The sequence below is a fragment of the Sphaerodactylus townsendi genome, linkage group LG06, assembly GCF_021028975.2.
Source record: "Sphaerodactylus townsendi isolate TG3544 linkage group LG06, MPM_Stown_v2.3, whole genome shotgun sequence".
Taxonomy (NCBI): Eukaryota; Metazoa; Chordata; class Lepidosauria; order Squamata; family Sphaerodactylidae; genus Sphaerodactylus; species Sphaerodactylus townsendi.
Genome location: NC_059430.1, coordinates 63,758,894 through 63,830,982, shown reverse-complemented (window position 1 = coordinate 63,830,982; position 72,089 = coordinate 63,758,894). Strand labels below are relative to the sequence as shown.

The 72,089-nt window shown below is 41.2% G+C and overlaps 1 protein-coding gene across 1 annotated transcript; it reads right to left on the bottom strand.

Annotated features, from left to right (window-relative positions):
- Positions 1-29,511: 29,511 nt before the first annotated feature.
- LRIG3 (leucine rich repeats and immunoglobulin like domains 3) lies at positions 29,512-56,307 on the bottom strand. Its single transcript, XM_048501789.1, has 15 exons — positions 56,179-56,307; positions 54,087-54,230; positions 51,958-52,101; positions 51,514-51,657; positions 50,995-51,138; positions 46,599-46,679; positions 43,737-43,808; positions 43,397-43,468; positions 41,058-41,221; positions 35,808-36,128; positions 35,054-35,335; positions 34,480-34,932; positions 34,106-34,270; positions 30,888-31,163; positions 29,512-30,186 (listed from the first exon to the last, which is right to left on the bottom strand). Exons 1-15 carry the CDS (start codon positions 56,301-56,303, stop codon positions 29,945-29,947), a joined length of 2,829 nt encoding a protein of 942 aa, XP_048357746.1. The 5' UTR covers positions 56,304-56,307; the 3' UTR covers positions 29,512-29,944.
- Between the last annotated feature and the right edge of the window lie 15,782 nt (positions 56,308-72,089).

Below are 72,089 nucleotides of genomic sequence, written 5' to 3'. Positions count from 1 at the left end.
CCAATCCTCACCTTGCCATCATCCCCACCCCAATACTCGTCTTGTCAACTTCCCCCCACTTCAAGCTACACCTTCCAACCCACCCCTACACACACCTTCCAACCCTCTTTGTTCCCCTATACCTCACCTTGCCACCCTCCCACTACCCCACGTCTCACCTTGATACCCTTCCCTTACCCGTAGCCACACCTTCCAAACCTTCCACCACCCAAACCTTACATTTCAACCCTCCCTCACTCCTTGCCTCACCTTGCTGCCCTCCCTCACCCCATACTAATCTTCCAACATTACCACCCTCCCCCATTAGAACCCTCTCACCTTTTCAACCTTCCCCATTCCATTTCCCCTCCCCCAATCCACCTCCCAACACTCACCTTTCTGCCCTCCCCTCCCCTCCCCTCCCCCTACCCCAAGCCAAGCCACTCCTCTCCACCCTTCCCCTATTCTCACCTTCCCTCTTATCCCTCCTCTCCAACCTCTCCCACCCTCAAACCACAGACACAGAATCAGGTAAATGGCAAGTTCATGCTGGAAGCAAGGGTGGAGGCACTACTGCCCCACTAAAGCCCATTGCAGGGGAGATGCTTCCTCCTCCACTCTTTCTTATGGCCCATTGCATTTCTTTTGAAATGGGCTTTGCTGCTAGAAAACATATAATGTGTCATGTCACAAGTTGATCTGAAATTTCATAGGATAGTTTACACACAGATTGCAGGAAATCTGAACTGTGCCGTGAAGTCAAACCCCTCCCTCACTGTTAAATTCCAGCTCTTTCCTCAGAAAAAAAATACTTTCTCTTTGTGGGAAAGAAAGGGAATGAGATTATTTCATATCAAATTAGATCAGATTTTAATTAAACAGTGGTCTTATCATTTTATTATGTGTAATGAAGGAGAATGGCTTTGCATCCATTAGAATGATTTTCAGATGAACTGAAAAGAAGATTGATGACATTCCCTTTTGAGCATTGCTTTCTCCTTTGGCTCCTTTGCTGAACCAACAAAACTGAGGCCTTGGACTGCCCATTTCATATATACACATAGACAGAACATCATACTGTGCTTCTTGAGAATGAACACTGTTTGCACCTTAGACAGGTAATTCAATATCCAGGATAGAGTTGCCAACTCTTGGTTGGGAAATTCCTGGAGATTTGGTTGTAGAGTTTGGGAAGGGAAGGGTTTGGGGAGGGAAGGGACTTCAGCAGGATATAAAGTCACCCTAAAAATCATCCACCCATTTTCTCCAGGGGTATTTATTTCTGAAGTCTGGAGATCAGTTGTAATTCCAGGAGATCTCCAGGCCTTGCTTGGAAACTGGGAACACTAGTCCAGGAGATGAACACAACCCACATAACTCCTTATTGTACTTCCCACCCACCACATAGCTTTGTGGTTTAGGGCTAATGAGCTGAACTGGAAACAGGAAGTATGCTGTGTTGACTTGCCTTTAGACTATGAGGTCACCCTACTCACAAATTCCATTGAAATCAATAGGCTTTAAAATACCTCTGAGCAGGGAAGCCACACACATGCATCTGAGCGCAGTCTTTTGACTCTTTTTTTAGTATTACCACATGAATTATACAGCTGAGGTATTACTCATGATCTATGCAATGTATGGCACAATGTCTTTGCCTTGGAATTGCTGATGACTTCCTTAATAATTGTTATTTGCTACTGGAAAACAATGGGAACGCTGCTCAGGGTTGACTACACAAAGGTACCCAGGAGAAGGCCTGCTCTTAATTGGAGTAAAGAATAGCTTTAGAGTTACACATGCCTTTACTGAGAACTTGTTAACATGCTTATGGCCACCCATAAAGTAAGCCTTGCAGCTGATGAGATCATAAACCACACTCTGTAATCTATGTTGCCAGAAGATTTTGCTCTAGGGTTACATTTGTAAATGGTTCTCTTGCTGACTTTGCTGAAACTTTCTGCGGCTTCTTTGGTTGACATGTCAGGCCTTTACTGCTTTATGCTGACAGAAGACTCTCCTAATGTATGTGAGTATAGCTTATAGTTTGAATGCTCCTTAAGCATTATGTATGTATGTATGTATGTATGTATGTATGTATGTATGAATGTATGTATGTATGTATTATTATTAATCAATCCATCAATCAATCAATCAATCAATCAATTAATTAATTAATTACAAGATTATTTAAAATATGCAAATATTCCCTGGGAAATAAGATTGCTTTGTTGAGAGGAAGTATAATTTTGTGATTATGCCTTGAGACCGTTCTTCTAGAACAATCTAGATTGTTCTTTTGGTAACTCTTTGGTAACATACTTTTTACAGCCCAATCCAGAATGGGGGAGCTGAAAAGAGTTGAAAAGGGGTGGGGCCCTGCGCCTGCAGAAATGCCCTTCTAGGGACACTTACCTTCGTGGAGGGACAAATCTGATGGTGGGCAGCCACCATGACCTCCCAGGACGCCCTGACACAGTGCAGAGCACTGAATTGTTGCCCCTGCACCCCTGCCAACTCTGCTGGCATAGGAGGAGTGTTCTGAAGGCATGGCCAAGAGTGAAACCAACATTAGTCAGCTTCCATTCTGGCATTGTCTCCTAGAACACTGGTACCTGGGGCATGTCCGTACCCAACTGTTTTGGGTGGTGAAAGACAATTGAGACCAATAGAGGGTTTTTTGGGTGGCAGGAAAGCTTTTTTAGTGTTTTGGCTCCCTTCACCACCAAAAAGCCCTCTGGTGATGGCAGGGCAGAGCTGCAGTGGCACCATCCCTGGCCACCCCAGGGTCTGAATTGGGCTGTCCTCCTAGCCACTACATTAATTGGCTGCTCTGAGAAAAAACAATCCTAAGCAGATCTACTCACATCTAGTCAATGGACTTACTGCCAGGGAAATGTTCTGTGAACTGGCCAAAGCTGTTTCACAATGTCCATGTGGAATCAAAGCTTGGAAGCTGGGTTGTTGGCACCATGCCTAACACATATCCTTCCACATTAGCCCTCCAAAAACCAGTATTCAGAATTCTGTGCCAGTTCTAGCACATCTCTAAGAGATTCTACATCTAGAGGACTTACTGCAGCGAGAATACAGTTCTCTTCCATTTTATCTTCACAACTCAGTGAGTTAGTTTAGGCTCAGAAAATGATTGATCATCTCATCAGTTTCATGGCTGAGGGGATATGATCCCAGGTCTCACTATCCATAGTCTGACAATCTAGCTCCTAAATCAGTCTGTCTCATTTTTCCAGGTACAGTTCAATGTGCTAGTATTTACCTATGAAGCTCTATATTTTCTAAGGTAATGGTAATTGAAGGACTACTTCTATATGAACCCACCCAGCAGTTAAAATTGGAAATTGAGGTTCCATTGGATATGAAACCCACCTGCTGAACATGAGGGTTCATGAGAGACAGGGACTTTGCTGCAGTAGCCATGGCAACAAAAAGCAGCCACGAATCAGCACGGCCTGCCATTGCTGCCCGGGAAAGGGCATGGCTAAGAAGCCCTGCTGCATCTGCCCTTAGTATGGCAGAAGGCAGACATCAGCCATGCCCATTGTGGACAATTGTGTCATCAAGAGGGGCAGCCTGGAGCCTTTATAATGCTTCGCCCAGCCCCTTGGCCCCTCCTGTCAAAGAAGAATGGTGACAAGTTTTGGAAGTTGAGCTTCGGGGGGCTTGGGTGGAGATCTGGGCCCCAGACCCTGGCCACATGGCAGGGCTTTGGGAGGCCCACTGGGGGGGCACCCTCAGACTCCAGCCATGGACCAGGATCCAGCATGGCAGGGGGAGGGAACCTGGCCCCCTGCCCCCGGCAGCGCACACTGGGCAATGTCATTTGTGCCGCCGGTCCGGGCCTTGGCCCTAAATGTTCAGCTTCAGTGGGGAGGAGTCAGGCCCCTTCCCCCAGCAGCGGTATACAAATTCAATTAATTAATTAATTAAATGGGGTTGAAATGTATACACTAAACTGGCTCTGAGAGAGTAGATAGTTGTAGTTAGGATATTTCGGTTTACAGAGCTGTGGGAAGTCGCCATCAAATTTCTCTAACTTTTCTGATTTTCTGCTTGTCATCAGGTTAATTAGTTTATGAGGCTGTTAGTTGTTAGTTGTAATAGTCTATCAGTTATGAATTGGGATAGTTAATAAGTCATGTAGAGATTGGTGCTTTGTTATTCTGTATGTTATGTAGTATATTGTTAGGCTATTGCAAACTGTTATGTAGGTACTTATTGTGGGTACTAAAGTATGTGATATGTTATATGTGATATGTTATGCAGGTGCTTACAATAGTTGCTGAATTATATTGTATGCTATATATTATGCTGTTACACTATTATGTTGTATGCTATTGAAAAATTTATTATGTGCTTTGCAGATTATGTTGTTAGTAATTAACCCAAGATAGGAATATTATTGTTAGTTATATTTAGCTGTCGTTGGATTATTGCCAGGGTCTGGTGCAAATGTTGTGTTATTATGCTTGGCCTTGTTGTATTGCTGTTGTTGTCATTTACCATGTTGTATACTGCCCTGAGCCCTCTGGGGAAGGGCAGTATATAAATTAAATTTCAAATCAAATCAAATCAAAAATGAATTTCAGATGGTCCATCAATACCTTACATATTGACTTGCATCAATGGAGTGTTTCACATATGCGGATGCTTCCCAAGCTATTAATACCTCTATACCAGGCATATCTCGGAAAAGGGCCTTGGTTTATACTGGGGAGGGGGTCCACACAGGGAATGTAGTTGTGCCCCTTGCCCAGCATAATTTGCTTACTCAGACTGATGAGTAAAGCACATTAAAATGAGCACATTAAAATGAGCTCTGAGGTAATTATGAAACATATATTTCATAGGTTTTCATTAGATTTACTATGATATTCCAGGAGGCAACAGTTTGTTTTACCTATCTTCCAACAGTGAAACATGGACAAAAAAATGATCAAGGAACTAGTTTGTTGCTTATTTGTTTTAAAAGATCACCCTGGTTCTGGGTATTTTGGGTTTGGTCCCCTGATATATTCCAGTTAATACTGGACTTAAATTAAAATTATGGAAGTGGGCAATGGGTAATAAAAAGGGACTGAATGTGCCAACCCTCTTCTTCATACACCAACATACTAAAGGTCAACTAGGAGAGAAATTATAGCACAGTGTCATGAATAACTGAATGTCGCTAGATTGCTAACTCAGTTCAAAAGTTCCAATTTTTATTTGTTTCTCCCTGTAAGAAATAATTATTTGAAGTTTATTGCTGTATATTACTATTGTTTGATTTCATAGCTGCTAGTTCTTTAGCTGGTTGTTGACTTTTCATTACAACTGGAGCCTCACCAAAAGGCCTTTTTACTATTATTGTAGATTTCACAGCTGCCAGTTCTTTAGCTGGTTGTTGGCCTTTCACTACAATTTGAGCCTCACCCAGAGGCCTAGGAAGTTGTAATCTATCGGCGTAGTATTCGTGCGGATCCCAGCAGGGCTGCCTTATGAAGTTGACAGATGTTAATTTTGTCAATTCGAAGACATTTCAAGTGCTGCCCTAGTGTTTTCGGAATGGCACCCAGTGTGCCGATTACCACTGGGACGACCTCAGCTGGTGTGTGCCATAGACACTGAAGCTCGATTTTCAAATTGTGGTATCTAGTGACCTTCTCGTGTACTTTTTCAATGACCCTGCTGTCACCGGGTACTGCTATGTCAATGATGGTCACTTTCTTGTCCTCGATCACGGTGATGTCTAGTGTATTGTGTTTCAACACTTTGTCCATTTGGATTTGAAAGCCCCACAGGATCTTGACCTTCTTATTTTCCATTACTTTCTCTGGGGAGGACAGAAGCAACTGGAAGGCTCCATGCTGGGGCCTTTGCTTTTATAAGCTTGGGGGCATGGTCCTGCCCTTCAGAGGTGTGGCCCCACACACCTTGCAGCCAGGAGGGGGCAGGACTTGGGGGTGAGTAAGGGGGTGGGTGCCACTCCAGGCATAGTGGGGGGCACCCGGAGAATGGATGTCTCTGGGTGCCATTTTCCCCCAGTACGTCTCTGTGTAAGCCAGTGTTGCAGAAAGAGGTTGAGACTAGCCTTAAAGGAGAAGCGCCACTCAGCAAGATTACAGGCTAGGCATTACCCAGAGTCTTTGCAGGAGCAGTCCAAAGCATGTAGCTCTGAGGAATAAAAGGCCTGTGGCAGAAACTGCAGTTGTGGTTGCAAAGTATGTTCTCTCTGACTTTGCCTGCATGCCACTGTTGTTTCCAGACCCTAACTGACTTCAGCTTCTTGACCTTGATTCTTGGCTTCTTGTTGCTGTAGACCAGGGGTAGGGAACCTGCGGCTCTCCAGATGTTCAGGAACTACAATTCCCATCAGCCTCTGTCAGCATGGCCAATTGGCCATGCTGGTAGGGGCTGATGGGAATTGTAGTTCCTGAACATCTGGAGAGCCGCAGGTTCCCTACCCCTGCTGTAGACCTTCCTTGCTTCTGGCTCCTGGTTTGATGGACATTGCTCTGGACTCTCCTGTGGACTGGGAAGCTCTTGAATTATTCCCTGCTAAACTATTGTCAGCCTTGGCTCTGAGCCTTCTCAGTGCTGTGTATTACTCTGGCAGCAGACCGGCCCTGCCCATCTAGCACAGTTGTTATCCCTCCCATGTAAATGTTCAAGTCTGAGACCAATCAAACCTGTTGGACAGATGCTAAACATAAAACAAACATTAAAATTAACAGATTTGTTTTAAAAAATATTAAAACCAGTCTAAAACACACATCAACAGGAATTCTCTCTCTAGCCATGTTAAGATTGCCCTCAGAGCTATCCAGAAAAGCTCTGATTTGCAGCTTCAACAGAAAGCCAGGATGCCTGACCACTTCCATGCAGCCATTAAAAAGGTTTAAGCCAAGACTGTTGCCAGACGACCCTTGGACTAGGAAGATGCTGACATTATGCCAGAGCTGACACTGGCATACTGTAACATTGGTGCTGGAGGCGTAGAGCAGCCTGGTGAAACATTGGGATAACTGACCAGGTCCTTGGCAATCCCCAGCACCACCCATTTCTTTATCACCATTCAGAGGGAAGAGTTAGCATTGCACTTCTTGCTAATTGTTCATTTACCTGCTGAATTGTCTTTCCTAGCATGTATACAAATATTGTTAGAATGATTTTTAATTGTCCTTCAGTTACATCAAATGAAAGCCTAGCAAAGTGTATTACTTACAGTTCTGTATTTAAGTGGTGCAAGTGTAATGCAAGATGGGGTGTTACAGCTTCTGCAGAATGATACATCTATCCTGCTTCCCTTCATCTTCATCAATTAATCCCACCCAGGTCTCATAAAGCAGTGATGCTGGCCCGCTGTAATGCTCTCCCATCAGATGTGCTATCAGGAAGGTTTGCCAAAACTCCCTATCACCAAAGGCTTTGTGCATGTAATGGGGACTGTCCAGACTCTATAGTACATGTTTTGTTATATGGTCCCCTCCTTATGGCACCTAGATCCAGTAGCCAAATTTCTTGACCTATATATAATCCAGAGATCCAGGTATTAACTTGCCTAATTCCTTTCTCTTCCTCTCCCCCTTGTTTTAGCTTTCAATTTATGTACTGATATTTATTCATAAATTTATTTTCATTACCTGTTTGGTGACATAATTCTCTGTTGATAGAATTGTATTATTATGCCAATAAAGGTTGTTGAGTTGAGTTGAGTTGACAAAAAAATGCTGCATTAGCATAATATGATCTTTTATCAAAAGGCAGCATTAAAATATCATAATTGTATTGCCATAATGTTTGTGCTGTGCCACAAATGCAATCAAAGTTTTGTTATCCAGCACATGATTATCCAGAAAGCTGAGTTAACTGGTGTGCCCAGAGGGCAAGCTCCTCCTCAACCACCATGCTCTTTGCATCTTCAAGCACACATGTGCCTCACTGATGCCCCTCCAGCTAGCCAGCTTTTTGCCTAAATCCACTGCTGAGCTTCTGACAGGGGTCTGTTGCCATGATATTTCCAAAGGGGGTGGGGTTTGGTTGCTGTGAATTCCTCTAGATAGGTGCTAGGGCAGAGCAATAAGTTTGATTAACTGGCATCCCGCATTCCTCATGAGTTCTGAATGACAAAGCTTTTACTGTAACTAGTGAGATTCCACTAATTTGCTGGACAAATGTAGTTCTTTCCCTATTGGCTGTTGCCAATGAGATAGGTGTACCCAGAAAAAATGTTTTTTTTAATAAAGCTTCAACCGTCTGGCATGCAGCATGGTTGAAAAATTCATAAAAATATATGGTCACAGAGAGACACTTGCCTGCTCAAAATGTTCAGTCCCAATGCCCAGTGGTATGCTTAAAGTTCATGCTTAATTTGTCACTAGTTTATTGTAAGTACCTGTTCCTATATCCTGTCCAATTTATCATACCAACTATTCAGCTAGAGAAAAGAAATAGAACATAAAGGAATTCCATTCCCAAAGGTAGTTTGCTAAAGCTATGAAAGCATTTGGCAGCAAGGCCAATTATGTGAATCTTATCAACTAAAAGCATAGAAAGAGATGAGAAAGATAATAGCATATTTCAGCACTCTATATACACATACACACATTTTCTTAATTATGTGCAAAATTAAAAACATAAGACAGTCCAGGAAGTCAAAGAAAAATAAAGGACTATATACTGAAATAAATAGATGAAATAAATAAATTAAAAACCTACCACTAATGACAAAAATATATAAAAATTTAAATAAAAACACTACATTATGGAATGTGGAGATGTCAATATGAAATATTTTACAACCTGAAAATGTGAAAGCTGAACATAAGCTGAACAAAAAAATAACCATTTGTCTTTCATTGTTCTTGTCTCTTTAAAAGAGATATGAAGTTGCATAAAAAGCTTTCTGTATTACATGGGCTAGTATCTTTGCTGGTTCGCATCATACCATGAGGTTTCTAGACATCATAAATGATTGCACACTGGGATACTTGGTTACAGAACTTACCAGAGGGGTAATGATTTAAAGAAAGGTTTATAAAATTATGCATCTTACTATATAATTGAGCAGTGTGTTCCTGATGATGAACCAGAAAAGTGAGAGTAGCTGTTGGTCAGGAGGGCCCAGATTCCAACTCCTCCTAGAGGGACAAGAACTACACTTCTCAGCAGCCCTTGCTGTAAGAAGCCATACTCCCCTCCTCCCCTCATGGGTGTGCTTCTCCCTGGCGGTGGCAAGCCTTGAAAAGGAGGACAAGTGCAGGAGGAATCAATACTTCCCTCTTCCTCCCATGGTGTACTTCTCCCTACCAGGACTAGGAACTTTGAAGTACTTCTGGCCTGGGAACATGAGACAAACTGTCAAACCACAACTGAGCTGGAAGACTACATGTGTGTGTGTGTGTAGGGGGGGGATATGATAAAAGAGAGCTTTTTACAAAATTAGGGGAGTCTGTGTGTGAGGAGGAGAACCTGTAAGCAAGCTTTTTTCCCCCATTGAATACTTAGGCTAGGTTTTTGTTATTTGAGGTAAATTGTGGAGCCAAGTGGTGAGGAAAGGCATGAGGGGTTGGCCCTCTCAGTGGGCACTGTCAACCCACCAACATTTTCTAGAACCCATTGTATTCGTTTGTACAATGGGTTTTACTGCTAGTGAGGCAGGAAGTAGATAGAAATAGAGAGAACTTTTTCCCCACTCACAAAATATTAGGACTTGGGAACACCCAATGAAGTTGATGGGCAATAAATTCAGGATGGACAAAAAGAAGTATTTGCATATTATTAAATTGTATCATACACTGCCAGAGATGACCACAAGCACAGAAGGCTTTAAAGAGGGATCAGACAAATCCATTGAGGATAGACTCATCAGTGATTAAAGGGAACTTCTACATACAGGAGTGGTAAACCTCTGAATACCAGGCAACCTTGAGCTGTATGCCGTGTTATTGATCCACCAGAATAACTGGTTAGCCACTGGGTGAGACAGGATGCTGGACTGAACTGACCAAAGCTTTTCTTATGTTCTTATCTTCTGCTCTGCTGCCACCACAGAGAAAAATCATTTCTAGCTATTGCATTCAGTGAAAGTAATGGTTTATATTGCTTTTGACCATGAATGGATGAAATCAGATTGTGAAGTTGAATTGAGATAAACCACTATTCCAATTAACACTCTGATTTCAATATCTTAATTGACCTCTACTTTTTAAAGTACATTGAAATCAACCAAGGCCCATTACTTTGTTGCATACTTGCAAATGAACATAAGAGGAATGTTTTTTAAAAACCCTTAGGTGCGAAGCAGGTCCTGGAATTATACTGTAAATTAGCTGCTGAGGTAAAGAAAATAGCAACTTGCGACCAGTGGTAGATATAACATAAATAGAAGCAGAGAGATTTTTGCCTGTCTCCCAACAGCCCTTTAGCTCAAAGGCTTTGGGCAACAGCAAGGAGAGGGAAGTGAAAAAGTTCTGTTCTGTTGATGGAAAGCCCCTTCTACTGAATCCAACACAATCTTTATTTTTTTCTCAGAGAAACGATCTCTGAATATTCAGTGTCAGTATCAGACAACGAGGGAGTGTTTTTGCCTTCGTATACTCTCACAAGATTCATTTGTAACATCTTCTAGTTCACCACCAGAACCAGAGTACTGTACTTGGTGGACCTCCATCAAATGCAGCTACATTTATCAAAGGTTCTTATGATATTATGTCCATTGTCATAAGCTGATCATATTCTTTGCATAACTAAAGATTAGAATGCATTTGTTCTCAAAAATTCTCTTTAAAATACCACTTGGCAAATCTGGATGTAAAACATTCTCTAGATATTCTCTGCATTTTTAAAAACTTATTGAGTACACATTGGAATTTGGTATCCGTTTTGATACTCAGTGCCATTTGATTTTGCTTTCTAATATCTACAACTATTTCCTTGACCTCTAACAACAGTATTATCTACAAGAGTCTCCATCTAACTCCATCTGCATTTCTAAATATTTCAGTTGAGAAATTAAAGCAAGGGTATTGCTAAGCCCTGTATCTATATGGATTGCAGCTGGAGTTTTATCTGATCACCACACCATATACACAACTGTTTAAAGTAATCATTAAAGACTTTGGCTGAAGTCATAAATACACAGGAGTCAATCAATAATTCTAACATATAGTACCTTTTTTTCTTTTATCAGCCACATGAGAACCACAGCACAGCCACTGAACATGGGGTTTAATTGAATCACAGTTGCTTAAGTGTTCTCAGGAGGTGATGAATTGAAAAGTGTTTTGCATGAAAGAAATAGATTCTCACTAGCTGGAAAAAGGAATAAAGCCTAAACTTGTTAATAAATAGTTGGTTATCCACTAAAACCAAATTGCTACCCATAAACATTATCTGTGTGCTTTTTTAACAAGGAAAAAAAGAACCTTCCTCTTTCCATTCTCAAATTAAAAGGCTATCTAAGATGGCTGTGTTATTTTCTGCAGCCAGTGAATGTTTGCTTTTTGTTATCCTAGTTTGTTTACTAGAACATCACTAAAATAAATGACATTGTTGATGAAAGCTCCTCTTATGTCAGGTTACTATTTTTCTCCCCTTCCATCCCTTTTGCTTGGACATATTCTTTGTTAAAGTGATTAGTGTTTACCAATCAAACAATGCAGTTGGTTATCACATCCATATGATATGGTTTAACATCAATGTTGTTGTTTCACATTTTTATTGCCATAACTGTCTTTGAGTTTCAGTCTGGCTTTTCCACATCAAATGTCTGATTGATCACAGTTGCAAGTTCTTCTAATTTGAGTACAGGATTTCTACATAAGATAAAATGCATTTTAAATATCATTCCCTACTGCCACTAGAACTTTCTGAAATGTACTAATTCCCATTGTATCCATAGGTACATTTGTATGGAATATAGCGATGATAGGCATCTTAAGAGAGATCAAAAACTGCAGCAACTATCATACCGTCACATTATTTCTCATGTGAGTAAAGTAAAGTGATGCTCAAATTTTACAACAAAGACTTTTACCTTATGTGGAACAAGAAATGCCATATGTTCAAACTAGATTCAGAAAAAGAAGAAGCTTGACAGATCATATTGCAAATTTATTTGGTTACTGGAGAATACAAGAGAATTTTACAAAAAAAAGCAACTTGTGTTGCATAGATTACAGCAAAGTTTTTGACAGTGTGGATCATGGCAAGTTATGGTACAAGTTATGGTGTGCTACAACATCTGATTGTTTTGATATGCAACCTGTATTCTGGATGAGTTTGTGTTTTCTCGAGCAACTTTAGAGCAGAAGGTTCCATTCCTCTTAGAGGATTCTGACCTTCAATGTACTTATTTTGCTCATTTTTAAAAAGTTGCACAGAAGAGTCAAAGGGAAGTGTTTTAATGTATGGGTCTTATTTAAGTTTTATGGTTTTATTGTTCAAGACTTCAGTCTAAGAATTTGGGGGGGGTTAAATAAAGGTATTCTGCATGAGAGGCTACTGTTGAGACAGAGTATGTAGAAATAGAATGGTTTTCAACTGGCAAAGGTATTGGGACACGCACAAAGCTGTCCTAAGAGACAATATGATAAGAGCTGAAATTATACTGAAAAAAAAGAAAAACAGAGGAAAGATTTAGAAAAAGAATTAATTAAATTAGAACAAGAATTAACTACAAACAGGAAGAAAAAGACAATTGAAAGGAAAATTAAAATGTACAAAGATCAATTAAAAAACTTAAATACAGATGAAATGCTAAAAAATTTAATATATTTAAAACAAAAAAACTATGTCTTTGGTGGAAAACCAGGTAAATGGTTATCCAGGTAAATGGTTATCCAGAAAAATTAAAAGAGAACAAGAAACCAGGTTAATCCATGAAATTACCTGGGAAAATAAACGAATAACCTGTAATACAGTAAAAAAATACTGGTCAGAAATTCATCAAAAAATAGAGAAAATTATAAAAAAACATTCAAGAAAGAACATAATACTTACCTATTAGGCCCTACTTTCGTAGAAAAACCAAATATACCTTATCGTTTACTGTTTCATCTAATTACAGCAACGCGACTGACCTTGGCTAGATATTGGAAGACAACTTATATCCCAGAAATAACAGAGTGGGAAAACAAAGTTCAACAGTTATACTTGCTGGACAAACTCACATTTCAAATTAAAGGCCAACCAGCTGAACTATATTTAGAAAATTGGCAACTATGGACAGACTATCTAAACAAGGAAACCGGTGCGGAATTTTACCCGGTCATGTTTTAATTAACTAGTTTGATTATTAGAATTGCATGTATTTTCCTTCTCCTGCATGATCGGAAACTATCTCACAATATGTTTGAATGTCGGATAAGGAGGTAAATAGATATGATCTGTTACAGTAATGGTATGATCTGATAAAGAAGCAACTGATAAGGATGTGTAAATAGTTACTTAAATACAGAAATAAAACTAGGAATGTATCCTAACTTCTAAATGTTAGCAGTCACTTTACCTACGTATACAATTTTGTTTTTCTTTTGTCTGTCAACCCTGTGACCGACCCTAGGTGAAGAAGTTTTTACTTATTAAGATTTAAGAATAGAGACTACTACGGGGTGGATATACACCCAAGATAAAGGTAAATAGCCAGGTCAAGAAGACCACTATTGGCCTTTATGACAACTCATGTATATTATGGTTTACCTGGTTTGGTTTGGTTTACTATGTACTTCTATCAGTGTTACCATATAAACTGTTGATTATAAATAAACTATTTGAAACTCAAAAAAAATTGTTAAACTTTATTTGCTCTTCTGCGAGTTTCTTGTGAAAGCTGACTCTCATATACATAGGCAATAAAGATTCTGAGCTTTCCTGGCTTTTTGCTGAGCCAAGAGTCTGCTCCTGCTAATTCCCCACACTAAAAGGGAGAGACTTCCCACCACTTCGGGTAACACTGGTGTTTCAAAGTACTGTTACATGATAGGCCATCCATATACATGTATTTTGTCACATATTTCCTTGACATTTCCTCTGTCCCTCAATATGATTTGCCAACCTCTAGGTAGGGGGTGGAGGTCTTGGGGATTACAACTGATCTCCAGAGGGCATAGATCAGTTCCCATTGAGAAAATGGCTTCTTTGGAGGGTGGACTTATATGACATAATGTCTCATTCAGGCCCTTTCTGCACGGGCCATTTACGGCGTTTTTGCCGTTCACACAGGCAAGCCGTTCACACAGGCGGCACTGCAAAAACGCAGCAGCGCCGACCTGGCTCCCCTCCCCCTCCCCCAGGGCGGCGTCAGGCTTTCCAAAAACCAGGAGGAAGGTTTTTGGAAAACAGCGCATTCCCGGTGGCACGATGCAAACGGCACCGCCAGAAATGCGCTGTTTTCCCCGTCCCTCTCCCACTCACCTCGTTGCCTTAAAATGCGCCGCTGCCTGGCTCCTCCTAAAGACCCTCCCACTCACTGTCCTCCGACCCCACCTGGAAGAGCCGGAGGAGCAGCGTCAGGCTTGGGTCTTAGAGGGGCCAGCAAAACTGCTGGTGACAAAGGCAACGAGGCAGTGGGAGAAAGATCAGCAGGGCGGCTCCCTGCGGAGCCGCCTCTCTCCCCGTGCCAGCGGACTCCTGGCAGGGGCCGCTCGCACGCTCCAGTGCGAACGGCCCCCACCCCTCCACCGGCAGAATTCCTGCCGGTGGGGGAGCGCCCTTTCCGCAGTGCGGAAAGGGCCTCTGTTTCCTCCCCTCCTCAAACCTCACTCTTCTGAACCTTTGCCTCCAAAATTTCTAGGTATTCCTCAAGTGGGTGTTGGCAATTCTATACCAGTGTATCTCCTACTCTGTTGTTTTACTTTTTACCATGTTCCATGGCATATATGAATCACAAAGTTCACCAATTCAAAATGTGAAGAGTTTTAAATAACTCATATATGGATCTATCTTTTCTTCTTCAATCTTGAGTTCATGAAGAATTTGTTTGTTTCATTGCAACATTTCTTCTTGGTCCACAGTTTGTTTCAAATTCATTAATCAAAGCTAGTTTTTACTTACAGAGCTTGTCATGAGTCTTCAAAATCACTCCCACTTTTTAACCTGCCAAATCAAGAAATACTGCTGAAGTTTCTTATTCTCATCAATGCCACTTTCATTTCCTTTAAACACCAACTTTCTTTTGAGATGTTACCATTCCATTTTTTTGCTTCACTGTTTTAGTTCCGGTTCTTTTCTGATATTTTTAATATTTACTGCTGCAACCTTTTAAAATATTTCAAGAGACATTGGCTGATTTTGCATGGGCCAAAAACAGCAGTGTAAAAACAGTGTGAAAATGGTGTAAAAGGGGTTAAAACAGTGTAAAAGGGTTTATACTGTTTTCACACCGTTTTCACACCATTGTTTTTGGCCCATGCAGAATCAGCCATTGTTATAAAATAAACTTGTACTGGGTACTCTCACTAAAATGGAATTTAAAACAATTTTTTCCCAGGCTACATTTCATTTATGGCAAAGGTCCCCAAGCTTTTTCAGCCTATGGGCCCCTTTGGAATTCTAATACATCATGATGGGCACAGCCACAGAAGGCAGAGCTAGCCATAAAATCATTGTCGCATAGTGAAGATCTTTGTGCTGTGATAGTAGCTTCTTTCATAGCAATGTTTCTAAAAACCTACCCAGCTAGGCAAGACCCCTCCACCAGGTTCTACTATCTTTCTAAAAAATACTTGGCAGGTACCTGGACAGGGGTTGACTGACTCCATGGCACTTAGGGGTGCCATATTGGGGACTGTTGACATAGGATTCCCCTGAACGGTTTCCTTCCACAACTCAGGGCCAAAATACAGGCTACTTAAGTCATTAGTTGGGACACAGGTACCAAACCTGATTCACAACCATACATAATATCGGTGTAACTCATCTTAAAAAGCATTATGTTGCTCCACATTAGTCCGAGCTGTGCAAGGAGGAAAACGAGGTTTCAGATTTGTCTCATGTTATGTTTTCATCAGCAGAAATTGCCACTAAGAGGGCTGTTTGCCCTTTACTTTCAGGGCACAGCCCAAGCAAAAGGCAAACAGGCCCTCCTGCACCCATTCTAGTTGGCAAAAATAGCATGGGAAAGAAGCCTGCAAGCACTGCAATGGGTTTACGTTTTTTTTTTTAATCCACAGTACAGTTTTAACATTTTCTTATTCCTTTTGCATTGTCTGCTTGGTTCGAGATGTTACAATGTGGATATATTGGGCTTTCCATTTGCAAAGACCAACATTTTGTGAATAGAATGTTTTCCAGTTACTGCTCATTATATTTGGTATAGCCCAGGGGTAGGGAACCTGCGGCTCTCCAGATGTTCAGGAACTACAATTCCCATCAGCCTCTGTCAGCATGGCCAATTGGCCGCAGGTTCCCTACCCCTTGTATAGCCCAATCTCATCAGATCTTAGAAGCTACATAGGATTGGCACTTGGAAGGGAGATTGCCAAAGAAGACTCTGTAGAGGAAGGCAATGACAAACCACCTCTGCTTCTTACTTACCTTGAAAGGCCCTTGCTGGGACTGCTATAAGTTGACTATGGCTTGATGGCACTTTACATATCTATAGGACATTTGTTAAAGTGTAAGGTTCTGGAAGTGCCCAGTAGATCTATTTTGTACCATGATTTATCCAGAGGTGAAAGTCCTCCCCTTGAAGTTGGAAAAACTGTTGGAATGTTTTCCAGAGGACTCTGTCTGTCTGTATTTATTATTCATTTATTATTAATTTCTTGTATTTATATCCTGCAATATCTCTAGTGACTCAAGGCAGCTTGCAACAAAAACTGTTGTGAACTGAAACAAACCCTGCAGGGCCTGGATGTTCCACCAGGCCTGGGCCAGGGACATAAAAGAAAGAGTAGAGTCCAGAGTCACTCCCAGATTCCTTACTGATAAGGCAAGATGGAGATCCTCACTATTAAAGGCTGGCAGCTGGAAATTCCCCGGCCCTCCCTACGACCGAGCCACAGAACCTCTGTCTTAGATGGATTTAATCTCAGCCTTCTTGTACCCAACCAACCAGCCATGGCCTCCAAACAGTGCTGCAGAGCCTTGGGTGGGGGAGGGGGAAGAGGCCAGCTGGCCCTCCATTGTAAGAATGAGCTGGGTGTCATCTCCATTTTGATGACAGCCCATCCCAAAACTTGCACACCAGCTGGGCCAAGGGCCTCATGTAGATACTGAACAGCATCAGGGAAAGGACAGCCCCCAGTGGCACCCCACATCCAATGGGATGCTGCCCAGAGACCTCCCCATCAACATCACATGCTGCCCACAGCCCTGGAGATATGAGATCACCCAGCTCAAGGCTGTCCTTTGAACTTGCACATTGGCAAGGCAGTGCACCAGCAGATCATGGTGCACCATATCAAACACTGTGGTGAGATCTAACAGCACCAGCAGTGCCGACCCTCCTCTATCGAGTTGGAGGCAGAGCTCATCCACAATGGCAACCAGCACAGTCTCCATCCCATGACCAGCACAGAAGCTGGACTGGAAGGGATCTAACACTGGAAGGGATCTAACCAGTAGTGGGATTCAAATAATTTAACAACTGGTTGTTTACAAGCACCATTTTAACAACCGATTCTGCCAAAGTGGTGCGAACCTGCTGAATCCCACCACTGGATCTAACACATTTGAACAAGTCTAGAGTTTATCTAAAGAGCCCTGTGGCACAGAGTAGTAAGCTGCAGTACTGCAGCCAAAGCTCTGCTCACAACCTGAGTTCAATTCCAACAGAAATTATTTTCAGGTAGCCAGCTCAAAGTTAACTCAGCCTTCCATTTTTCTGAGATCGGTAAAATGAATACCCAGCTTGCTGGGAGTAAAGTGTGCATGACTGGGGAAGGCAATAGCAAACCACCCCATAAACATATTCAGCCTAATAAATGTTGTGCTGTGACATCACCACATGGGACAGTAATTATTTAATCCTCACACACACCTTTACCTTTTACCTTTAGTAGATCTTAAGACTCAGAGAACCCCTCCTATTATCCCCTTCAGTCAAATAAGTATTTTGAATGTGGAAGGATCCATTGGATCCATGTCTAAATGTCTTTCATTCTCATAGAAAAGATGAACACCAGCTGGGAAGCATGAAATATGTTTTCAGTGTGATCAAGACCTGGTTAGCTGTTAGAAGAGCTACAGCTCAGTCCAAAAGTTTGGAATAAAATATATACTGTTGCCCTCTTTCTCTTAAAGGTTATAGATTGGATCCTAGTGTTTCCACTGGTGAGTTTCCAAAAAGCTATACCATGGCATGGCAGCCAATCCATTTGGACAAATGCTATGCGAGGAGAGGATGAATGGATTTCCCATTTTCGGACACAGATTATCAGGTACAACTTTCTACTGAGTAAGAGGAAACTTGAAATATGGGTGGGTGGGGGGAGATGTTTGCAGAATCCTTTGCTGGACTTCCACAATCCATCCATCCATCCATCCATCCATCCATCCATCCATCCATCCATCCATCCATCCATCCATCCATCCATCCATCCATCCATCCATCCATCCATCCATCCATCCATCCATCCATCCATCTACTGGTCCCCCTCCCTTTCCCCCACTCCTTTATTTTCCTGGGGGGCCTTCTTCTCGCATGCTTGTTTCAGTGTGTTTTTAATCTCCCTGTTTCTCTTGCTGCTTCACCAGCTGTGCCTGTCGTTCCGTTTCCTCCCACTTCTCCTGGGCTCTCTCGCTCCTCCACCCCCAGCCTTTCTTCCTCTATTTGCTTCCTGTCGGCCACTTCTCCAGCTGCTTCCTTATCTCCTCCCTTTCCTCCTGGCTCCTGTCTTGGCGCTTCCCTCTTTTGCGCCACTTCTTGCTCTGTGCCTCTTTTGTCTCCTGTTTTTCCTTTGTGGCCTCCCTGCCCCCCCCCCCCACTTTTCCTGCTCCCGCTGCTCGCCTTGCCTCTTGCTTTTCCCCAAACTCCCATTGTTCCTGCTCCAGTGGCGGCAGTGTTTTGACTCTTTTACCACCCGGGAGCTTGCTTGCTTCCCCTGCCGGGCCACTGCGTGTCCTGGCAGCACCCCACCCCCACAATTGTGAGGATTTGGGGCTGGAGTCCGGGGCACAGGCAAAACCTCCCTGCTTCCCCCTTCCACCCTGTCATCTAAATTCCACCCTCCCCCACCCATACCCACACCTTTCAACCCTTCCCCATCTTAATACTCAATATTCAATACTCACCTCAACCCCTTCCCAACTCCTACCCACACTATCCAACCCTCCCCCATGCTAATAATCACCTACCAACCCCCCATCCCATCCCAACCCTTACCTTTCTTTATCCCCATCCTAAGCCTCACCTTTCCACCCTCCCCCACCTCAAGCCTCTCTATTCCACCCTCTCCCAATCTGCCACCCCAAGCCTTCCCTTTCAACCCTCCTGCCATCTCCAGTCACTCCTCCCCACCCTCCCCCTATCTTCACCTTCCAACTTACCCCAAGCCACACTCAGTGGCGTAGCTAGGGAAAATGGAGCCCGGGACAAAATCAGAGTTTTGCGCCCCCCCCCCCCGCCATATGGGCAGCGTCCCTCCCCCACCACAACCAAACAACATTTTTTGCACCAGGTCATCTCAAAGTCACCATCACATTATAGAATATGCCCCAACACACAAATCTGAACACACCCAGGGCTCCCTAGTTTAAACAACATTGAAAGAGATGCTATTTTTTTAAGGGGGGATCCACCCTGAAACAGCATCAGTTTTAATGTTGTTTAAACTAGAGAGCCCAGATTCTCCTTTTAAATCCACCTTAAAGAGAGACTCTGGGCTCTCTAGTTTAAACACATTGAAAATGATGCTGTTTCAGGGTAGATTTCCCACCCATCCACCCCAAACAGCATCATTGTCAAAGTTGGTTGTTGTGGGTTTTTTGGGCTGCGTGGCTGTGGTCTGGTAGATCTTGTTCCTAATGTTTCACCTGCATCTGTGGCTGGTATCTTCAGAGGTATATCACAGAGAGAAGTCTGTTATACACTGTGTCCAGACTTCTCTTATAACAGACTTCTCTCTGTGATACACCTCTGAAGATGCCAGCCACAGATGCAGGTGAAACGTTAGGAACAAGATCTACCAGACCACAGCCACATAGCCTGTAAAACCCACAACGACCAGTTGAAACGACCAGTTGAAAAACATTTTCAATGTTTTTTTTAAATCTAGGAAGCCCAGATTCTCCCTTTAAATCCACTCCAAAGGGGGTGGATTTAAACAGAGAACCTGGAAAAAATTTGAGGGTGCCTGTCAGGGGATCAATGTTTAAGCTAACAGTACCAAAATGTTATGCTATCTTCAGGAGACTCTGCTGATAAAACCACCCAGGATTAGTGAAGTTTGGTTCAGGGGATCCAAAGTAATGGACCCTCAAAAGTGTAGCCCAATCTGCAATTAGCTCCCATTAGCTTAAAGGGTTAAGGCAAGGGAAGGGGCTCCAGCTTGCCTTAGTGTTACATTGAGTTCTAGGGCGCAGTCTGAGAACAAGGCTATGGTCAGTTTTAGGTTTCGTTTTTTGTTACAATTTTGGGAGCAATTTATGACTGAATAAATTAAATAAAAATAATAAGTTAGGGTTAGGGTTAAGGCAAGGGCAGGGGCTCAGGCTTGCCTTAGAATTACGTTGCATTCTAGGACGCAGTCCTAGGGCTATGGTCACTTTTAGGTTTTGGGTTTTTGTTACAATTTTGGGAACTCTTTATCACTGATAAAATTAACTAAAAATAATGAGTTAGGGTTAGGGTTAAGGCATGGGCAAAGGCTGAGGCTTGCCTTAGTGTTACGTTGTTTCTAAAGCGCTGTCCAATATTAATGAGATGGTCAGTTTTAGGTTTCTGGGTTTTGTTACCAATTTGGGAACAAGATCTACCATACCACGGCCACACAGCCTGTAAAACCCACAACAACCAGTTGAATCTGGTTGTGAAAGCCTTCAACAATACTTTCCATATTTTAATCTAGGGAGCCCAGATTCTCCCTTTAAATCCACTCCAAACGGGGTGAATTTTTAAGAGAGAACCCGGGGGAAATTTGAGGGTGCCTGTCAGGAGAGCAATGTTTAAGCTAACAGTACCAAAATGTTAAGCTATCTTTAGGAGACTATCCTAATTATACCACCCACGTTTAGTGAAGTTTGGTTCAGGGGGTCCAAAGTTATAGACCTTCAAAAGGGTAGCCCCATCTACCATTAGCTCCCATTGGAAACAATGGGGGATGGAGCACCCCTTTTGGGGGTCCATAACTTTGGACCCCCCCCAACCAACCTTTTCACCAGAAAACCTGGAGTGGTACTCCAGCAAGGGAGAACTATCCTTATGATACCACCTAAGGGTTTAGTTTTGGGACCCTCAAAAATGATGTAGCCCTCCCATCTACTATTAGCTCCCATTGGAAACAATGGAGGATGGGGGTCACTGACATGAAAGTCTCATAACTTTGGACCCCCTGAACCAAACTTCACCAAACTTGGCTGGTATCATCAGGAGAGTCACCTGACGATAGCCTGAAATTTTGGTGCCACTAGCCCAAAAACTGCGCCCCTTGCAGGCCTAAATTGAAAAAATAGCAAAAAATACAGAAAGCCACAAACGAACCTGCAATTTTTGCACCCACCACAAGGTGGCGCCCGGGGCACTTGTCCCCGGATGTCCCCATGGTAGCTACGCCTGTGGCCACATCTCTCTAACCCCCAAGCCACAGACCTAGAACCAGATAAGTGTCATGCCATGAGAAAGTGGTGTAGGATCCACTACACCCCCACTAAAGCCTATCTTGGGGTGTGTGTGTGTGTCTGTGTGTGTGTCTGTGTGTGTGAAAAACTCAGATTTTACCCTGGGCTTGATTTTCTCTAGATATGCCTCTGGGGGGTGGCAAGCAGGGACACTGGTAGGGGAAGGTGGGGGGTGGCAGGGACGTAACGCCCACAGGGTACTGTGAGATATAAAGAGCGAGGTCAAGGGTGCCGCAACATCGAAAAGGTTGGGAAAAACTGCTCTAGTCAATTCACGGTAGAGTAGATACGAAGATTGTATTATCCTACCCTTATCCTTATCATTGACAACTACATGGTTTGACTCCTAATTTGCTGAGCTCTCACTGCTTTGCTTCAGCTGCTCTCCCTCAGCACTGGTACTGGGATCTCTGTTTTAGTAATTGTTGTCTCCTGGAACATTTTTCTGGCCATTTCTCATGCCTATTTACGTTTAAGCAGTATACAGGTTAAATCCACCTCTGAAGTCCAAAGAACACTCTGTAACATGTCCAATCTGTAAATATTATTCTGATAAGGACTTTATCAGGAATTTTAAAAAGAGATTGAGTGAAGTCATACAACTGGCCCTGCGGCAAGAGATCTTTACACACATTTTATTTATGACTTACTTTCCACCTACACTGACATGACTGGTAATTTACAGCTATACCAAAAGCATTACAGGCAATAACCTCAGAAATTCCACATTTTACCAGGCTGCATTATTATGGAACGTTTGTCATACAGCCAAATGCTATGTCAGTTTTGTAACTGATTTACTGCAGCATCTGTAAAAACGAGAGAAGGAAAGGAATCTAGCTCCACTTTGGACTTCACAGTTTCAGAGGATTTTAGTGCTACACAATATTAACAAACTAAATAAAAAGCCCACTATCCTTACAAATAAACAGAAAGGAAGTTGCAACTCCCCTCCAAACACAACATCTTTTTCATGTATGAAAATTAGCACATCCTCTTTCAGACAGGCTGAGCTAGTGAAATACCTCTTTCTGGGTGGGAGGAGTCATATTGAAGGCAATAGTAAAACCAGGTGTGTTTCAGAGTGAATTTAAAAAACCTTTTAAAAATAACTGAGAGTTAAGAAATGCACATGCTTACTTTTTGAGACCAGCTTTGATTTGATTGTATCCTTGTGCTGGCAAATGAAAAATGTGAACAATAGTACTTGCTTCCTACAGTGAGAGGTACATTACAATTCTGCAAACAATACCCATCTACCACTTTAGTATCTCATAATGAAATCTGTATTGAGGTTATAGGAAATTTTTCAGAGCATTTAATCATCAATCAATTAATAATTTAATTGGCATACATTTATTAAACAGAACAATCGCCTTCTGGTGGCAACCTTAAATTAAACCCATTTATTCTCCTGATAGAATGTGGAATAATGACATTTTTCTTCTTCTGGCTTAAGTCCAGATTTTGTTCTGGTAAACTGGCATATTTATTTATGTATTTATGTATTTATGTATTTATGTATTTTTATTATTATTATTATTATTATTATTATTATTATTATTATTATTATTATTATTATTATTATTATTATTATTATTATTATTACTGTTGTTGTTGTTGTTGTTGTTGTTGTATACCGCCCTCCCCTGAAGGGCTCAGAACATTAATATTCAGTATTGTACAGTAATGATAATTAATTGGCAGAATACTTTGTTTAAATTATTAAAACTATCCAACAAATTCAGGATTACAACTATACAACTATAGTGAAAAATAACATAGCACAATAGATCTTGTTTCATTCAATTGTGCCTTGCTCAGCCAGGAGGCATCCCTCAATTTTTGTACCCTTTATGCTATGTGGCATGAATATCAAGCAGTAAACTAAATTTATATGTCATACATAATGGCACAGTACCCATGATTAGGACATAATCCAGCCAAGATTATGCAACTTTAAATCTTTACATCAGTGGGATATTTTAAATTATTATCGGCAACCTTTTTGCACTTGATACTCCCTCCTCCACAATCACTTTTTGTGAATTGTGAACGAAAAAATCCTGAGGAGCATATCTGTTGCAGGTTAATCCAACAACAGAGTGTAGATAAACTCTTTCTGGAACCCATCTTTTTAATAATTACAAACCCCACTTTCCATGACCATCAGTTTCCAACAAGAAATATGTCAACTCAGCATTAGGAAATTATTGGAGATTTTGGGGGTAGAGTCTAAAGAGGTGAGGTTTGAGAAGGGGACGGACCTCAGTGGGGTATAACACCATACAACTCACCCTCCAAAGCAGTCTTTTTTTCCACGGAAACTGGTCTCTGTAGTCTGGAGATCAGCTGTAATTCTGGGAGATCTCCAGGCCCCACCTGGCTTATGGCTATCCTAGACAGAGAATACTAAAAACCCATAATTTCTGGCAGGAACTGATAGCCAGGAAAGGTAAGTTTTGTAACTGCAAGAAACACAAGGAGCTTTGTAAGCAGGCCCCACTGCTAGTTAGTTTCCTTGTCCCTTTCTAATATGGAGTCCTTTCCAGAAGGATGTTTCCAAACAAGTAGGGATGATGCAGATGTGTAGGGGCGTTTTAACTTTGTCCCAGATATATTTGCTAGGCACAGCTTGACAACTAGTGGGAGTCTGGAATTGGAAGCAGCAAGCAATGGTGCAATATCACTTTAGGGGAAAACCCAAAAGTGACATTGCAGCTCTCTAAGAATTGGCAGAAACTCTATGGCAAAAATGCTTCTACCTTCAGGGTCCATTTAGAGTCTCTCTCCTCCCTTGCATGCCACCCGTCACTTCCTCTCCTTTCCTTGCATGCCACCCCTCCCTTTCCCCATCCCTCTATTAGGGTGGGTGGCCATGTCCAGATGCCAGACCCCCTCCCCTTTCCTCCCCTCCCTTGCATGCCACCTCTCCTCCCCCTCCCCCTCAGGCATTTGGAGCACCCCAAATCGATCAGGGCCCCCACAGTCATACAAGTTCTCTGCTTAGGGTTGGAAAGGGCTAGGGGGACAATTGGGGGCAGAAGTTTCACTCACCTGAAAGGTAGTGCCTTGTGGGTCAACCTGGCCATTGGTGTACTTCAAACCAGGTCGTCATTTCCCAATGGCTCGCTGCTTTCCCCAGCATCTGAGGTCTCCAGGACACTCTCCTCGTTGGTCGAGGGCGCTTCCTCCAGCGCCAGAGCAACTTTTGGGGATATTTGATGCTTAGATCTCTTCTTCACCACCTTCTGCTTGGGGGCCACTGCCAGCGCCTTGGTGATTGCTTGGTTCACTGCTTCTCTGGGCAGTTGGCGATCAGGTGCTCTGCTTCCCCATAGTGCAGGCAAAGCCTGAGGTGGCGGCAGGTGTGGATGGTTTCACCAACTCCCTGGCATTCATGGGTCACTTCCCCTGTGTTTCTCAGTGACGGGCAATGGGGGCTCGGCCCACTGCGCTGCTTGGCCCACATTCGAAATGGGGGAGTTCCCACCAGTTGCATGCCATGAAGGGCTCCTTGCGCTTTCAGTCCCATCGTCTGGTTGGGCCAGCTAGCCCCAGCCAAAAGTCCTGAGGTCCTGGGGATCAGCTGATTCGGTCCCATCCAAGACTCCCAGCCAGGGTTTCTAGGCCACGATCTGGGGCAAGGGTGAAAATGTCCCCCAGGGGCAGCTGTGGACAGTCCCCACCATTGGCCCCATCGTTGGTGTCCGACCCACTGTCAGATGGAATGTGGTTCCCTTTCGACCCAGCCATACTGTGAGTAGGACTCAAGAAGATTTCAGAAGCTTTATTGGAACCATGTCAGTCCAAGGCTCAGATAGCCGAAACTAGTATTGGCTCTCTGGTATATACCTGTAAATTATAGTTTGGTTCAACCCATAATCCCCCCACCCTCACATTCCCATAATATCAGCATTATAAAGGATGGTGGGAACAGAAGCTTTGTTTAAGGACAGGCAGTTCACTCCTTCGGAGGAAAGCAGATAAGAGGGAATGTTTAAGTTCTATTGATTAGTTACATGTGCGCAGGGGCAGGCCTCCTTCGCCTTGGGCAAAGATAATGGCTGGGCCAACTGCAGCCTTGATGCAGACATACAAACTGCCAGGCTGAGAATGCCTCAGGCCTGACACTGCCCATGCTCAGGTTCAGGGGAATGGTTACCCTTTTCTGATCTCAACAGTTCCTACTACAGATTTAGGGACTCTGCCAAGTTTACATACACACACACAAATCAACAGCAGATAATTCAGTCTTTCTTGACAAGTTCTATCCATACAAGAGCACCATACAAAAATTATGTGCCTACCTTAAATTCAAATATTGTAATTGCAGCAAGTTTTGCACATCCATAATATTAAAAAGAGTAATAGTTTTAGAAGTTCTCAGGACCTTTTTTTTTTGAGGATTCCTAAGATGAATTTTCTTATGCAATGTTATATATTTAGGATTGCAGTGCAAATTTTATTTGCTTGGCTCTATTCACAGTCATTATTTTGTAAAACAACAATAACAAATATTGAACCATTTTAAAGACTATACACAATAGGATAGGGTTTAATATTGAATACTGCTTCTTATGGATAGACAATGTTAACAGGGAAATAGATTCAAATGATCCCCATCATTTCAAAGGAGATTCTAACCTTGTTTTCTCATCTGGCCCTTTCTTCATATCTGCAAAGTCACATTGATACCTAAATTAGTACACTTTAGAAGGAACAAAACATCATAATGATGTAGTGAGCAAATTAATTTAGGATTTCTTTCCGTATTGACTCCTAGTTTTTTGATTGACCCAAGAAAAATTAATTTCTTCCCAACATCATTAATTACCCTCAAGTTGCAATATCAGTGTCTGTCACCACATAATGGCATCTGGCAACAATGAAGACAAATTAATAATAAGACTGTCGAAACGTGGCTATTTGAGAAACAAAAGCATGGAAAATCCATTTTGTACAGGTTGGCCACCAGTGTTTGAAGATGGATTAACTTCCTGTCTCCAATACTGGTGCCTAAATTGAAGAGAGAAATTAACTGCAATCTGGATACCAGGTTCATGAAAAGGGAAAAAAGGGGCTTGGATTTGACTTTATTAGACAGGGGGAAAACCTTTGCTCCAAACTTATCCTCTGATAAGATGCTGCATAGAAGTCTCTGTTGAAACAGCTGCTTTTACTTTAGCTGAAAAGTCTGACAACTGTATATATTTGCACCTTCAAAGTGAATGAATCTTAGAAAAAAAAGCCTCCAGTAATATGACTTCACAGGGAATCACAGGGGTCCAAGAATATTGCTGACTTAAGGAGTTACAAATTCAGAAATTCGGGGGGTGGGGGTGGGGGGAAGGGGTGGGACTGTCTTAACTTCAATTATCCCATTAACTTTAATTAGCCCCTTCCCCAATATTAAGCTTTTACTTCTAGCCAAAAATGAATATGTAGGGATTCTCAATTGAAATCTGCTATAGAAAGCCTAATTATTTTTACTTTATGGAAAAATAAGTAATTTTATCTTGAAGAGTGACTTCAGACATTTAGCAAGGACCTAAGTTATGGTCTTCATGGAAGTATATTACTTCTAGGTGAACATAGACTTTTCATGTGTATTTTAACAATAAAATTATCCTGTAAATGCACTCCTGGATCATCAAGTCTTCCCTCTAATACATATTTTGCATGTGCTGGAAGTGGAGACTATGTGAACCAATAGCAAGTGTGTGAACCAATTGCGCAAACCAATTGCAAACTCTGATTTCTGAATGAGTCTTAAAACAGTACATGTTAAGTGTAGAATAATCAGACTGACACTAACCTTGAGCACACAGTTCAGCATTTTGATAATTTCATTTTTAAAAGCGGAGTTCTAGCCTATAGCATGTAGAAAAGATGTTTCAAAGTATGTAGGCAGAACTTGATAAAGCCTGAGAATCTGGGAAAGGAATGGTATATCCCACATAGGTACTTTGCCCCACAAAGCTCCTGCTCCCTGCTAGCAGTAGCATAATAAATCATGCAAATAACTGTGTGCAAATCATGAAAGACACAGAATTCCATTTTTGTATGCTTGGATTTTGATTCGCCAAAAAGAAATGACATCATTAGGATAGTAAGGGAACTGCAAATTCTACCTCTTGCTTCAATTTAAGCAATATGCTGATTTGTTATGGGAAGTCTGCAATTATAATTTTCCCTCTTATGCTTTGCTACCACAGTTAATGTACAATTTATGCAGATAACAAATACCAGTACTATTTTCTTATGACCAGCAGCAAAAAACCCAAAGAGACAACACTGTGATAGTTTAAAAGAAGAACACAACTCCACTGTAAAAAAAAAGTTTTACAAACTGCGTTTGAATTCTTTTACTAAATGTCACAACACTGACATTAAAACATTTATATCTTTTTTCCCCTAGTAGCCATGACATGAACAATTTGGAGTCAGTTCATTTTGTGAATCTTTTTTGAACTCTAGGTTGAACTTGCATGGAGCTATTTCCTCCATGTGATTATCTTCAAACATGCGTTCACATGAAGAAATACAAATGTGAAAAAGGCAATGGGCAGGTGCAGCCAACAGCATCATGTGAAGGAACACTCTTTTCAGTAGCTATGATGGAAGAGCCATCAGCTGCTGATGGAAGAACCAGAGACATTTCTAAGTATGTGTGTGAAGACAGATCACATTCCCCACAAGCTTGATCTCATGCATTCTTACCTAGAAGATATTTCAAGTGAGTTCAATGGGATTTATTTCCAGGTAGACATGCCTATGGTCATAGCCTTAAATAGGAGGGTGAGTACTACACTGAAATATGACTGAAATTTATTCTTTCCTTCCTTGGTTTTCCTAACTCCCCTTCTGATAATAACATGCCTAAGAATTCCTTGATATCTTTAAGATCAGGTATATCATATGAGGAGGAAATAAAAGAACAGGGCTTCTAAATAGTACATTTGTCCTTCCTTTCAAGTCTAGTAATTTTTTAAGTCTTGCAAAATGCCTTTATTGACATATAACTTTCAGAAACTTAGAATTTATAAAGTTTCAAATGTTTCAGATATTGAATAATTTTTTAGAAATATTTTGCTCTGTTATAAAAATGAATGTTGTAATAGATTTGGGCAGTAATTCAAAACTTTCAATAACTAGATGAATATCTAATTAAAGTTAGTTCCATTCAACTATATCAACAAGTACTCAAATTGAACATGCTCCAAAGAGTACTGCAGCTTTCCATGAAGGAAAGGGTTATGAGTCCATGACTGTTTCCTCTGTTCAAAGAAAGGAAATCCATAACTATACTAAGTGCTACTGAAATGTGGAATTGCAGGTTGACACACACTTTTTAAAAAGTGAAAAGCTATGAACAAGTTTATAAAATAAAGAATTACAGGAACTGACACTCTCACTAATATTGGCACGATTACAAATTCTTCTGATTATTTTGTAAATGCAGTCATTCCTTTTCACTTAAAAAAGTTTCAGAGTGTGCTATCAATAACTTGTTCCATAAAACCATAATGTAAATTGCACAAATTACATACATAATGAAAAACAGTCGTTAGAAGGATACTAAGATCTACAAGAAATAAGAGATCTAGAAGCATGTTAGTTTACATATCTGATGATTTGGTGTGGACCTTTATGTACTATATTGTTGAAAGATTGGTTTTAAAACAATTTATTTGTAATTTCTATGAACATGAACCTGGCTGTATTTGTAATTTATTTCAATGCTTCAAATCCACAAGGCATCTCATTTTATTAAAAATGATGTGCAAATATTACATTATTACCCTAACAGTAAAAAAAGTGAAACACAAAAAAAAAATACATGTTACTAGCACTTTAGAACACTTTAGCACCTATTTCAGTATAACAAATAATGTCTTGACATACTCCTGAATAGTTATTATTAACACCATTAATTTACAGAAACATATCATCTGGTTAAAACAAACCTACAAAATAATTAGAAACATATATTCTATAAAGACTATATATTCTCTATGAAACTGTACAACACTTTGGCAATAAAACTGTATCTTTATACAAAAATTTAAGAAATCATAGCTCCATTTTAAAAAAATTACAAGTGTTTTTGTTTATTTTCTTTTAAATAATATCCACTTTGAGGTAGTAAACTTTGTTCATAAACCAGTTTGGAAGACTCTGGCTATGTATCCCACTCAGAGAACTGAAAAGCAGGAGTCCTCAAGTTTTGAGCAGCCTGTCTGTAAATACAACTGTCCCCATCAGCAAATGTCCAGCCCATTCTGTTATTATCCTCAGACTCAGAATCAAAGTCCAGGGATTTGTGAGGATGATTATGGGAGGCTTTTGGTTGCCAGACTGATGGCTTCCTGCAGCTTGGGACGGAATCAAGCTGATGTCTCCATATCGGTTTTCCAAATGTTCCTGAAAAAATAAGAGAAAAAAAATACACAACCGTGTATTTCCCTACATATTAAAGATGAACAAAAATCCCACAAAAAAAAACATTTTGAATTTGAACAAAGTTTGGCCTTTGTGTTATCACTTCATGATATAAGTAACAATGAATTATGATAGGTGCTAAAGTTTCTTTTATAAAGAAACTTTCCTGGTCCACACATCAGGCTTCCTGATGCATATGTTTAAATCAACAGGGAATTTCATATGCATTTGGGTGCCTTAGACATGGCTCCTCAGCCTGGTCAAACACCTTCTTTGTGGATCTCTGGAGACTCATGTTTGAATCCCTGCTCTGTCATGGAGGCTTGCTGGATCAATTGCTTTCTTTCTGCCTAAACACTGAACTGAGAGGAAACTTCTTCAGTGATGGAACAACTCATTTTTCTTTTTTATGTTCCCTGTCGCTCAACAACTCAGGAAGAAAATGAGCTACCTTGTATCATGACATAGAACAACCTTTGACAGATGAGATCAGAATTTTTAGTATCAGGTGAGTGTATGTTATTTCTTTCCGATGAAGGATTAAGAGGAAATTATGTGATCACCAAATTATATTACTTCCAATGTTTTGGTAGAACCCAAACAATTGTATATCAGTTTCCTGCTCACAAAGGTTATTGCAGCATTGCAACAATAGTTTTTAAAACAATAGTTTTAAAACATACCCAGAAAACTGCTACTTGTAGCAACAGAAGGCAGCTCCTGATTTCTGTTGAAGTCACAAGTATCCACACTCAGATGTGAGTTTTTTATTCCACTTTCTTCATTTGAAGTGTAAACAGAAGCAAGCAATTTACCACTTGGAGTGTGCATTCCAGAAATGCTGATATACTGGTCAAAAAGATCTTCGGGTGGGTCTGCATATAGGTCACATTCCTTTTTCTTTAAGCAGCTGAGATCGTAAAGGTCTGCACACATGCTTTTTTGCTCTGGGATATATCCTTAAACAAATACATAACATTTGGATTAGCTTTGCAGATCAGAAAATGTCATAAAGCATAAGTAAAATAAAGCAATTTAAATTCAGACAGAACATAGCTTACTTGTATGGTATACTTCGAACATATCTGGCCCACATATATTCCCTTTCAAATATCCATTTCCAGAAGTTCCCAGATAATGGCATAAAAATGGATCAGTTACAGCTTCCAGGTCATTTTCACTGCAATTATCTATATGACAAATTCCTTGAGAACAGAGAATGGTACATATCAGTGGTTTTTTTAAATTCTAATTTTCTTCTTTATAGATGATTTCTTTTTAAAAAATGTTTACAGATAGACCTTTAATTGCATTTACAATGCCTATTTAGATGTAATACCAGACATCCAACAACCTGTTTAGAGAAGGCCTGGTGTTTCAAGTCTTGTAGGTCTCACCTTTTAAAACTGTGGTTGCAAGGATCACTGGACCTCTGTTTAATTTTGCTGCAACAGACTAACATAGCCATCCCTCTGGATTTCTTAAGAGCTTGTAGAACAGGATATTCATTGGGACTTCTAAAGTCCTTGTCAAATCCTTCCAAACTTCCAAAAGCAGCTTGTTAATTCCACGCACAGACTTCTGATATGCAAAAATAATTTTACACTCTACTCTCTAAATTGGGCTTTCCATCTAGCCCTCTATAGTTTACATTTCAGTATATGGCTGGATCTAGTTACTTGTTCTTGGTCTGTAGGTGTATGTTGATTTCATAAGTGCAAGGGTCTCCCTCTGTATTGATTCTGAGCATGGGTATACTAAAAGCAAGATAGCCAATCCAGGAGCAGCAATCCAAGGAAGGCAATAGATGGCACACCAGTGGATATGTATCAGTAACTATACGTAACTTTGGCTTAAGAGCAAAGATTCGCTACACTGCTGTCAACATTTTATTCAGTGGCCACTGAATAAAATGTTGACAGCAGTGTAGAAGCTGCCTTTAGAAGCAAGTTACGGGGCAGCTACTGTACATTCCACTGGTGTGCCATCTATTGCCTTCCTTGGATTGCTGCTCCTGGATTGGCTATCTTGCTTTTAATATACCCATAATTATGCACAGAAGAAACAGACAGATACCCATTATTCTTGGAAAGGCTAGTTTATCACAGCTGGTCTCCAAGCAGATGGCCTCAAGGAAGCTTAAGAGGGGCCAGTGATTATATGTTGAGGTGGGGCAGGAAGAAGAACCAGAACTTTAGCATTCATTTACTTTTTACAGACTGGGCCTATCTGTAAGCCTGAAAGTATGGCTTGGACCCAGGTCTTAACATTTCTCCATCATCTTAACATGATGCTGTCTGTGAGTTAAGGATGATGTTTTTCCTTGATTGCTAGGTTGACAATTTGAGAGTTGGTATGTATTGGGTTTTACTGATGTGTCCTGTTTTTTCTTATATATATATATGAGATAATATATATTATTATGACCAGGGAAAATAGATTCCATGTTTGTTTATGAGGGCACTGGGGTTAGAACTGGTCACCAAGCAACGATTTTCAAGGAAGTATCTTTCAAGGAAGATACAGAGAAAGTTTTTATTATGACCTAAGAGGTATTTACAGTGCAATCCAAGGGGGTGGGGGGCAGGGCTAAAACTAATGTTGATGATGCATGTTCCCCCGCCAATGTGGGTGCCCCTTACATCAGTGCAAAGGGCAAATATGCTGGTGGTTGGAGGGGTCATTTGTGTTGGTGGCAGGGTGCTGTGCAGCACCTGAATGCAAAAGTTATCCCTGTCCTGTGCTCCTCTGCAGCAGGTGTTCACAGGGCAGTCTGGGGGTGTTCACAGAGTGGAGCCAACTCTAATTGGCTTCCACAAAACCTATGGCCCGGGAATGCCCTCTATGCCTCTTGGTGACTTATACCACATTTTAATGTGGGGTTTTCAGGTCAGCTGGGGAGTATTTTAGTTTTCTATGCTCCCTGTGCTGCCTGAAACCCCTTAGGAGGTGGGACAGCTGTGCCACAACAGTGTTATTCCTGGCTGCCATGGAACTACCTCCCCACCCCTGGGAACTGAACTGTTACATGCCTAAATGGGATACAATGAACATAGTAAACACCAATGAAGAGGCCTTTAATATGTTTTTCTATTTCATCTGCCAAGCAACAGTCTCTTACTACTTGTGCAAAGGAATATGCTTTTCACAGTCCCAATTTACTGAGGATACTGAGGATACACTTCACTATTTGGACAGTGAAATTTAGAAGACTTCTGTCTGTTGACAAAGGGGTAAAGAAAGAGATTCTGCATCAACAAGAAGCAAACACCTTAGTTAGCTATCCTGCAGAAGATATTTGGCAACCAACCTTTACTATCACTGACTGGAGGCTAAAAATCCAGTTGTAAGTGGGAGAAAAAAATAATAAAATTGAGGATAGCAAGGATTTTTAAGCCATTACATGGAAATATCCCTAACATGCATATGATGATTGTTTATAGAATTGGCCAAATGGTGTTCCAATAGTTTTTTGAGACAATACTCCTTGGTTGACAAATATCTCATCCATGTAACCTTTTTTGAAAAAAAAATCAAAGAGTTGATTCTCTCATTTACCAAGACCAAAGGTCAGTAGAACAAATCCAGGAATGAAATGTATTTTTGTTAGCTCCATTGTGAGTTTGGGACAAGTGAAGAAAAATGACAGTGGACAAATCTTTTTGATCAGGAGATGTGGCTGGAATTCCAGCCTAAGCTTTTAAAGACCAATACTGACCACCACTATTACCCTTTGGACAGTGTTAGAGAACCCCATACTGCAAACATGAGCATTACAATGAAAGTGCAGTGCTGCTGCACACCTAATCCATTAACTCTTCCATCTCACCTGTATTAAGTTTTATTAATTCAGTTGAATCCCAGTATTTAGTGCAATACATTTAGATAATTTGACACATACCACTGCTATCCCTTTGATGTAAGAAATATCCTCTGACAGATGAGGATGATGGAACAAAGTGATGTTGGCTTCCATTCTCTGATGACCCATACCCATCTTGTCTTTCAGCTAAAGTTCCTTGTGATGACAGATAGCTTGGAATGTCAGCAGGCAGGTTTGTCTCATCTGTGAGTAAGTGAATATACACACAAAGTTATCAATGTGTTTCAAGAGTCATGGCGCTATTTTAAGATAATGAGCTACATCGAGTTAATTATGAAAAACGATTCAGAATTTCAGTCAAGAGACACAAATATTTTTGGAAAAAAAAATTCTCGAGGGTAATCACACATATTTGAATGTGCTCTTCCAGTGCCAAGTTTCAGTTTACACACCTGTGTTTGTGATGCTGCAATCTTCATTTCTTCTCCTTGTGTGGTAGATAATGACCACCCACACAAGGGAAGTGCCCACCACGCAGCAGACAACAGCTATGATCACAACACCCACTGTGGCCCATCCATCATCATCCAATGAAGGAGCAGTGTTCTGAGGAGAATCACAGGTAGGAGTGGGAATGACATTAAGGCGAATGTTGCCTCTCTCTGTCCCGAGTGTGTTAGACATTTCACATGTGTACTTCCCAGCATCTTCAAAGTCTGTGTCTACAATGATAAGTAACTGATTTCCTGCAGCAAAGAAATGCTTTTCAGTCACTACTAAAGTATTGTCATCCTTCGTCCAGTTCAGTCGAGGTGGAGGGCTGCCACCAGCAATACACTGCAAAACTGCAGTTTCACCTTTTGTCACAGTTCGATCCACCAAAGGCCGTAAAAATGAAGGTGTTTCTGAAAAGAAAGCAAAATTATTATTAACAGTGACTTATTTAGTGACTCAGATGATGCCAGTAAGACTTTAACTAGCTATATCAGCTAGCAGTGGTCACTGTCAAATCTTATTTTATCTTACCTAATACAATCAGAGTTGCATTAGCTGAAATACTCCCAGCAGTATTTTGAGCTGTGCAGCTATAAACACCGGTATCCTCAATTTTGACATTCACAATAAAGAACACATCATCCTCGGGCATCACATGCATGCGTCTCTTGCGTGCTGCAGGAAAGTCTATGCCACCATCTTTCTGCCAAGCAATCTGGGGCACTGGGTGACCTACTGCAGCACATTCCAGTCGTGCCATTGCTCCTGCCCGAATTGTAATATCTGTGGGCATCTTAGTAAATGAAGGAAGCACTACAGAAAAATATCAGAAATGCAACAGATTGCACAATATATTCATTTTTTCTTAATGAAATATTTCACCTTCAGTAATGTGAACAATCATTTTTATGTCAAGCTCTAGTTTTCCATATTTTCAGTTTTTAAGGACAGTCAATAAAAAGTGCATTAAAGCTGCAACTTTAGGGTGAATATTGTGTGCATATTAATCTAATTTTTGTACCTTCTGGGGATGTGAAATTACTTGTATTCTCCATTTGTCCATCCAAAACAAAATTAGGTAAAAGCACCTAAGCACTGGTTATCAAAATATTATTTGCTAAAATCTTTGGCATGCTATATAATGTAATTTGGACATCAATTAGTTAAATTTCTTCTTCTTTATCTGCAAAAAACTATAGAAGTTATTTCCTTTTGACAAATTTAAAAAATTCAATAATTACAAACGCAATATGACAAAAAGGTTGTGTTAGCTCAAGATGCTTACTGTTCACTGTAAGTTTAGCTTTGATGGAGTAGGATGAACCAAAGTGATTTGAAATAACGCATTGGTATTTTCCTTCATTGCTGAAATCAATGTTTCGTAGCCTCAGAATGGTGGTGTATTCCATCACTTCACCGCCCTGTGACCTGAGATGTGCGTAATTTTCCATTTCGGCATCATTCAGCAATTCACCATCCTTTTTCCATGCAAAAGTCATTGGAGAATCACTGCTGCTCGCAGCTGAACATATAAAACTTAAATTGGAACCTTTGATTGCTGATTGAGTTTCAGGCTGGACAGTTATCTGTGGCTTTGGAAAATCATCTGCAAATATGAAAAGGGCACAACATGGAATGCAAGGAAAAAGATATCACTTTTTTTTCTCCCCAAACAGAAAAGAGGAGAAGGTAAAAGACCAGATGGGTAAGCTATTCATTGTGTCTGAATGAGTAAGACGTATCTGGAAACAACAAATGCTATCTGGGAGTAACATAATGCAAGCCTTTTCAGGCAAACAGTTCAGGTGGCAACATTATTGACGGACGATGGCAGACCAAGTTCTGTTCAGATAACAAGTGCTAAGAGTGTATGACTGAATTTTCCCCTATGAAATATTCCTTTATCGTAGAAAATAAAGGGAGAAGGCTAGGCTAAAAACTTTGGCTACAATTTCAGGGAAGGGTATGCTCTTGAAAGCAAATATAGTATAATGGTTAGACTGAATTTGGGAAAAGACAGGTTCAAAGCTCTACTCAATTATAAATCTTATTGAGTGATTTTAGGCCAGAATTCCTTAGCCTAACTTCCATTATAGGACCACTGTTCATGCATACATCCTGCATGTACAAGTGCACATCTGTTTGTGAAAGAGCCAACATGCATTCACTTAGCTACAGTTTTAATGGTATAATCAAGGAGCTGTTTTACTAACGATTCATTGTTTTGCCTTGATTTGTATTTAGATACCCTTTATAAAACTCAGATGAAGACATTCTTCCCAATGAGGGCTGCTTCATTTCTGTGTGCCCATCTCTACACAGTGCATTTCTAGTAAGCTGAACAGAACAGATGGAGGTATTGGAAGGATGCATGGACCTTTCATTTCTGTAAGGACTGGATGTGCTGCTTTTGCATGAGCTGAGGAACAGGGAGAGGGAGAAGAAACAGGGCTTTATTGATTCCAATAAGGGGAGTCTGTTCATACATGTAAGTTCTACCTTCTGTAGGAAGGGCTATGCCATATGCCCACTGATTAATAAAAAATACTATTGTAATGTGCTCAATTAAATATCTGTAGTATAAATGGATTAAGACTATCACCATAGTTATGCTTACAACAAAACTAAACCTAACAACAAAACTAAATCTAGCTTGCACATCTTCAAAATGGCCCCAGTGACATAATCAATGATATTTCCATATCTATTTTTATTCTTGTGTTTTCACATGTCTGCCTGTACGATGACAATTTTGGTCCAGGAGGTATCAGTTGTTGATATCTATGGCCCTTTCCCCACTCACCTTTGCCCGAGGGTTGCTGCGGGCAATTCCCGGCGCGCGCAATTCCTGGCGCGCACCCTGGCTTCCCCACGACCCCGCACTCTGCACGGGGTCGTCAAAAGGCGGCATTTCAAAAGGCGCCAGGAATTCCGCGCGTCGAGGGGGCGGGAGAGAGGCAGCGTCGGGGCGGCTGCGTTCTCACCGCCCCTGAAGTGGGGAAGGCAGCTGGACCCCACGCTACTTGAGGAGAGTAGCGCGGGGCTTAAGGAAAGTGGGGAAAGGGCCAATATCTCATGTGATGATTGTATGCATGAAGTACTCACAGACTGCTCTGACCTGGATGGCTCAGGATAGCTTGATGTCATCTAATTTCAGAAGCTAAGCAGGGTCTGCACTGATTAGTACTTGAATGGGAGACCATCAAAGAAGTCCAGATTGATTATGCAGAGATAGCCTATGGCAGTGGTGGCAAACCTTTTCGAGACCAAGTGCCCAAACTGCCACCCAAAACCCACTTATTTATTTCAAAGTGCCAATATGGCTATTTAACAGCACTTAACAGGGTTCCTACACTTCTTCCCCAAAATTAGGTCTTAGGTTTAATGCTAATAATCGAGCCCAGTGGCCCAGGCCAGCCTAGATGTGTGTGTGGAGGGTGGGGGGTGACTTTGTGCGTGCCCACAGAGAGGGCTCTGAGTGCCACCTCTGGCACCTGTGCCATAGGTTTGCCACCACTGGTCTATGGCAAACTACTTCTGTTTGTCACTTGCCTTGAAAACTCTATGAGGAGCACCTGAGTTGGCTGTTTCAGCACTTTCCACCACCACCACTCAACAGATCAGTGAAATTATTATTCTATATTTAGAGAGTGTAGAATGTTTAAACACTCATTTCCAGCTTATTCTGAGAAAGTACCTTGCTTCCTGAAATTTATCATCTTTGATAGCTAGGAGCAGTGCAAATTGCATCCGTTTAAACTTATAAAGGCAAGAAAACTTATAAGCACACACTTTTATCTTTATTAATATACTTTTTGGGGACGTTTCTCAGCTTTTTCTTCCCTGATCTCTACATGCTGAATTAGCTTCTAAAACCAAACATACACAACAAGTTGCTTTCATTAAGTTTAGAAAGGCATTGCGGTATTTTTCGCCTGCTGTGCAATCATTATAATGAATGCAAGGATGGGTATTTGAATTAGGATCATTCAGATGTAAGATCTGAGAATTAAGTAGCACACTATTTCTAGACTGCAAATATATCTTTAAGCGACACTTCCCATTGAGATGTTAAAATAACTGAAATACAAAGATCAAAAAATGTTTACTCAATTCAGTAAATTTGCTTAGCTCACTAAAGAAAACTGAATTTTGTCCTATTTCTTGTAGCTGCTGTGCAATAAGATTAATTCAAATAAGAAGTCTCTCAATTAGACACTGGGGATTTATTTTTTAAACTACCAAGATAGTGGATATAACATTATGGTAGCTGTGATATACTGCATTTTTGATGCTCAGCAGCTAAATATCTTAACAGAAAATATGGTCCTCTTTTCTCAAAGAGATTTTTACAATTCAGACCTAAACTCATGGGACACCTGTTTCTTTGTGAGGCTAAAAGCAACAACAGAGGACTCAGTCCAGACAAATCTCTATCCTGTTCCCAACATGAAGCTGCCATTGGCTCTCTGGGGTAAAGCATAAAAATAACTGTTGTTCCAAACCAGGGGATAAATAGTAACTTTCAAAAAGGGAGTCAAATTGTATCTGCAATTATGTTACTCCAGTATTTTCTTTAATTATTTTTGTGGGATAATATGACCCCCTTTTCCCTCCTAGGAAGGAAGTTCATGTCTATATCTCAGCAAACATAAAAATATCAGATTGTAACTCGGCAGAACATAAAGAAGTTTCTTATCAACATTTATCTGTGTAGCCGTACATAACAGGTCTTCTGCCTACCTGGCTATCCCAGGGAATATTACAGAGCTGTCAGAGACAAACTTTTCCTCCTGTTCCCTTTCCTCAAGAGAATTCTTCTAGCTATCTGTTCACAACTGTGTGTGTGTGTGGGGGGGGGGGATGCCTTCATAGTTGCAGAAGACAGCTATGCATGCACCCTAAGGTACAAGTAAGAATGTTAATGGATTTTGTAATAAATCTGGTTTGATTTGAAAGTTAAAGTTCATTTTATGATTTTCCACACTCAGGACAAAACAAACCCCCTAGCATATTAACAAAATTTGATAGAAATATTATTTTGTGGAAGCAGGGCAAGAAAGATGCAGCCCAGGACTCACCAGGTCCGCTGTTGTAGCCTGAGAGTGGGGAAGGATGAGGGACGTTCCCTACACCGGCCATGTACTGCTGGGCAAGGCAGTTAGAGGCCTGAACAGCATGGATTAAAGTGGAGGGGGGCGGGCAGAGTAGGCAGAGTCAGAGCTACTCACGCCTTTTTAAAGCTGCATGAGGCAGGCCACGGCCTTTTTGGCTCTAGTTTTCCTTGGCTTTTCCCTCTTCTCTTGCATGTTTTTGAAGTTTGATTGTTATGGGTGCCCTATTCTATATGGTTATATGTCATGGCTTGGCAGGTTGGGCATCACAACTGATCCATTGTGGGGAGGAGGCACCTGAGGGCTGGCCCTCCCTGTTATTGGTGGCCCACATAAGGGGCCTCAATGCTGCATGCATTGACAACTAGCTGGCTCGCACCTTCAGATAATTCAGAGGCCAGAACCCAAATGTCTGCCACGGTCTTGCTGCTCCTAGTTTCCCCCAGCACTTGGCCCTGAGGGAAGGGTGTCACTGGGGGTAGAAAGAGAGCTGCACAGTGTCTGGATCCATCCCCTATGTTCCACCTTTGCATCCTCATCCAGCAAATCAATAATTAAGCTGTGGCCAGTAGCTTTTTTCACTCTACAAAACTGTTGTCCTGTGTATCTTTGTGGGCCCTTGATCTTTCTCTCCCTTCCTCAAGTAGCAATGCAAATTCCCTGCTCAAAAGTTGAAAATGTTCCCAATAGGTTAAGCAAGGTTCCATGGAGACCATAAAGAAGAAATACTGTTTTATAGATCAACAATTCCTCAACAATTTCTTGACTTTCATGGCTGGAATCAATGGGTTGTTGTGGGTTTTCCAGGATGTGTGGCTGTGGTTTGGTAGTTCTTGCTCCTAATGTTTCACCCGCTGGAATCATCAGAGGCATGTCATGGTGGGATATGCCATGGAGAGAAATATATCTCAAAGTGAAATGCTCTGAAGATGCCAGCCATAGATGCAGGTGAAAAGTTAGGAGTAAAAACTATCAGACCATGGCCACACAGCCTGGAAAATCCACGACAGCCAATTTCTTGACTTTTTCTCAGTTTACAAATTTATATATTAAAGAAGATTGATATTTTTGCATTAAAATATAAAATATCTACCAGTCTAAACATATCAGACTATGTTAATGTATTTAGAACAGAGCTTACCATATTTCAAATCTAACTGCATATACATATGCCACCACAAACCACTGATCTTTCCATTGTACACACTGCATAAGAAATTGTTGGTAAAATGTCATTCCCCTTCTCAAAGGAAACCACAAAGTCTAAATATCTGCAGCCAGAGCTCAAATGCAGTGAGAAGAAAGAGTATTTTAACATAAATATTCAGGTAGAAGACACATAGCTTGTTAAAAGCTTTCCTACAACAATCTTCTACTGAAATATTCTGAATTGAATTTAAAAACGGGATGTTTTAACTCACCACACACAAAGTCATCAAGGCTGACAGCAAAAATATTTCTTCCTTTCAGTATCTGAGGGTGGGCACAACTGGCATTTACAAAACTCTGGAAGTTATTATCTACCAGCCATTCTGGCAGCCATTTCAACTGGCAATCACACAAAAGGCTTGATGTGTTTAGATACCTAGGACAAAAAAGAGAAGAACATCCAGTTCATAGGAAACAGACCTTCTTGACTTCAGGGAAGTCAACTTTAACACATTAAAACTGACACAGTGAAATATGAAGGGGCATGAGTCATTTCTTTATTTTCTTCTTTGTAACACAGGGAGTTGGGAATGGAGCTTCCAGTGATACTTCCTTTAAATATCACTCGTGTGCTAGAGGGACAATTCTTACCACAGTGTAAGAGGAGGAGGAGGGGGGGGGGTAAGCCTCCTCCTCTCAGTTTTCAGATCTGAAAAAACCTTGGAGTGAAGGATAGCACTTATTCCCAGAAACCAATACCAATAAATTACTTTTGAGGCTAAAAATGTAACATACTTAAGACTGAGATGCACACCTACTTATAGGATAGACCATGGATATGTTACATTTTTGGAATGTTATGTACCTTCTGAGAGTCCATACAGGGATTTCTCCTTATTCTATATTGATTTTATTGCTAGGAGTGACTTCAGTGAGTGGAAATCAGCAAGTGGACAGTTCTCAGTGTAGAACTGTCTTGCAGTGTAAAAAAAAAGCTTAATCTGTTGAGCCAGTTATGCTGCCATTTTATAATCAAAGATGGCAGACAGATGAAAGTCATTATAAAAATATACTGAGAAAAGACTGTAGGAGATATAACATTATATGTGCCCCCAAATAGCCATTTTTCATTGCCGGCACCCCTAGTAACATTCCTATTTTTATTAACTGTTTATTAACTGTATTGTCGAAGGCTTTCACAGCCGGAATCACTGGGGTGCTGTGTGGTTTCCGGGCTGTATGGCCATGTTCTAGAAGCATTCTCTCCTGACGTTTCACCTGCATCTGTGGCTGGCATCTTCAGATCCTCGGCAGCATGATGCCAGCCACAGATGCAGGCGAAACATCAGGAGAGAATGCTGCTAGAACACTGCCATACAGCCCGGAAACCACACAGAACCCCAGTGTTTATTAACTGTTAAAAATATCTATATATCTAATTTCCACCAGTGCCCCCCCTTAAATCCATATGCCTCTTATAATCTGCAATAAGTAGGGAGCACACTTCAACTCCTGGCCAGATGCTTCTTCAAGCTTGCATGAAAATCTGAAATCAGAAAGCTCAACCCTCCCCAAATGTAAAGTCAGGGATTTTGTAAATTCTTTACTCTAAGCAGTAGGGATCCATGCCAGGCCCAGAACAACTTCAGGCAAGCTGGGGTGGGGGGGAGGAGCTCTTTACAGTCCCAATTCTGCTCCTCCCATCCAGCGAACTCTGTGTAGGCAAGTGAAGCCTCGCCACGCCTAACTTTCCAACTGGCCTTAGGCTGCTCTAGGCAAATGGTTGAGGCTTCCCTCCCACAAAGGCCCACTCTTTTTTTTTGAAATGGTGGTGAATGCTACTCCTGCAGAGCCAGGTCAAACTGAGAAGGCAGCAGATCCTGGGAGATAAACTGAGTCTGGGATGGCGGTAGCCATTACCCAGGGCTTCGTGCACCTTCTTGGTGGAAAGTATTTTGGGAATTCCTTTGAGGCCAATTCTTTGGGCTCTAAGATAAGGGACTGGAAGGGAATGGGATTCCCTCTGTTAGTTTCATGAGCCCTCCCTTGTTTCCAGCTAATGCAAAAAGCAGCTTGCATTTTATGACACTACCTAAGTGCACAGGTAACTCATATTACATAACTCTATTCTGTGCTTCGGCAGCGGTGCAAGGGATCACCTGCATAATGGAATCCAAGTGGTAATGTACGTTAGCTGTCAGACTTTTATGCCTGGACGAAAGTATATAAGCATATACTAATTTGATCATCCTGGTCTGAGTGCAAAATAGGTGAACCAACAATGTCGGTGGGTAATTCCTAGATACCTTATTTCGAATTAAGAAAACTGAAAATTCAGTTTTACTCTTTGCTGATGAAGGTATAACACATCAGCTATTCAGCATATGCCTTTATAGCCATCACTGGCTTTGATTATAGCCATTCCTATCCATATGTCATTTTTAATAGTCTACTCCTTTTATTACATGTCCCTGTGACATAGAGAACACAGCAGAAGATAGTTTCCTAAGTAAATTATAATTCTGCTAAATAAAATGTAGAGATATTTTCATAGCTCGGTTATTAAGGTTCTGCCATCTAGAGACTACATAGAGAGAGCAGCATCTTTGGCAGTCTTTTAAGTTTCTTCATTTGTGAAAACGTGTTCCCTTGTACTGACATGATTGCATTGTTACTTAGATCTCTAAAAAAATAAAATACACATATATAAGCCTTGTTAGTTGAAATTCTCAAAGTTGGTTTTCCAAAAGGCAAAAAATAAGGCGGTAGCATTAAACAAATCACTACCATGTTGACTTTCCTTGAAATGCAGCACTTTCTGCATATAAGCTAAATAGAAAGTATCAGTTAGGGGGCAGCTGTTTACAGATTAAGGGATACCTCCCTACAGTCACTTACTGCAATTGTTTGTTTTAGTCATTTTTAGTTAAATATGATGTGCAACTACTTACAGGTGTTCAAGTGCATCCAGACCGGAAAATGCTTTTTTAGTAACTGATCTAATTCTGTTTCCTTGGAGTAGCCTGGAAATATAAATGCATAATATGTGACAAATGCGGAGCAAGCGGTGTAGCATTTTTGGACCCTGTCAAAAAAGTTTCTTACAAATACTTTTTAGGCACCATCGCATGTCATTTCACTACCAAAACACATACACTTTTCCTGTTTTAATAACTAGACAGATGAAGGCATGCCAAAATATAATTAATATGTATAATTTGGCAAAATAATTAATTTGAGAACAGTTGCATATTTACCTAGGGGACATGGGGTACCCTTTGCCCCTGGGCGCCCCCCAGTGGAGGGTGCAAAAATTTCAGATTCGTTTGTGTGTGTTTTTGTATTTTTAGTGTATTTTTCAGTTTTCGGCCTGCAGGAGGCGCAGTTTTTAGGCTAGCAGCACCAAAATTTTGATTTGATCTTCTAGGAGACTCCTCCTGATGATACCTTCCAGGGCCTGGTCTAGGGGGGTCTTTCATGGACTCCCAAAAGGAGAGTCCCAGCCTTCTGTTCTTAATGGGAGCTATTGTTTCCAATGGGAGCTAATAGGAGATGGGGGCTACACCTCTGAGGATCCATAACTTTGGACCCCCTGAAACTAAACATCACTCAAAAATTATGGTATCATCAGGAGAATTTTAGCTTTAGTAATCTGCACCCCTAGTTACAGCAGGTAGTCTCCCTAACTTCCCTAGATTCCTCCTTTTAGAATCCACCCCCTGCACATGGACTTTTAGGAGGAACGTGAGGTCCCCAGTTTAAACATTGAAAGTGATGCTGCTTCAGGGTGGGGAAGAATTCATCTTAAAACAGCATCACTTTCTAATGTTGTTTTAACTGGGGACCCTAGATTCTCCCTTTTAAGGTGGATTTAAAAGAATCTGGGTTCCCTAGCTCTGGGGTAAGCAATTCTACTGAAAGTGATGCTGTTTGGGGATGGATTCCACTGGAGGTGTTTTGTGAGAGATGATGCTGATATTTGTTTGGTAAATGTTTCGCTGGGGGTGATTTGTAAAAGATTTACATGCTTAATACAATTGCACTTGCACAGTATTTTTGAGTTAAAGTGATGGATAAAAAATTAGGAAAGAGACTTGCAGGAGGAGATTTCATGTATGTTCTATTAAAGGGAGCAGTTTCAGTGAGCTGGTGCAAAAATCATTGTCTTGTCAAAGTGGTGGAAGAGGCTCTGTGTGTTTGGCTCCATTAAAGTAAACCTAGGCTTTGGTCCTCGGCCCATAGCTCTGCCTACCTAGATAATAATTCCTCTGTTTGGGAATGAGTATGTGAAACCATAACTGTAAAATTCCTTTTGGGAGGGAAATTTTTTTGCATTCTACCTGAGTCAACCAATGGATGCTGGGTTAGCTCATCAAATACAGCACTTGGACATTAGTTTTTAATAACACAATTCCATTCATTTTCTATTATGAAGTATCTTGGGGTCTATGAAAAGTTTCTTAAGGCTGATTATATGAAACTCTGTGTAGTTCAGAAAGATTCATCCACTAGACTTCCTTGAAGAAAAGGGACATTCATTGAAAATGAATCTTATCAAAGATCCAGTTGTAAAATTAAGGTGAGTCATAATACCCATCTTTAAACCATCCTAGGATCCCTAAACTCTCTCTCCAGGATTTAATAGTGTGCAGTGATTTTGATTCTTTTTTTACTTCTATCTTGGCAATATTCAGACCCTGCTCATTCTTTCTAGCCACCATCAGTTAAATAAAGTAGATAGGTGTGATTACTGAGTTTTAATACTGCTGAGTCAGGCAGTGACAATGGTCTTAAAGAAATAGACTTCGTAAGCATGTTGTGGTCTATGGCCAATTCCAACTTATAGGTGGCTAGCCACTGTCACCATCAGTTCCATATCCTGCCTGCTCTGGCTTTTCATTTCCTTTATCTCTTAATTGCCTAATCTGCAAACCTTTGAAGTCTTGACTTGCTTATAGTGCCATGGAGAGAAACACATCATAATGTGACATGCCTCTGATGATGCCAGCCATAGATGCAGGTGAAACATGAGGAGTAATGTCAAGTGCATGATGCAGCTATGATGTGGCTGGCCTCCACCTGGGCCAGGGCCTTCAGTGCCTTGGCCCCAGCCTGGTGGAACACTCTTCCTCCATCTATCTGGGCCCTGCAGGACCTTGAGCAGTTCCACAGAGCCTGTAAAACAGAGTTGTTCCACCAGGTCTTTGGGGGAGACAGCTGCTGATGGGTGCCATCCCCTACTTCTATATATGATCTTAAGTGCATTTTATCATTTTGTGGATTAATAGAGCTTGGTCTACACCTGGATGTGCTGGTTAGATTTCATGTGGTGGATTGGCTCTTTTATCGCTTCTATAATTGCTCTTATGATATTTTCAAGTAGAATGTTGACATTGCATAATTAATCTAGAGCCCTTCTCAGATGGGGTGGTTTAGCAAATCCAAATTATAAATAAATAAAATAAATAAAAACTACCAGACCCCAACCACACAGACTGGAAAACCTACAACAGGCAGTTGATTCTGGCATCTTAAAGTTTCTTTGATAATTCATATACTGTTTACTGTTGGCTTCTTTGGCTTTAACCTCCTAGCTGGGTAGAACTTCTAGCCTAGGTTAGCCAAGAAAGAAGCTACTGTTTTCTCAATTCCTCCTGTACGTAGGAGAGCTCCCAATGGCACCTGGTGGGCCACTGCGAGTAGCAGAGAGCTGGACTAGATGGACTCTGGTCTGATCCAGCTGGCTTGTTCTCATGTTAACAGATAATATTCTAAACTTTATAATTGAAGATACAAGGGAAAGTTGTACTCACAACCACCTAAGTTTGTCAAGTCCAGAGAAAGCACCATTCATATCTTCAATTGTCCATGAGATTTCATTATTTTTAAGATCTCTAATTAGAAAGAACAAAAAAACCCCAATAAGATCCACTACTAAAAACTGACCAAAAAGTACAATTCTAAGTCACAAATAATTTATTTCTTAGAAAGAATCCCATTATGAAAGCAGAAGAAATCTAATCTAAACATTTCTCAATTGAAAAAAACTGGTAGGCAGGTGACAGAGTCATCCTAAGCACAGTTATACCCTTCTAAGCCTGTTGACTCCAGTAGACTTAGAAATGTTGAATTCTGTGTGACTGCATGGTCAATAACAATCTCTGCTAAACAGTGCTCAAAAGCAAAGTATCAGTTTTTTTTCAATTAAGAAAAAAACAGAAAACTATAACTATAGTGTAATAATATTGTCAATGCATATCATTGGCAGAAAAGGCAAAACATTTCATAAACTCCAGAAAAACAGCTGTTTTGTGCTGGGAGAGGCAGCTACAATGTTAGAAAGGTTCCAAATACTGGACAGAATTGGGGGTTTTCCCCCCCAAGCAATTTATTTATTAATTTTTATTTTATTCCCATTGAGACTTAAGTCTCACTAATGCAGAGTGAGTTGATACAATCAACAGGATAGGTCACTGAATAACAAAATAGGATTTGGACTGTAGAACCAATCAGAAATTTAAAAAAGAATTAAAGCAAAGCATAACAGTTAACATGACACATTAAATGAAGCAAGATTACACGTGAGGATCCAATTTACAGCAAATTATACAGAGTAGTATACACCTCTAACTCTACTAATCTATTCTAGCACTGGCTACGAATCATTCTATTCAATGCCGTCCCACGTAGTCTCTATAGAAAGCAACCCTTCTGAATAATCTAGGCTTCCATAGGCTTGCAGAAAGCCAGGAGAGTGGGAGCATTCCTGATCTCCTCAGGCAGACCATTCCACAAGATGTGGGTCACACTAGAGAATGGGTATGTATAAGTAGTTGCTGATTTTTCCAATTTGCAGATTTGTACCTGCAGAAGGCCCTGTTCAGATCAGTGAAGCTGTCATAGTGGAGCATAGGGGAGAGACGATCTTGTAGATATGAGTGTCCAAGGTCTTGAAGAGTGATCTATGTGATAGTCAATACCTTAAACTGAGCCTGGTAACTGATGTGCAACAGGTGGAGTGATTACAGAGTGAGAGGAATGTGCATGCTCTATCTAGCTTTTGATAATAGTGGAAATGTAGCATTCTGCATCAGCTGAAGTTTCCAAATTTGTTTTGAGAGGGGATCAAAGTACAGTGCAGTACAGTAGTCTAGTCTTGATATCACCATGGCATGGAACTAAGAGACTAGATCAGCCTAATCAAGGTAAAGGTCCATTTTTTGAGCTAGGCTCAGTTGGAAAAACACCTTTTTTTGCAACTGCTTTTCTAGCAATAATGCTGAGTCTGGTATAACCTTGAGGCTCCTAACTGAATCTGAGGCCCTTTCCGCACAGCTGATAGGGCGCCTCTCCACCGGCAGAAATTATGCCGGTGGAGGGGAGGGGGCCATTCGCACGGAAAGGCAAGAGATGGGTCTCTCAGAGAGGCTAGCATAGAAGAGGAGGGTCTGAGCATAGCCACTCCTTCTGCACTCCCCACCCTTCTGTTTACCCCTCCAGGGGTCAGAGAGGGCAGTGTAAGAGAAACTTACAGCAGCCCCCCAGACCTAATGCCGGAGGACAAGGTGAGTGGGGGGGATGGGAAGGCAGCGCTTTCCAAAAACCTCCCTCGGGAAGGGAGGTGGAAAGCTGCGCCTTCACGCCGCTCTGGGCCACACACTTTGCGAACAGCTCCCCAGGGACTGGTGTTTTTCCATCCCTGGGCTGCTGTTTTTGGCCCCGTGTGGAAAGGGCCTGAATCACCATGTGCTAGTTGAACCCTACCATAAGTGAGGAGCATAATGTCTTTCAAGATCTTTGCCTTTTCAACCAACATTACTTCTGCTTTTCCAGGATTTAGTTTCAATTTGTTCAATGCTAACCATTTAACCACAGCAGCTAGACAGCATTTAGGACTCTACCACATCACTAGGAGAGTTGGATGACGATATGTATAGCTGTGTACCATCTGAATATTGATGACAGCTGTGACAAATTCCACTTAGTCATATTTACTGTGGATGCAATGCAGCACACAAGGATTACTGCTTGTGATTGGCTGGCTGCTAGAAGCATAGTTCTTTAGTCAGTGTGAAGAGATTTTGAGAGGAGTTCTGTTCAGAGTGTGCTAAGTGAATGGATGTGTGGAATTAGTGCAATGCAATGTGGTTTTAAACCAAATGTCATCGAGGGACTGGAGAGTCAGATTAAAAAGGAATCTGTCCCTGGTATAGCAAAACACTCACACTAATGAAACACATGGGTTGCTATTTCGATTTTTCTGAAGCAGTGAAATTTCTAAGCAGTGAAATTTATAAGAGTTGTGGGGTTCTAATAGAGGAAAAAGCGGAAGTTGACTTTCTGAGAGATAGAAGTAATACCCGCTATGGAAAGCAATGTGTGGGCAAGACGTATCTAGTGAAGGGATTGTCTTTAAAGTCTGTGTGAGAAATGTTTTGAAATACTTACCTGAGGGTAGTCTGAAGGACTTTCTAACTAAGTCAGATTCTGCATGGGCCAAAAACAGCGGTGTGAAAACGGTGTAAACCATTTTACTTGGTGTAAACCATTTTACACAGTTTTCACACCACTGTTTTGGGCCCATGTGGAATCCACCTAAGAGAAAGGAAAACTGAAAACTGAATATTATTTCATCAATACTTAACTTTAAATATCTGTATATATCAGCCTGAATGTAACAACTTAAAGAAACTAAGGTGGATTCCACATGGGCCAAAAACAGCAGTGTAAAAACGGTGTAAAAGGTTGTAAAAGGGTAAACACCATTTTCATACCATTTTCACACCGCTTTTTTTGGCCCATGTGGAATCCGCCTAAGCCAGACACCTGAATTATATTGTAACCAAATAGAAAGTTACAGCAACAACGTATATATAATAACATCTCAACTTACCTGATTCATATTTCTTGTTATTTAGTATTTTGATAAAATTACTTCTGTTCCTGTAAATAAAAACTTCAGTTTTCTTCCTTTTAAAGTTATACAGCCCATGGTGCCTAAGTTTATATTTCTGACAGAAAGGAAAGGGTTTATTTTGTGTTTCTTCAGAGCAGACTTTTGCCTGGCTGAGAGGTGCCCACACTGGCTGAACATTTTTAATTGTCACTTAATTCTTATAAAGGTGGAAAAGTGCAAAGTTAAAAATAAACTAGAATCATCACATTCATGCCACTGCTTTATTTCAATATAGAACAAAGGGGCTGCTCAATAACAGCCTAAATTGACAGGTGGAATTTTGGAGGGAAAATCTCCTCATGGCACTTGTTTGCCGAAAGAACGTTCCATAATAGGTACAACAGCAAACCCCAAAACTATTAATGATTGCGGGTGTGGGGTTTACATAAAGATTGAAGAATATGGGGATAGAATTGAATCCTGTGAGAACCTTAAGGATAGGCCCCACACTAATAATTGGAAACCAGTTCTAGTTGCCATTCTTTGGACCCAGTCTATGAAGAATGATTTGAACCAGTTGAATGGACAATCCTTGATGCCTACTTATGCCTCTAGACACCTCAACAGGATGACATAGCTCACTGTGTCAAAGGCAAATTTTAAATGAACAGGAGCAACAGGAGAACTAACTGCATTTAGAAGGAGCTCATCAACTAAACCAGCAGAGCTGTCTCTATCCCATAGCCCAGTCTGAAAAGGGACTGAAAAGGTCCCAAGTTAACTTATTAGTTTATTTTGAGATTCATATACCACCTTTCTCTTCAATTACCATCTAACCTGACAACTATTTGTAAAAAACTGGAAGCCAATGAAAAAAATTGAGATGGTCAGTAATGGCCAAGGTGCCATGTAAATGCTGAAACCTTTTATAAGATCTACAGCTGTGCCAGCCTCACCATCTAGAAGAATGCTTGCTGAAGATCATTTATCATCCACTTCCTTTTCATATTCCTAAATAATCTTGGTCAATCACACAAATTGATTAAGTATCAGAGCAATTTATTTAGGAACAAACACAGATAGGTAGAGTGTGCTAACTACATGACATGTGGGAAGGACAGAGAGTTCTCTTTTGCGGGGAGACAAACAGGAAAATTACATTTACTGAAGAAGATATAGATAGGTCCCATGCCCCTGTCTAGATTTCCTTATAATATCTCTAGGGAGATCTTCTTCTCTTCATGTACATCAGGCATTACATATTCCAACAAATAATAAGCATTTTGTCCTTTAGAAGGTACTGTGAAACTTACAATATTTGTAAACTGGATAGTCCCCTGAAGGCACAGTCAGCAATGTAGCTCACTTTGTTGTTCCCAATGTTCAGTCTCACTAGTAGGCTTAAACCAACGAAGCTTGAATCCTCTAATCTTGCTAAATGATTATAATTTAAGTCTCTGCAAATTTGAGAGCAGGAAAAAATTAGTGTGACTGACATTTAAATACAAATTCAACCCTTGAATATTTTCAGTATAATTATTTTAATATAGCCCTGTATATATTATGACCCATTATTTGTAATATTATTGCTGAATGACATTTCTATCAATTTAAAAAATCACCACAGTCAAACTAAGCAAGATGACCACAAAGAAAGGAAGTAAACCCAGTATGCTCCAGCATCTTCCAACAAAAATTCTGTTGCATGGAACATGTTGTCACCTTGGAAACTTTGCTATGAAAAATTACATATTGAAAGTAAGAGGTTCATGCTTTAGCTGGGATCCTGCTCATCACAACAACAACAACAACAACAACAACAATCTCCTTACAGCTCACTGAGTTTCTGGCAGAACTCCCAGGCATCAGGGCTGATCCTACTGATAGCATTTTGGCTAAGATGAAGCTGCTGCAACATCCGCAGGCCATAAAGCCAGCCCTTGGTGATCTCAGTTAGGTTGTTATGGTCCAACTGCCTAGATGCATACACACACAAACACATATACACATACAAAATAATGATTAAAAAGGCTTCATATTCAAGCTTTAGCTACTTAAAAAAAAGGTCTGAGATTTTTCACCTTTGACAAGACAGGGGCTCCTTTTTTTAAAACAGAAGCCAACTGGGGGTTTGGGTTTTTTTTTCTTTTCACTTTAATTTACCACCCTGGGTGTTGAAATATTTGTAAATGGTTAACATAATTTTTTTTCATATATATTTAAATTGATGTTGAATTTTAAAATTCTCTAAAGAATATGGAGAAGCAGATACTTACAGAATTTCCATGTTGCTTAATCCCCAGAAAGCTCCATCCATGAGTCTAACTAGCCCGTTTCTCTGTATTCGTAAAGATTTCAAAGCAGAAAGGCCTTGGAAAGTAAGACCATCTATCATTTTAATTTTGTTGCGGTTCATCTCTCTGGAAAATAACAACAACAACATATGTCAGATTCAAAAGGTAGCCCTGCTGGGAACTGGACAAACACTACACCAATAGATTACAACATCGTAGGCCACTGGCTGGGGCTCAAATTGTAGTGAAAGACCAATAACTACTTTAATAATAATAAGTCGGAAAATTTTGAAATCTAAATTAAACGGCAGGAATACCATCAAGGCCATCAACACTTGTCCCATACCCATCATCAGGTACACTGCGGGAATCGTCAACTGGACACAGGCTGAGTTGGATGCATTGAATAGAAAAACTCGGAAGCTTATGACAATGCACCATGTCTTGCACCCACACAGTGATACTGACACATCATATCTTCCCCAGAGATATGGCAGAGGCTTACTGGAAGTACAGCAAACAGTGGAAGAGGAGAAGCATACACTGGCCAATTGTGTGAAGGAAAGTCAAGAACAGGCATTGATTGAAGTGAAGAACAGACATTTGCTGAAGGCCCAGAAAACCAAACAAGAATACAGAAAAAATGTGATTAAAATGAGGACTGAAAGCTGGCTCAAAAAAACATTGCACGGCCAATTTCTGGAGAAGATCAAGGACAAGGTGGACAATGAAAATACCTGGCTGTGGTTAACACCTGGAAGTCTGAAAAAGGAAACTGAATCCCTGATTTTAGCTGCTCAAGAGCATGCCATTAGAACAAATTCGATCAAGGCCAGAATAGAAAAATCCTCGGATGATGCAAAGTGCAGATTGTGTAAAAAAGCTGATGAAACTGTAGATCATGTCCTCAGCTGTTGCAAAAAGATTGCCTAGACTGAATACAAACAGGAACACAACTCAGTGGCCAAGATGATGCACTGGAATTTATACAAGAATTACAACATAAGAACAGCTAAGAACTGGTGGGAACATTGTCCAGAGAAAGTAATGGAAAATGAGAAGGTCAAGATCCTGTGGGACTTTTGAATCCAAACGAACAAAGTGTTGAAACACAATACACCAGACATCACCGTGATCGAGGACAAGAAAGTGACCATCATCGACATAGCAGTTCCCGGTGACAGCAGGGTCACTGAAAAAGCTTGAGAAGGTCACTAGATACAAGCAAGCAAACCTTTATTGGCATAGACAACAGTACAACAATAGTAAAAAAACTGATTAAAAAAATATACAGTACAGGAAATAAATGTTAAGTGGAGGGAAATCTACTGGCATTTAGTAATTTCCAGGAGAAAGTCTGCCACTATCATACAGAGAGAAGGATCAGGATTGTCCAGCAAGTAGTGTAATCTAAATAAATCGGGGAGATCGGGTAAATGTAAAGGAGTAAGCTTCACATACTTGGATCTGATTTCCTCGAATCTGAAATAGTGTAATAATTGGTGGGCCAGAGATTCAACTGAGCCATCAGGTCACTAGATACCATGATTTGAAAATCGAGCTTCAGCGTCTATGGCACAAACCAGTGGAGGTTGTCCCTGTGGTAATCAGCATGCTGGGCGCCATTCCGAAAACACCAGGGCAGCACCTGTCCTCCATTTTACTTTTGCCAAACTCTGTGAGACAGGCTAAGCTGAGAAAGAATGGCTTGCCCAAGGTTGCTAATGACAGGTGGGGATACGGACCCCGATTTTCCTTGATCTGAAATTATACCACACTGGCTTCTTCTCTCATTTCGACCAGGTTTTTCTAACATGGTCTGTCAAACTGTTGGGCACTTAGTCATGAAAAGAAAGCCAAAAGAGAATGATATATCTTTTTAATAGATCATGAAAACACTATGAGCCATGAGAGTATATTGGTACTGCATTCAGCAAGATACTATCAACACAAAAATTCAGAACAAGCATGCAGTCCAAGGATTGGGTCTCTTTTCTTTCTACAGGCAGAAAGCTTCATGTAGTTACTATGGAAAATGTCTAATGTTCCAGCACTGCCAAAGATCTTCAAGATTAATCTAAAACAATTCAGTGACTGAAAGGTGCACTCACAGATGTTGTAAATGGGAAAGTTTAAACATCTTCTGTGGGATGAATGCAATTCGGTTCTTATTCAGCTTCAGTACTTGCAGTGTGTTGGATAAGTTGTCAAAAGTGCCTGGTTCTAGGGAAACAATTCTATTATTGTTGATGTGCCTGTGCAAAACAATGACATAATGTTAAGATGTTTGGAAAATTAACACAGTAAGTTTCAAGCCCTCATTACCTGTTGGCTGCTTCGCACAACTTAACAACTAAATCACTGCTGTAACAACCTCCAATCAGTGTCTCAGTGGCAAACAGTTCAGTTCCATTCTGTCAACTAGTATGGTTCTCAGAAGATAGGAATCAACAGTGTTGACCAACAAATTTAGCTCAAATGGATTATCAAAGATTGAAAGATGTTCTTACAAATTAAGCGTAACTTCAGACCAACCAACATTTATTATTTTACAGTTTTGACTATGTAAGCAGTCAGGCAACTCAATCCAGATCGCCAGGTGGCTGGGGACTGTGCTGCTGCAGTGCTACACCACTGCCTCCAAAGAGCTTTCCAGCAGTGCAGGGAGGCAGCAAAAACCAAACTCCCATCCCACCTCTGGGAAACCTTCCATAGAACTTAATAGACTTATGCCACCCAAAAGCTGGAGGACTCAGGCCACAGCACAACTAGCCACAAACCCAAGGTAAAGGTCGATTAACACTGGCTCCTCCCCGGGAATGCCCCAGTCCACCTCCCACCCCAGCGTCTGATTTGGTGCCTTTGCCCCCCCCCACTGGTGCAAATGACTCTTGGGTCTGTGGAGGGGGCAGACATTTCAGCAAATCCCTTTGCCTGTCACTAGGGACATTCAGGTTCCCCTCAACAGGATTGGGCTCTAAAACAGGATTCTGTGTGCCTTATAGGATCACATGAAATGCTCAACTGGAAAAATTATAAAAGAATGTCAGGAACAGGTTCATCATTTGCAAGTCAGCAGATAACACTAAGTATTAGAACTGAAAACATTAATCAATCAATTGGTACAATAAATAGAGAATATAATGGCAGTGGATTTTCAGTCAATGATCTACAGTTGACAGAGTCACCCAATAATGCAATAGAACCTGCAGATATTTCTCAGTTCATTTAATACATGTATTGCTCCATGCAGATGTTTGTTTCTCAGTAAGTGCTGGTTCTGCCCTGATCTCCCACTGATCTGATATCCATTAAATGCTATATTTGCATAATGCCAGAGGTGGGATTCAGCGGGTTCGCACCGGTTAGGCAGAAACAGGAGCTAAGGTTTGGCTGAGTTCGCTGAACTGGCTGAATCCCACCACCCAGGAAAGGGGGAGCAATGCCCCCCGCGGTGTCCACTCCCCTGCCGTGCTTCCAGCTACTCCCACCCCCGCTGCCCACTTACCTGGTTGCTGTGGAAGAATGTGGTTGGCCCAACTGGGGCCTTTTCCTCCACCTCGAGCCCAGCTGCATGGCTGGGACCAAGGATGGGAGCACAGCCGGGAAGGCCCCTCCCCTGCTGGGGATCTTGCTAGCGCAATCCCCAGCGGGTGAGAGGTCTCCCAGCTGTGTGGCTGGGCCTGAGGCAGAGGTGTGGTTCCGTGACACACTAATGGAACTCCGAGTGACATAGAGCAGCAACGGAAAAATCCCTCACTGTCACCAGAAAAACTCTGTTGAAAAAAATTACTTAAGCCATGTGTTTTCATGGCATAAGTTACAGGTCTGCACTAGGGGCATTCCTGGGCCAAAAGCCCAGCGGGACCCAACACCCCCAGGACCACTAGCCCACCCCCATCCTTCTTTATGCTGACACAGCTCTGGAGGCAGAATCCTCTTCTGAACTGGGCGCTGGGGCATCTGCTGCACCTGCCAGCCACCCATTTTGCCCTTTCCACTGGCACAAGTGCCACTTATACTGGTGGGGTAGACAAATGTGTTGGCACAGGCCTGAACCACTCCCACAGTCCATTCTGCCTCCCTCCCCCCAATCTGGACTAGATTGTTAGTTGAGTAAATAAACTTTTTAAAAACTATAGAAAAGTCTTAACATTTTCTGGATAACTGTAAAAACATTATATTAAGTAAAATATAACTTACAGGTACTTGAGTGGCAGAGGAGGAAATGATGCCATTCTAAGCGCAGAAATATGGTTGTCGCTCAAATCTAAAGTTTCTAAAGCTTGAAATGGTCTCAGGTGTTCAGGTAAGATGTCAGAAATCATGTTGCTTGTTCTAAATTAGAAATCAGTATTTTAAATATCAATTTCTAGAACATGATGCTTTTCATCATGGCACTTGTAAAGAACTTAGTTATGAAAATATCCTAATTATAACAGCAATATTCTACACACCTAAAATTACTAGGTGGGGATTCTTCTTTATTTCAAGAATAGATCATTGCCCGCCTATGAACCATGAATCTAAGATGAATTAGTAAAACAAAAAGGCAAGCAACCAGATGTGGAAAAAGAAAACAAAGGGAGATATGTAAAAACTAGAATAGTATTTACTGAAGATAACACAGAGTGAGTTTTTGAGTAAAAAAAGAGGAAAAAAATTGTGTTAAGAAACAGATAGTACTGAGCTCCAGGTCAGCACCAAAGACCAACAATGAGACAAGGCAGAAGAAACTAGAGACTTATCCAGAGCCAAGCACAACAAATTAGTGGAAAACTTCAGGACAAATCAAGAAGGCAAGGACGTAGGTAAGGGGGGGGGGGTTCTCGGGTTCAAACCCCCACATTCATGTCTGAAGCTCCACCCACCCGTTTGTGGGTTTTTAAAACATTGTAGTGTTTTTTCAGTTTTTGGCCTGAAGGGGTGCATTGTTTAGGCTAGCAGCACCAAACTTTCAGGGATTGTTTGGGAGAATCCCCTGATGATACTACCTAGGTTTGGTGAGGTTTGGTTCAGGGGGTCCAAAGTTATGAACTCCCAAAGAGGGTGCCCCTATCTTCCATTGTTTCCAATGGGAGCTAATAGAAGATGGGGCAACACCTTTGAGGGTCCATAACTTTGGACACCTTGAACAAAACTTCACCAAACCTGGCAGGTATCATCAGGAGAGTGTCTTATTGATACTACCCAGGTTTGGTGAAGTTTGGTCCAGGGGTTCCAAAGCTATGGACTCCCAAGGAGGTGCCCCCATCCCCCATTGTTTCCAATGGGAGCTAATAGGAGATGGGTGCATAACTTTGAGGGTGCATAACGTTGGACCCCCTGAACCAAACTTCATCAAACTTGGGTGGTATCATTGAGAGAGTGGACATTAGGAGAATGATACATTAGGTATCATTAGGAAAGTTTGGTGCTGATAGCTTAACAATTGCACCCCTGACTGCAGGCACCCTCCAAATTTCCCCAGATTCTCCTTTTTAAATCCACCCCCTTTGGCATGGATTTAAAGGGAGAATCTGAGGTCCTCAGTTTAGAAGAAGAAGAAGAGTTTGGATTTATATCCCACCTTTCTCTCCTGTAGGAGACTCAAAGGAGCTTACAATCTCCTTGACTTTCCCCCCTCACAACAAACACCCTGTGAGGTGGGTGGGGCTGAGAGAGCTCCGAAAAGCTGTGACTAGCCCAAGGTCACCCAGCTGGCATGTGTGGGAGTGCACAGGCTAATCTGAATTCCCCAGATAAGCCTCCACAGCTCAAGTGGCATAGCAGGGAATCAAACCCGGTTCCTTTAGATTAGAATGCACCTGCTCATAACCACTACGCCACACTGAAAGTTATGCTGTTTCACGGTGGGGGATAATCCACTCCGAAACAACATCACTTTTAATGTTGTTTAACTGGGGACCCCAGATTCTCGCTTTAAGGTGGATTTAAAATGAGAATTTGGGCTCACTAGTTTAAACACCATTGAAAGTGATGCTGTTTGGGGGTGGATTCCAGCATCACAGTGGCTGCCGGGCGGGGGGGGGGGGGGCTCAGATTTTGCACCGGGCTCCATTTTTCCTCTATGCCTCTGCCCAGAGGGGAGGGCAGAAGGAACTGCCAGCTACCGGCTGAGAGCCCAGCTGGTGGGGGGCAGGGAAGGGCAGGGCGGGGGAGTCTGCCATCCCCAGCCTTGGAGAGCTGCTTTTATAAGTGCTAGACTGGGGGCGGGGCTTGGGGAGGCCTGGTGCGGGTGGGGGTGTGGCCCCCCGAACCCCTCCCATAAAAAATTTATACCTACGTCCCTGCAAGAAGGAATAGTATCATAAAGACCTTAAAATAAAAAGTTTCATATTACAAAATGTGAACACAAAAAGGCAGCTAGTCAGGAGAAAAAAATACATGAGAAAAACAGCCAGGAAAATGCGAGGAAAGACAGAAAAGAGAGATGAGCTGGGAAACAGGGATGCCTGGAAAAACACTGGCATAAACAGCATGAGAAAAATATGACCAAGAGAACAAAACAGCCCTTCAATTGTAAGCACAGCATGTGGCCATCAGAATTTTTTTTTTTACAATTACTCAGTATCGACCCAATTAGGATTTGGTTCTTTTGAATGTAAATAAATACATAATTTTTGGGGGGTGGTGGTGGGATGTTTGTTTTCTAGAACACTACTATCAGTTAACTGTTGTGAGAGTAGTTCAGGACAGTGCTGCAGAGTTGGAGGGCATCAGTAGCCAGGATGTCACCTCATCAAACATTCTGCTGATATTCAGCCAAGATCTGAAACAAAAAGCATCTTCTGCAACTAATCTATCAGCAGCTCCTCAAGAGCCTGTTTTGATCTAAATGGATAGCAAATAGACTCTCCTGGGCAATCTAGACCTTATGCTGTCAGTATCTCATCATCAGGAGAACAGATTGCGCTTCTAAGAATTTCTTCTCGATGATTTTGTTCTATTACAAATTCTGAAAAATGCTGTATTCAAGATGTGATTGTATATTTCTGATTATATGGTACCAAACTTGGACCTCTGGCAATCCCAGCCAAGACGTCTGTTAGTGTAATTTCTGCAGTACATAGAATATTTTAAAAAGCATGAATGATGCATTGGTTATGATGCATTGGTTGAGCATAGGACCCCAGTTACCCTTAATTTCTCTACCATTCCAGGGTATACTTGAGATGTTTATACTTTCTCCAAAGGTTAAAAAACAAACCAGAAAGTATAGCATCTGTAGAGCCCATAAGCACTCAGGGGGAAGCTGAATGGGAGAGATTAATTACTTATTACTAAAAGACTAAAAAGGTCAGAAGCTGTGGATTAACTGGACCTCATACCAGATGTGGTAAAAAGAAACAACATTTTATTACCCCTCCAACATTGTTCTCCTTCAGTGTCAAGTTTCAGTGTCTTTGCCCATCTGGGACAAGTCATTTTAATTTAACTCTTTGTTGGAAGGGCTAAATGTAAACATAAGTTATCTCTAAACAACCAAGAATGTGTCAGATTTATTGGCAACCAAGGCATAGTTAGATAACAGATTAAAGAGCATTTAGTTTATACATTAGTTTGCTCATCAGGTAATTACTAACAAGCTACTAAAGCTGCCAATTATTTGAGTGACAAATAAAATTTTCTTGCAGTAAAACTGTGCTTCAGCATAAGCCTGCAATTTCCTGAACTGCACATTTCCCAAATTGCAGTGTGAAAGAATTCCGTTAGAGAGAGGGCTTACACACTATGGACTTTGTGTCAGCGCTGCTTAATAAAACAAAAATTTCTTGCAACTAGAAGAATAATAGTCCTTGTATCATGACTATAGCTTTCCCTAATGGGCCTAAATAATATTTCCTTCAAACCAGACCTTAACTAATTGACAAACTACATCAGGCAGAATGGTTCACAGATGACATTTGGTGCGTCATTTCTGACCGTGGGATTATAAGAAGAGAAAGTATGTCCATGTATTGACTATCAGTAAGCTAGGCATTAATGCTTTACATGCATTCCTAAACAACATTGTAACCCACCTAAATCCACTGAAGGCAATGAGCTTACAAAGGTATAATTGAATTTAGAATGGCACTCTTAATTACAACACAGCTCAAACGGGCGACTAAGTAATGAGATTGCACTACATTTGTTGCTGGTGAGCCAAAAGATGCACTTGAATTTTAACATGCTTTCTGTAGCATTCTAGAATCTTTATAAAAAGATACTAAATCTTCAGAAGTCATCTGAGATTGTACTACCCATTCCTTAACCAAGCATCATCATAAAAATGACAGTAGCTTAAAAGTTGTCACTAAATTAAAGGTATTCATTTATTATCTTAATTACTAGACAGTGACAGTGATTAATTTTATTAATTCATTAAATTTATATTCTGTCCTTTCCCCCATTATGGAATGTAAAGGTTGATTACATAGGATCTGCAAGAGTTTTCCCTTCCAGTGATAGTTTCTTCCTCCAGTGAGATTCAAAACTAGATGCAAATTTTAGGCCATCTAATGTAGTTTAGGGAAAAAGCAGCATAAAAATATTTTCTCTCCCTCTCTTATCCACTCCCCCTTAACCAAGTTTGAATAAAGTACAGCTTGGTCTTGTCTGCAAGGACAACCCCCCTTCCTCCACAGACTACTGCTAAGTGCTGTTCAACCAAGCTCACAAAAGGCTCTCAAGCACACATCCCTGGTTTCATTTTCCAAACCTCAAGGGGCAGTCACAGGAGCAAATGTATTTCTGGTAACAGGAGAAAAAAAATTCAAGGTTCCACATATATAAAACTGAATGAAATTAGATCTCAACCTCACTTAATATGGATAAGCCCCCACAGAGATATTACCACTTTCTTATTCCTCAAACCTCTCATGCTTACAGACAGCTGGTGGGGTGGGGGGGAGTGTGAACTGAAGTCATTTAGCTGTGTGAGAGAAATGAAGAATCTGTGGAGGTAGTGCACCCAGGACACCATCCTCACAGATAATCACTGTTTTAGTTGTATAATTTGTGTTACAAATTAATTGTATTTGAAATGCATGAGGGAGTAGAAAGCAGCAGCAGAGTTTTTCCCAAATGTCAAGTTTAAGAAAATATCTTCCGTTTACTGCTAGATTTTGCAGAGCATGCAAAGCATAGTACCAACAATGAGGGGTGTAAACTCCAGGTGTGCCTAGAGTTCTCCCAGAATTACAATTGATCTCCAAATTATGGAGATAGTTCTCCTGGTAAAAATGGCAATTGGAAAGGAAATCTCTACAGCTTTGTCAGCTCTGATCTGGGAAATACTTGGATACTATGGGGGTGTAGTCTGGAGAGTGTGGGGTTTGGGGAGAGGAGGGACAGCAGAATACAATGCCATAGAGACAACCCTCCAAAACAGCCATTTTCTTTTGGGGAACAGATCTCTGTAATCTGGAGATCAGTTGTAATTCCAGGAGATCTTTAGTCCCCACCTGCTTTTATTCATTTACATTATTTTATTGATTTTAGTGGGAAATGCTGTCATTTCTATGTTTTTGCGTCAAAAGATTCCAGTTTCTTAAGGAACTAAAGCAAGTGGTCAGAGGCAACTGTTTGGCACAGACAGCATAGACAGTAGGCGTAGGGAGGTCTTTGGTAGCCCACAAGGTTTGAATCTGATAGCAGGACCGTACCACCCACGGGGACATGTGGAGTCACATGTCCCCAGGAGCATGCCATCTAATCACATGGGGGGCGCCGGTCCTTGTGCCCTGCGTCTCCTGTGGCCCGATGCCTCCCTTGGTGCCCGGGCCACAGTTGCCAGCTTCGGGCGGTAGACCTGGGTGCCTCGCCGTTTCAGGCGGTAGACCTGGGTGCCTCGCCAGTTTTCAGGTGGTAGACCTGGGTGCTGTCGCCAACCTGGCGCTCCTCCTTGACATCAACAGATGGCTCGATCTCTCTCTCTTTAGGAGCATAGGTATGGGGGGATCCGTTTTCCATAGATATGCCTCTCTCTGATAGTCTAAGGAAGTAGGCAAAATCACAGATGAGGCATTTGGCACCTTAGGAAGCAGAACAAAGGTTTGTATTTTGGCAGCCCAAAGAAGGGGTAGTCATTCTTTTAAAATCAAAATGCTCACTATTACTGAGAATGTAGATTTCTCTAAGGGGGAATATTGTTATTGTGTAGAAGAACATTTGTGCAGAACTTCACAGTGAGCAGAGGAAAGCCTTTGGCTCGAACAGACACAGTGGACAAAGAAATAGTTTTCCCAGAAATCTCAGTGGCAGCCCAGGCTACTAGGTTAAATGGAGGGGCAGAAAAGGTGGGATGACAGTCCCAGAACAGCTAGCAATGACACTGAGGAATACCAGAAGTTCCACTTGTACTCCAAGAATCAAAAGAAGTATCCAAGAGGCACATTGACCCCTCAAAAGAGGCAGCATCGCAAGGTGGAGCAAATGGCTGTTGGATAATGGCAAGTCAGGTTATGTGATGGATCTAGATCAGGGTTCTGCAACTTGAGGCTCTCCAGATGTTCATGGACTACAATTCCCATCAGCCCCCACCACCATGGCCAATTGGCCATGCTGGCATGGGGCTGATGGGATTTGTAGTCCATGAACATCTGGAGAGCTGCAGGTTGCAGACCCCTGATCTAGATGACTGAGGTGATGGTTAAGTCTTCTCTAGCTCCTGCAAGTCAGGGAAATGTTGATGTTGCTGCTTAGCAACTAGTGTGACCCACCTGATACCTGCTCAGTCTGTATGTCTAAATAATATAAATGCCATGAGTCTTCAGTACTACTTGCTGACAAGATACTGTACCTTTAATACTGCCCTGTAACTTTATGCTATGGTGATACTCAATGCTGGGATAATCTGGTATTAAAATACAGGTAACATTTGGAATAAAATTATTGGCAATATAATTTAAGACATTTAATTGCCACTTCCGAGCTTCACCTTTCACACCCCATCAGTCTAAACAGGAAACTAAATCTGATGACAGACAAGATCCCTAATGGGGACTGCCATTAATTCTCCCAGCAACCAATAAATGCAGAACGTATGCTTCAAACCTTGAAACTAAAATTCAGCAGAGTGGCAACAAAGCTGTGTAATTGCTCCCTCTAAGCCATTCTAGTCAAATCCTTGGGACTCATGGCTGATTTTAAGAATTCCCCTATGCTCCTAAAGAAAAGTCAGCTCCCTCCTTTATGAGCTCTCCTCTTTCTTTACATATCAGAGTTTTGTTTGGCAGGCATTCGTCAGACATTCCTGACTCAACCTAGGCATTTTATTTCAAGAGACAGCATTGTATTGTGATTGAGGACTAAAGTTACAAATGCCAAGCTTTGTATTTTATTTGCTTCCTTTCTGTTTTAGGAAAGTGAAACTCTCCTATTGCTTCTCTGATGGATCATTAATAAGTCCTACAATAGTGCCAAAAGGCAAATCTGTTTTTTTAAAAAAACAATTGAATGCATTTCCAGGTCTCTTTCTACTGCCTTCCTTCTTCAATGTTTTGTTTTTCACCCTTTATTTCTCTAGTCATGACTTTTCATTTACTTTGTAATCCTGTACTCTTCTGCTGACTCATTTTACTTGATCCACTTCAACCACTCCATGTATAGTTCTCCTTTGACGTCTATTCAGACTTTTTTCTCATCCGAGTAGCATTAGACAGAAATGAAATCTTTAACTTCACCTTGAACCACATCAAAGATCTTGCAGAACCTGTTCCTCCCTTCTGCTCAAGCCTTTTGTTCACTGCCTCTCCCCAAGTGACATTTTACCACAATTTTCATTCCTGGCCCTTTTTCCAAGCAGATTCCAGAAATGAAACCTTGCCTGTAATTCAATATGTTACACTACCACCTTCTTCTCAAGTTCCCACTTTCAATAACCCTTTCCCCCACCCACCCATACCCTTATGCTCACCACAAACTTTTGAGAGTGGATGACAATGTTTTTTACTAGTTTCAGGTAAAAGGTTTCTAGTCTAAATTTCAAATTCTGCTTGTTTTTCAAATAGGCCAGAAAAATCAACACAGGGGTAATTCACACATGCATTTTAATCATGGACAGAAGTGATTGTCATATCAATGCTCTTCACTAAAGTCAGTTTATACATGCAGCTGTAATTCAAGAGTGAAGCAATCAAGAGGTTGGAAGCTAAGTAATGTATGGGTAAATGTATTCTTGGTTTCTAATGGTGCAAACCTAAACAGTTATACTCTTCTAAGCCCATTGACTTCAATGGCCTTAGACAGGTGTAACTATGTTCAGGAGTGAACTACAACAATAACCGTTATTAGGCATATAAAATAGGCTATAGTACATTACCAGACATTTCTAAAAACAAGAGTAAGATCAAAACACGGACAGAGGAACTGTATCTAGCATTAGACGTTACTTACAGAGTTCCGTCACTTGTAAGAGAAATTTTGCTACTTTTTCCAAGAGCATGATGTCTGTATTATTTAACTGAAGCCCCACAACAAAATTGTCAAGAGTTTCTCTAAAGATTTTTCTAGAGCCAGCTAAGGAGATAAATTCTTAATACCCACATACTTTGGACAGTTGAGTATAATGTGAGCAAGAATCTCCACTTGATTTTTGCAGTGTGGACAAACGAGATCTTGGAGAGGGATAAATAGCAACCCTTCATAATGGCAGATGGTAAAGTATTGAATCTGGTCCTTGTAATAATCCATCTGTGTTGCAGTTCAGTTAATAGTTCAAGATATTTTGCTATTTGCTCCTATTCAGGTACTATTCTGAGAGAAAGGGGTGAGCGTGATTTATTTGCTTGCCTCAATAAGAGATGGTATTCCTGCTCTAAAAGTCTGCTTTTTAAGATTCAGTCAAGAGTGAACTGTAAACCAACCAATGATGCTCATTTCATCAAGTGATAACTAGTACATCAGTCACTCCAGTGTTTTATATTACGTAACAAAACTTTTGTTTCTAACCACCACATTAGAAAATATCATGGAAACATATTTGTGAATCAGATCTAATATTTGTGAATCAGACCTAATAGTTACTAATATAGAAAACTATAAGACCCTGATAATCAATACAGTTAGCCATTGCACAAATTAATGATTCATATCTACACTATATTTCCCACTACAGAATAATTCTCATATACATCTCACAGATCATTCACAATAATCAGCAATGTTAAACAAAGCTACCATATACAAGATGTGCCTGCAACATTCACGGAATTATTCAAGAGATAAACAATTCAGAGATCTTCAGAGTCCTCTAGTCAGGCGGAACTTACTGAGTGGTGGGGGTCCTTTCCAGTTGCTGATGTCATTTCCTGTGCACATCAGACATTATATCAGCAAATCTGGTGATGCTCTGGCATTTGGACAAAACTTTGTAGTTAAATTGCTGGAGGAAAGGCAATTGAAGGCACAATGAAGGATCTTGGGACAGGGCTAGCAAAGGGAGGCCACAACTGGGCCAACTGTCAATTCTCAACATAAAAGCAGCAACACAGAAAGGAATGATCTGCAAAGTTTTCAGGTCCCAACAGAAACATTAAATTAAGAACGCAGAATGTTATGCTCTTAGGCAGCCAACTGAAGATCTGTAGCATTTTTCTGTCACGAGAAGGTGGTTCTTGAAGATTTTGGACAGATTCTTGTAGGAAAAATTAACTAAAGTCAAATAATATTCTAAGCAGATGACAGATTTCCCATGGCCAATCAACAGGTCATTTTCATATTGAATATGCCCTGAGAAGAACAATGTTAGAGTGGAAATAATAAAACCACTTACTGCATGGTGATCTCTTAAAACTTACAGAGTGTAGCTTTATGCAGGATCAGTTGTGGGGAGGGAGGCAGAAGGATCATTTGGCCTGAACTTCAAGCTTAAAGGGGGCCTTCGAAGTAGACCTTTGTTAACTTTTGGGTATCTGATACATTTTTCAATATATTTTTGTGTGCACCCCTCTCACATCAAAATGTGACACACGCTCTCAGACCTAGAGCTGCAAACTTAAAGTAAATCAAGAACTGATTTGCCACAAAACACACTTCTTTGATTAACTTTTTTTTGTTCATGAAGATTAACATAAATATGAATAAATGTGATTATTATAGACTTCAAAAGCTGGAAGTGGCCCAGGATTCTTTGCACTTCTGAGGAGGCCTAGTTTGAGTATGTAAAAACCAGGTAATCTGTAATTTTTTTAACCTTGCTACTGCTCAGAAATCTAGCTGAACAGAAAGCAATAGTGCAATCCTTAACAATTCTTTTCAAAGCCCATTTAAGTCAATGTGCATAGAAGGGCATAACTCTGCTTAAGATTGCTTAAGTTTGTCTGAAGCACTGGCTCTCCACACAATTAGAACTATTAAGCAACATACTCAACCAGCTGTGACATACATAGCCAATCTTCACTTTGCTTGTCTCAGCTGTAAGGTCACAAAGTACCATTGAATATAAGCATACATTTTCAAAACATAAAGTTCATCCCACTTATGACTAGCAGCTAATAACAGATTTTATATAAGCCACATGCCCTGCTCTTGACAGGTAGCATCATGGAAGGGAATTACATAGAAGCAATAAGTGTATATGTATGATGTGTTTTGTAAAATGCTTAAACTCCATGACAGATGTCTCACAGGTGTTTCACTCACCACCTTGCATATGGCAAAACTCCTTTTAAGCATAACCTTTGTTCTTGCACATTAGATGCCTGTTACATTTTGTAAGACATTGGGAAACCAGACCATATTACTGTGCAGATTTCCATCTGGATTGCATAGACTGGACATAAAACTCAAGTTGACCAAAATGCAGTTAAGAACTAAACACTGAATTGCTGCAGTATCACTTTTGATGCATGTCAACATGTAGTTTAATGTAATTATATAATATATGTGTTCCCTTCATATTCTCAGCTCTACCTAACAGGAGATACATTCATTAGACAGCCTAGACAATTTGCTCTGAACATTTATGAAAATGGTCTCCAATATATGAAAGCACTTCATAGCGATTTAATTCCAGGCATGTAAGACACCCCACAGAAACACAAGTTGTCATACCTTTTAAAAACAAGTGAATCAACCCTTCATTTCTTGACAAACTGGGAAACATCTAGATTACAAAACTGTATACCAGCTGAACTACAAGACTGCTGATGACACCATCCACCTATATTAATACATAGTACATTGCTATTGTCTTTGGCCAAATTATAAGGGCAGTTTTGTGATTACCAATAGTTTTCAGCAAACAAATTTCAGGGAACTGAAATATTTTTACAGTGTAGTATACTTTCTGGGAGATCCACTGGTGGATTGGTCCCATTTAAGGGAGAAATCTTAAACATGTCTGTTTGTAAGTCCCACTTTATTAAAAGGGGCTTCCAGGAAAGTGTTTGTAGGATTGCAGCCTAAACCACGTGGAGCAAAGCAATACTTGTTATATGGAAGAAGTCAGACCACCAGACTTAATAAAGTCAACTCAATCAAGTGATTCTATTCCAAAACGTTCTTCCTGTTTGTCTGCTATAGAAATACATCAACAAGAGACTGTCTAATAATTGCTGCTTGCGCCCAGATGTGCAGAGGTTCCTTCTGGTGAATAACCACTGGACAAGTCTTGGAATTAAATTGGGTCGCAGCCCTTTATTGAGGCAGAAGCTGAGCGAGCAAGAGCAGCACATTTGTTTTGTGGCCGGTCAGCACCCTTGGCTAACCCCAGCACTACACCCCAATCCATATTGGGGAGGACAGGAGGTACTGGGTCACCTGGGCACCCGCCCGCCATGACCCCCTGCTTGCTGGGGTTTCAGGCTCGAATTGCAGAGGCCTCCACAGCATGCACCATGAGCCCGCCCCACCCCAAGCCTCTTATGGAGACCCCCAACCATGGGGAGGACTGGCACGCAAACTCGGCCTCCCCTTACAGATGCGCTCCTCTGCCCAAACCGCCAAGGCTGTGACGAAATGAGCAGCACAAAATCCTGCCCAAATAGGGAAAGAGGGTGGGTCAGTTTACTCTAGGAGCAACCACGTGCTGCCTAATATATAGGGAGCGTGCTCTACCCCTAACACTCGTGCTCATCACACGATCAGGCCGGGTGTGGCTCAGCCACACAGCCGGCCCGAGGCACACATGCTCATTGCTCCAGAGCTCACCATGTGCCCTGCCCCCTGCCGCAATTACGGCCCAGTTGATTCTGGGGTCGTTATTTGTGAAACATAGGTGAAATCAACATTTTGGGTGAAAAATTATGCATACAACCCTTTAAAATATTCTGGGTACAAAATTTGTCCCTTGCTTAGGTTTTATTTATTTACTTCTCTATCTGGCCATTTATACCTGAGGTTGCCAAACTTCAGGTAGTAGCTGTAGATCTCTTGGGATTACAACTGATCTCCAGGTGATAAAGATAGCCACTTTAGGAAGGTGAATTCTATGGCATTAACCTCACTGAAGTCCCTCCCCTCCCTAAATGCTGCCTCCCTTAGGCTCTGTCCCAAAAATCTCCAGGTATTTCCCAACCTGGAGCTGCCAACCCTATTCTCTCCACCTGGGGCCCCCAAGTGGCTTATAAAATAAATTCAAAATCCCAATTTAAAAAATCTTATAACCTTGCTTTAAGAAATCACTTCAATCCAAAATCTCTAGCCATTTCTCATCAATATACTATTGCACTGATAGTATCTGTGTTCTCATATTGGCAGGCTATTTCCCTAGTTGTGAATCAATAATAAGCGGGCATACTTGAAAGGAGATCATACTGATTTCAGTACAACTAACTTCAAGTTAAGCATGCTTGGACAGTAAGAGTAAGTTCCTGTTTAACAAAATGTAATGCTGCCTAGTAGATAAGATGAAGCTCAGATTACGAAATTCATTAACCCAAACACCAGATCTCACCTTAAGCAGATCAGCCAAGCGGTAAAGAGACAGAGAACACGGCAGATTTTATTAATGAATGTTAGTAGGCTTTGTTGAACCTATCTCTGTCACTATATACCCCCTAATCTCTATGTCACATTAAAATTACAGTACTATTCAGCCGTGTAATTGCCAAACTATTAGCTGCTCTGTTCTATTGATTCTGTAGTGGAGGGGCTCCTTCAGAACAATCTTCTAAATCAGGGGTAGGGAACCTGCGGCTCGAGAGGAGCTCGCGATGCTGCCTCTTCTGCCCTTGTGCATCTGTGGCTGGGCTCCACTGAGCCGAGATGCCGGCCCCATCCTTGCCCGCCCTGCAGGCAACAGGGCAGGTGCACCAACTGCCCACGGTCGGCTGGGCCGCGCTGCAGGCTTCCCCTCTCGCCTGCCCCGTTCGAGCGGGGGGGGGGGGGCGCTTTCCCGGCGGGCAGCAGGGCGGGCGCATCCATGCGCTTCTCAGAATGAGTGGAGTAAAAGGTAAAAAACCCTCTCTCTCTATAGTGTTATCTTTATTTCAAATGTCAAAAATTATTTGCGGCTCCAAGTGTTTTCTTTTCCTGTGGAAAACGGGTCCAAATGGCTCTTTGAGTGTTAAAGGTTCCCTACCCCTGTTCTAAATAAATTCACAAAACCTACTAACTCAATTGTCTTTACTGTCCTATCTATTGGCAGAGGTGGTTGTGGTCAAAAGCTAAAAAGAACCAACTTTTGTAAAAAGGTTTCTCTCTGGCCTCCTGGAAGCAATTTCTACTACAGAAGTAAGAAGGCAAATGACACTCTGCAAGCTTGTTCTATACAAGAACAGGCTGGAGCTCCTTCCAGCCTTCTTCCACTGTGTTTGTCATCTGGGCCAGAAATAAGAACACCTATCCTGGTGTTAATCGTTCACACTGGGAGTAAATGAAGTAGCCTGTTTTTCTCCCCAAAGTCTGATGCCTTAAGGCATGCCATGAGCATGTAACCTGCTGCTACCTGCTCACAAGCATAAATAAAATGTTGAAAATATCCGGTTAATCCCACCATCCATTTTATGTCTATGGATACTCGTATAGCTATTCTGTTGATTTAGGAAAGTCGAATAATAACAAAGGTTGAGCACAATCCTCCCACTTCCAACCACACACACACACACACACACACAAAGAACTGAGCAACCACTACTATGAACTGATCATACTAAACAGTCTACTCTATATTGTTCCACGCAGAAATCAAAAGGAAACCACTGCAAGATTGTCAGTACAAAAGCAATTGATTTTAATTCTCACCATCACCTCCTTCTACCTAGTAGAAAACACCGCTTACAATTTCCAGTTTGCAAAATCAACTGGAAGAAAAAGAATGATTTTGCATTATCCTGAGGCCAAGAAGAATTAAGGATATACCAATAATGTTGTTGAGCAGTAACAAACCAATTTTAATTTACAGCACAGAATAAGTAAATACAAAAAGCAGCACAACAACTGAACCCCATGAATGTTTACAGAGCTGATTTACAGATTACCCAATCTTGGTGGCTGCCATCAGGCATTTGGATCCCGTGTGTGCTAGAAGTTCCATGCTTCCCAGGCACATGAAAAACCAAGCTGAAAGAACCGGGAAGACGGCGCTGCTGGGTGACGGCGCCCGTTGGACTTACCTGGTCTCCGGCCCTCCGGCGCGTTGCCAGAGCCTGGGGACACGCCTCTCCTGCCCTGCGCACCTGCTTCAGCGTCGCAGAGCAGGGGGGCGTGTCCCCAGGCCTCACCGATGCGCTGGAGGGCCGGGGACAAGGTAAGTGAAGGGAGGGAGTGGGGGAGCCGCTTGAAGCTGCCGCTACTGCCGTTCAAGCACGGGCAGCAGCTCCCAGCGCCGGCGTGCTTCCAGGAAAGTCGCGCTTCCAAGCGCACTCCTGGAAACGCCGGCTTGGCGCCGGTCGGGCGGCGTGAGGGCGGCGCGGCTGCGCAGCAGCTGCACCCTCTAGGTCGCTAGGACGAATGGCTCCTGAGGACGGTGTTTTGCGCTGGGCCCCCAGGGCGCCACTACAAGCAGCCTTCATCGCGAGTGAAAAGGCCTTAGTGACTTCATTTATACCCGTGGGGACCCAAAGTGGCTAATATCATTCTCCTCTCCTCACAACAATCCTATGAGGTATGTGTGATGGGCCCAAGGTCACCCTTCCATGACAGAGCAGCCATTTGAACTCGGGTATCTCAGATCCTAGTTCAACACTCTAACAACTACACCACATTGGCTGTATGAGATCTGAAGGCATCTAAGGAAAAAAAACTCCCAGAAAACTACTAGCTCAAGGACTCCCCAACCTGTTTTTTCAATGGAGAAAAACTAGAAAATTTGGGAAGCACTGAAATGTGGGGTGCACAGAAAAAAGTGGAATATTTTTAAGACAGTTTTATTTATACAAAATGTGCTGAATGAAAAAGAAATTACAAAATGATAACTCCTAAGTATATTGAAGGTACATACAACATATTTTAAAGTTATTTTTATTATTTAAATGTGGATATTTTCAACAGCTATTAATATTTGGTGATGCATTTGATAATTCCTTATTGAAATGTTCACCATTTTCAGTGTTGTAGAAAATCCAATATGTTGGTAGTCCTATTGAGGTTATATGAAACTGTTTCTGTCCAAATAATGTACTTTTTAGTTTACTACAAAAATGGTTTCCTGATTAACTCCCTTCCCAGACTACAAATATATTTAGTACTCCGTAGAAAACTGCAAACTGATGCACCCTATGCTACCTTAGCACATGTTTGTTATCTGGATATAGAAAACAAGCAGAATTATCTTTCCTGGGAGTAAGCCCTACTGAACAAGCTTCAATGGGATTCTGTGTAGAACTACTTACAATGGCATTTATATATTAAACATCTATAAATATTACAAATAGTATAATTGTATATGCTAAGTTATAAATTATGCACCTTATGTTGCTACAGCTGTAAGAGACATCTAAGTCTGATAGGAAAGTAAATATTTCATGTATTTCAATTTCCATTTTTTCATCAAAACAAAATGCTAAACAACCTGCCTCCATTCTGAAGCTTGAAATTTTTCAAGACATTTTACATTTGTACCTCCAAGTTGTTGCCATTCAATTCAATGGAAGTGCCACATCCTAAAAAGAGGCAGTGCACAGAACTACCTTTTCATTGTGTAGACCACTCACAAGAGCCTCAGAAAAATCAGTCAGAAAAGCTGC

What these genes read in the sequence shown, in the direction of transcription:
- LRIG3 (XM_048501789.1), bottom strand. Translation starts at nt 56,303, where the DNA reads ATGATTTCTGACATCTTACCTGAACACCTGAGACCATTTCAAGCTTTA. An exon ending in TTAAGCAACATGGAAATTCT is followed by an intron (nt 51,658 to 51,957) that starts GTAAGTATCTGC and finishes GTATGCATCTAG; the next exon opens with GCAGTTGGACCATAACAACC. An exon ending in TGCAACTCTGATTGTATTAG is followed by an intron (nt 34,933 to 35,053) that starts GTAAGATAAAAT and finishes CTTTCTTTTCAG; the next exon opens with AAACACCTTCATTTTTACGG.